This window comes from Pseudopodoces humilis, chromosome 2 (assembly GCF_049639895.1).
Source record: "Pseudopodoces humilis isolate 2021_Gansu_Grassland_sample_001 chromosome 2, ASM4963989v1, whole genome shotgun sequence".
NCBI lineage: Eukaryota > Metazoa > Chordata > Aves > Passeriformes > Paridae > Pseudopodoces > Pseudopodoces humilis.
In genome coordinates, this window is record NC_142201.1 from 24,983,854 (window position 1) to 25,055,942 (window position 72,089).

The 72,089-nt window shown below is 38.5% G+C and overlaps 1 protein-coding gene across 1 annotated transcript; it reads right to left on the minus strand.

The window, feature by feature from the left end:
- Nucleotides 1-1,294: 1,294 nt before the first annotated feature.
- On the minus strand, nt 1,295-50,220 carry TUBGCP3 (tubulin gamma complex component 3). Its single transcript, XM_005516595.3, has 22 exons — nt 49,959-50,220; nt 39,285-39,392; nt 37,385-37,452; nt 34,787-34,864; nt 33,981-34,198; nt 30,400-30,572; nt 27,496-27,614; nt 24,212-24,337; nt 20,705-20,773; nt 16,939-17,071; nt 15,478-15,644; nt 14,002-14,112; nt 13,507-13,615; nt 9,485-9,674; nt 8,108-8,243; nt 7,237-7,305; nt 6,321-6,456; nt 5,336-5,424; nt 5,069-5,200; nt 4,536-4,676; nt 3,887-4,003; nt 1,295-2,408 (listed from the first exon to the last, which is right to left on the minus strand). Exons 1-22 carry the CDS (start codon nt 50,032-50,034, stop codon nt 2,250-2,252), a joined length of 2,724 nt encoding a protein of 907 aa, XP_005516652.1. The 5' UTR covers nt 50,035-50,220; the 3' UTR covers nt 1,295-2,249.
- Nucleotides 50,221-72,089: the final 21,869 nt, after the last annotated feature.

A 72,089-nucleotide genomic window follows, 5' to 3' on the forward strand; every position in this document is an offset into this window, starting at 1 on the left:
ATGTTTCTCCTCAGAAATACACCTTGATGTAGCGCTGCTGCCACCCACTACAAGGAAAGCCACTTGTGCAGTCACAGCAGCAGGAGCCTGCCACTATGTGCATTTATGTAGAATTCAACATTGGTGTTTGAGCACAAATTAAATACAAGATCACTTCTCTCCCACTTGTTAGGAATTGTCAACAGAGGTGAGGTTGTCACAAGAAAACCCATGTAAATTGAAATAAACATACCAGCTGCCAGGTTAGAGGCTAAGAGACTGGTGTCCACCCACAAAGAAGCATGGGGACAACGGCAGGGCCCCACTGGTCCCCTCAGCCTGGCAGTCAGAACAACTCCTGCAGCAGAGAAGACTTTTCCCAGATCAACAGGTTGCTGTAGAATCACCTCAGAATGATCATTCCCAGTATGACCGCTACTGTGAGTTCCCTGGGTAGTGCTGGATTCATTTTAGGAGCAAAGAGAATTCAACTTTCCTCTGGAACTTGTCCTCTAGTTCAAACATTGTTGCTGCCTCTCTGGCCTCTGACTTGTCTAGTGATGGGATCATGCAACTCATCTCAACCCAATGGCCAGAAGCGCAGCTAATTTTTTTTTCTAAGTCTTGAGCAAAGCACAATCAAATCACCTTTGCTGTTCTTGCAGACTTTACAACATGCTCCCACCAAACTGGCAAAAATTGAGTTACTCCTGCCTGTCAATGATCCATGACCCTATGATGCCAAGCTCAGCATCCTTCAGCTTTCCCTTGGCTCACAGACTCCATCCTTGCACAATAATCACAGCTGAAATGCTGCCTGCATGCTCCACCCAGTGACAGCATCTGCACCAGCAGGGCACAGGGTGAAAAGCTTGACATGTTTTAACAAAAGCAAGGATTCCAAGGCCTGCACAACAGGAATCCTGGTGTCCAGAGAGCAAACCAGTTAGTCCAGGGCTGGAAGTCAGCTCATGGTCCCCATCAGAGCTCACTGCCATAATAACCCACAGCAGCCTTACCTGCAAGGCCTGGCAGGTGCCTCTGACTCCCAAGAGTGCAAGCAGAGTAAGAGCAAAAGGCAAAAAAGCCACAGACTTGGTTGATCTGAGGGTAATTGTTAATTAATGAACTGCACACAACTCTCACTGCAGATAAGACTAGTACCAAAATCCTGCAATGGGAAGGATTCTATAAATCAATATGCTTCTAACTGGAAGCTTCTCCTTTCTTAACCTGTGAAACAATCAGAAACTTTCAATTACAAAAAGCAACACACTTGTGTGAAAGATAATTGTTTTTATTTTTCTAAGCTCGCACTTGTGGAACATAATAAATGACCTGATATAATGACAACTTTGCAAAAGAAGAATCCTCCTCTCTCCAACATCTGGACAGCAATATATAAATATTTACAATGAAAAAAATAGGAAAGAGAAGAAAATTAAGTCAACATTAGCCAAGTCAGTTTGTTTCTACATATCTGATTTTGAACAGTAAGTATTCAAGCTTAATCAACACCTTCCTTCAGTACTGAGGGTTTTAACCTCATTTTCAGATCTTACGTGCAACAGATACACTACTGACTCTGCTTTTATTGTTTGCTCCTGTACAGTACCCATAGAATTTCCCCACTAAATTTGTATTCCAGGTTTTAAACTTTGAAAACAACAAAAAAATTAAATATAACTTTATGTCTCCTGATACAAAGTTTCTCACACAGTCAAACACATCACAACACTGAAAATCAGCATAATGAAATGCTGTATAGCTTCTTAACAAGGACAATAGGTCTGGGTCCTGATCTGTTGGCTTTAACAAAAGCTCTCTTCAAATAGAACAAGTACATATAGAAAAAATAACCTTCTTTTCTTTTTAAAAAAGGAAATGGTGCTTTCCATAAACAAAAGAACATGTGATTTCTTTGACACAGATATAAGTTACAGTGGAAAAAGCTCAGAAAGCTTCAAATAAAACCGGCGTTTTATTTGAAAATAGGATGAAAATTTGAAAAAAGGATGATTTAACAAGTTGATTGGATGAGGTTCAGTCAGCCCATACAGTCCGGTAATTCTAGAAACATCAGTGTAAAAAACCCTGCTTTTTTTGCTTTCTGCTATCCAGTGCCACACAATCACTGACTGGGAACATGTTGCCTGCAGCAATGGAGACGGTGCTCACAGTCTGGCTGCACGGTGTCACCGCTGATGGCGGTGTCCAGGCAGGGGTCCCACTCCCTGCGGGTGCCCAGCAGCTGCCCCTCGGCAGCCCTGTCACACGTGAGAGCTGCGTCTGCCCCGCGTGCCCAGCGACACTCGCAGCCGCGGCTCTCTGGCCTTGTAGTGCTCGTTGAAGTCCAGCCTAAAGCTCAGGAACCGAAGGCTCTCGTCAGAACTGGTTGTCAGCAGGACCAAGAACTGCTGGACGATTCCCTGAAGGGGAAGGAAAAACCCAAGAGACAGCTAAGAAAACATCCCTGGTGTGTTTTTTGCACAGGAATATCAGGTGGTGCACAGACCTGGTAAACTGGCAGAGAGAATCTGGGAAAAGGCAAGCACAGTGGTTCATATCCAACTGTTAACAAATCAGTTGTGCTGGATTCATTCTTTCTGCAAAAACCCAGAGCTCCATTTTTATTTTTTAAGGATCTGCCATGCAGGCCAGAGACTCCAGCACAAAACAGCTTGGTCTTCTAAAGCGTGCTCCCCACTCCCTGTGCCCTGCTGGCACATTCCATCTGTCTGAAGGCTCCCAGGCTGCAGAGCAGTTGCCTCTGTGTGCCACTGCCTTGGGAGAGCATTCAGGATCCAACCTGTGCCAACAGGAGACCTCACCTTGAGTCCGTGTTGCAGGTGCAATGCCATCCAGGCCAGCATTAGAGCACTGCTTGCTTCAAACATACCCATTTGATGTGGGTTGTATAGTACATGTAGCAGCCCAGAACAGCAAAGCAGACCCAGGAGGGCAGTCAGTGCTACAGACCAAACTAGACTGTGCATTTGGACAAATTTGAGGGGGGATTTGCACTTGGCATGTGGGAGGCACACTTCTGCTTCCCATCTTCCCATTCGGCTCTAGTCACGCCCCTGCAGGAGCCTCGCAGGACACAGGAAAGCAGAGGGCTTTGGGAGGACGGGAAGACTCACTTGAAGAGATCATTCCTAATCTCCAGTAAACATTAACATGAACATGCCCATAACTAGAGTACTCCATTACTTCCGAAGACAACCAGAGCAGGCCAGGGAAATCCTGTGTGGAAAATCCGCAGCGGGGCTTAGCATGAATACAGTCCAAATACAGTAGGCAAAACCAACATTGCCAGCTTGTTGCAATCTTGTAGAGCACATAAAGCATGTATTTATTTACAATCTACACTTAAAGACTTAGGGTCATTGTTCTGGGGAATGGTAGCTTTAGCATCAGATGCAACAAATAAAGACAAAGAATAAATTACTTAAAGAAGATAGCCTGCACATGTTCCCCCAAACATCTTATCCACTGCCCACTCCAGTGAGCTTAAAATTAAGTGTTAGGCCCTTCTTAAGAAACTTTCTGCAGTCTTTAATAGCAATGACTTGCAAAGACTGTGAGGAAAAAATGGAATGCAGAAGGAACTCTATTTTTTCCCCCCTCAGACTACACCAAAAGATAGCCATTACTTTTGCTACTGGAGGAAAAAGACAATTTCCATGAAATTACTCTTCTCCTTTGTCAGGGAAGCATAAATGATAATAAAATCTTTGACTACTAAGGAAGAGTGAACACAGGCTTGTAAGTACAGAAGGGAAAAACAAAGACCTAGTTCCACAAACTGCACACACATGAATACAGGAGTTGCACCTACTCAATATTTAAATTAATTTCTACACAAAGCTCAGTGTATTTTAGATAAATATAATTTAAGAGTCACCTGGTAAAAGTGAGTGAGTATTCGCAGCTGTGAGCACATTTTAGGTATTGAGTCTTGAAATTCTTTCATCCTCTTGTTCTCTTCTTCCTCTTCTGATGCAGTTACACCCCACTTGCCCTACATAGAAACCAAACAAGTTGTGAAGCATCACATGATTTAAGTTACTAACTGGGCCACCTTCTGCCCAGCTACATCAAGTTTATAAAAAACAATCATTGCCATAGAAAGACAAACACAGAGCGTCCAATATAGAAACTATTAGACCCCCATCTTGGTGGCTGTACAGCACATGAAAGAAATAAGAGGTTTATTAGCAAGGCAAGTCTCACACCAACACTGCATGTCAGTCTCACAGCAGGGAGGCAGACATGGAGCAATGGCATTTTTTGCAAAAGGGTTCCCATTTACTTCATCTAAGAACCCTACATTTCTCATCCTCCAATGTCCACTAGAAAAATCAACTCAGATTTTAGGCAAGACAGAAATGAAAAACTCCACTCAGCAGTTTTGCTTGAAGTCACTAGCAACTGCTGATGACTTTTACATCTGTCCCAACTACATTTTTCATTTTTACTGTACTTCTACATGGTATCTAAAATCCTCCATATATCAAAATTCATTTCACATTCTAGAAATATCCTTATCATACCTCAAGCTCACGCTGTTTTTTTCTCTCTTCAAATTGCAACCTCAGCTGCAGCTCCTCCAGAGCAGCTCTGTACATTGCATCTTGGGCATTCTGGAGTTCAATGATCTGGTCAAAAACTGCTCGAAGCTGGTTGAGAAGTACCTGTTAGGAAACAAAACAGGTAAACAGCTGTACAGCCCAAGAGTTTAAAGTTACCACCCTTCTCCAGAAAAGGAGAAAAGAAAAAAGTAAAAGAAAAGAAAACTAAAAAAAAAAATCTTTTGTACACAGCTGGAGAGACTGTTCTGCAAAGCCCTAAGTCAGTTGTTCCATGATCATACAGCTTTTTAGGATGAAAAACAACTGGAATACACAAGTTTTATTCAACATTTCTCACTATGTCTGGGCAGTCAGTACAGAACCTAGCATTATAAAATCTTATATCAGAGGAATAAAAATTACTTTTTCCTTTAGCTCCTACAACGTTAAAGGTCCTTCCTGACATATATGCCAAGATCATTAAGTTACAATTTCATGCAAAGGAGAAGACTTACCCTGGAATCACTATCGAGCAAGCACCTAGCTATGATTGTGTCCAGAAAAACTTCATGAGCTGCAATGATGTGATCCAAGTCCTGTGCTTGTTGGACTTTGTTCCAGAGTTCATCCCATGAACATTCAAGCACCTGGAGCAATGATACAGGATTGGGCTATTTCAATTTGTGAGATGACAAGCTCTATGAAATTTAAGACACGCAACACATACAGAATTTTACAAGTGCTTCATTTTAAAAGTAATTAATTAGGTGGGTAGAGTATACCTCAAATGTAATATAATACTGCATTTGATGAATGAAATGGACCATTTCTGATGCCAGAATGTGACACTGATGCAGCACCCCAGAAAGCTCTGTAAAAAATCCAAAGAGATGTCATGTTAAAGACTGCAAGGACAAGCACAACCAACAAATCAGCTTGATAAATTGTTTTTACCAAACTGAATACTTCATAACACAGCCACTAATCTTAGATGGTAGCAGCAGTGACCTTCTGAGGCCAGGTGTCCTCTCCCACCCACCAAAAGTTCTTAATTATAAAACAATAAAATTTTTAAGTATTACTATGCCATTAAGAAGCGTAACTCTCAATAGTTATTTTTTACTGAAAGTAAAGCAGATAAAAAAAAAAATCAAGAATGAGCCAGTACAGATGCTCATAAATATGGCTAAATTCTCTAGCTGAGAAATAGGATCAAAAAGTCCCAGTCCATGAAACATACACCAGAGGCACTACATTTCAGAGCTTTCCTATTTCTTCTCAAACATCTTTCTCTTCTTAGCCTCTTCTGTTCTTAGCTAAACAAAAGCAGAGGGAATAAGTGAAGGTAAAAGTAGTAAATTCAGAACTGTGCATGTATGAGGCTTAACAGTTAACAGACAGCATAAGAAATAGGGAGACATGGGGTACAAATAAGACATCCAGGAAGATGAGTACAAAGGATGGAAGTTACATTCTCACAACTGGGCCAGCATAAATATACTAATGTTAGTGTAACTTTTCAAGACAGGAACCAAGGATTAAGTAAAACAATAGATAAGAAAATTCCATTTACAATTCTTGTTTTACCTTCATCATCATCACCACCATCTACCATTAAACAGCCAGGCAAGAGGAGCACAAAATTACAAAATTAATCTGCACATCACTCATCAGACACTCTTCTCCCTCTTAACACACAGTTTAAAACAAGACTCAGTTCATCTATATCCATTTTACAAGCGTGTCACCCATCTGGACTCCTCTCACCTGGCATACTTTTCAGAAGCTTTGCATTGCACATGTGTCCTTTCCATATATCAGTAAGAATATACTCCATTCTCTTTGCTCTCCAAAGGAAATTAAATACTCTTAGATAGTGGCTCATGCACTCACGTGTAAATACCTACAAAATAAAGAAAGTTTCAGTACAAATTAATAGCCACACCATATATCCTAAAGTACCAAGAACCTCTTCACAGTCCATCTTATCCGAGCCATGCAGCTTATTGGTAAATATTGTAAAAAAACCAAAAAGTTTCCTGGAAATGCCAGAGTTTTTGGAAAGATCCTCCCTTGAGGGCTGAACAGTTACCTAGCATTCAAATAGACAGAGGGAACTGCTAGAAGTGTAAGAAGGGGTGAACAGAACAAAGCCTAAGCCTCTTTTAAAGCTTAAAATGAAAATTCCTTCTGCTGGTCAGACTCAGTTTGTCCTGCTTAAAAAGGAAGTTCTTTACAAGTTCTTTATAGAGAATAAATACATTCTGATAAACAGTGCAACTACCTAGTGAATGCCATTTAGACAGCATAAGTTCTCCACGAATACATTCTTCAGTTCCCTGCAAATTTTCCCAAATCAGCATCTACAGACTAGCAATTATTGAAGAATAGGAGTACTCAATTTATTAAGTACTTGCTAAAGACTGTGCTGGTACAAATGAATTACTGATTTTCAGTAATGATTGTTTTAAATGTAGCTTTTCTGCACTCACAGTTAACTGGTAAGAATTGAGATTTTTACTCAACTGTTGATACAGTGGGTATATCCTAGAGGCAAAAAAAAAAAAAAAAATCTCTGATTTCATGCTCCAGAGCAAAAAAAGGTTACTTCAATTAAAGAAAAAACACTTTGCAATTTAATTCAGCACTCAAAACACACAGAGCCAGTAGTGTATGACATTACCGTTGCTATTGGCCCATCAACATGATAGTCCAAGCTGAAGACATCCCATCCAGTGTCCCCAGGAGATACCTGTATTAAAAAGATATGCTACCGTCAGAGTATAATCAGAGCCTATTAAAGCTGAAGAAAAGCATTATTTGCTTACTCTTTTATTCGGAAAGGCCTATGAGCAAACAAGCATCCACATCAACAAGAGATACAGGAGTTTCTTGTTGAAAGTAGCAGATTAAGCAAAAATTGATCAAACACTCTGATAAAAGGGTGAGACTGATCTCACAAAAATACTGATGGTTGCAACATCAGTGTTTCTCCACTGAACCTAGTAAAGGAAAATTACCGTAAGGAAAAATTTCTTTGGCATCTGAAGTAGACTAATTTCAGATGCTATAGCTCATCACTGAAGTCTTACCTGAGAGACTGAAGCTTTCAAATTAACTCAAGTTTCTTAACACAGGCTTCTTGCTTGAAATGGGCTTTCATTGCTTCTCTTTTTTAACTAGAAGTAAGAAGGAAGCACACACCCCAACCTGCCCCTTCCTGCCCCAATTCTTGTAAGAGCAACAGCATTAAGAGCTCTTTGGAGAACCTCAAATCAGGGCCACCAGCATCAATTTCTGTTAGGCCCCAAATACTCAACCTTGTATTGTCAATGGCTGTAAACCCACATCTTGAAATACAAATAGAAAACAGACAGGGAAAGCGAAAAGAAGATAACTTATTAAATGACCTTTATATTACTCAAAGTAAACTTCAGTGGAAAAGAAGGGAGGATATCTATTCACATACAAAGATCTTGTTTCATATAGATGTCTGTGTGTATACACACAAACAAAAGTACGTTTCAGGTCAGAGTCACCATGATGCAACGGACCTCCAGAAGTCGAACATCCAATCGCTTGAGAATCTCAGGATTATCGAACTGGGCATTTGTGGCCCTCACTGCCGTTTCCAGGATTCCGGTGAGATTATGCTGATATAAGGTTGTAGCTGGTCGTGCGAGCTCTGGCCTGATGGTTATGAAACAGTCATAGCACATTACTGAAATACTCTGCAGCAGCAATTCAGTCATAACTGCAGCACACAGCAAAACCCTTTTCTAACCAACATTCAGAACTTCCCGTATTACTCTTTCAGACTTAATAATGAAGAAAATCAGTGAGCAAAACATTTGCACAGAGTATGAGCAGAATATGTCTATTCACATGCAGCTACACTCATGAATATTAGCATAAGGAGTAACTTAATCCTTATTTAATGCCAGTAATTTGAAGTTACCAGGCAGGATTGCTAGTTTAGCTAGCCTGTAATCTGAGTTGCATTCATATCTTAAATGAGGTGGATTACATCGTTAGCACATCAAACCAATAATTTCAGTTCAGTTTTGAGAAAGTTACTGATAGCCATCTCACAGGCTCAGAAGTGCTGGCAGGAACACAGAAACCCACCCACCTCTACGTAACTTCACCTTTCCAGAGAGTTGTAACATACAACTCTTGTACTACTTCTCTCTCCCTCAGGATCAGTACTGGGAAGCCTCTCACTCTTCCCTCAAATGTAATACTGACTCTACAAGCCAACCTCATTCTGCTTCACATTAAAAAGCGTGGTCATGTACACGTTGATTTTAATTTACAAACGAGTTAACGAAAGTTTTATTACAAAGCCTACCTTCTAGATCGAAGGAAAGCTTTGCAAGCCAATGCTTCTGTTTGAAAAAGCTTCATCAGTAGCACCAGCATATAAAAGTGAGTTTGCAAATACTCTTTAAGAACTGGAATCAGTAGTTGTGGGTGTACCCGAGTGCTTGAAACAGAAGCTGGTGAGGTTTTAAAATTACACTGAAGGGTTTTGACACAATGTTTTGGACCAAACACCTCTGAAATATAGGGAAGCCTAATAATTCCAACTGAGCTAATCAGTGGCATCAAGGGCAGAATGATTCTGCTTAAACTTGCTGACAGGACCAAGAGAAGTGCCAACATCCTTGAGGCTGTCACAGGTCCAACATAAAGATATGTGTATTAGTTCAATTTCTCAAGACTTTGTCAAATGGTACTGTATGTACTTCTTATCAAAAAGAAAGAACAAATTTTAAGCCTCGGGGTCAGAGAAACTAAGCCCCAAATAGAATTTTAAAGTTATTACTCCAACATTTAATTGAGCTAGGTACTTAGAGGGTCCTCTTCAAGAAGCAAAACAGTTTCTGTGCTGACATGCACAAAATCATCAGAAATTCCTATCGTCTTACTTGAGCAAATCCATTAAATGCCTGATAAAGTCTCCTTGACCAAGTAACAAGTAGCGTCTCATGGCCTGCATGTGCTCCAGCAAATTGTACTTCTTATTCAGAACATCCAGCAGGTATTTGCTGGTTTCAAAATAAGCTGCATCAATTTTCTCTTGAAATGCGTTTTCCAGATCTGTGAACAAATCAGCAGCTAAAAGAAAATAAAAATTGAAATTAAATTAGTAGTTTTCAAAAACTGAGACAAACAAGCTTTGGAGTTGAAACACACAAACAGAAAAAACACACTTGCCATAGCCAAAGCAAAAGCAAGTCTAAAGCAGCCTAAACTTCAATAATATTACTTTTAATCTGTGCCCAGATTGTACTTTCCAGTAGAAGCTCATGTTATTTCATTTTCACATAAAAAGTTGGAGATTTTTAAGCTTGCTGAAATACTACAGTTTACAAATCAAATAAGTTATGGAGATCCAAAAGTGCAGAATTAGGAAAAACCTTTGTTGGGCAGAATCCAATCAGAAGGCACTTCTAAGGGTGCAGGGGAAAATAAATCAAAGAATCAGAATGTTAAAACACTCAACAGAAGAGAGTTTCCATAGATAAGACAATGAGAAAAAAGGGAATATGCTTAAGTTACCTAGGGGACAGCTACCAACCTGCTTTTTCTATCCATCTTTCATGTATGGGAATTTGGAGACGGAAACTAGGCAGCAGTAGAAAGTAGTAGGAAGCTTATTTCACTGTTTTCTACAACGACATGCTCATCAAGAAAGGGACTCCAGTAAAACTTATGAGATAGGAAGAACTGCAGCCTCTTCAGGCAACATGGAGCAATACTCCAAATACTGGACTGCCAACTATCATAAGATTCAGACCTCCCTTCAGCATTAAAGGATGTATTCCCACTTTAACTGCTCAATTAATAAAATGCTTATGACCTGAAGAAATAAGCAGTGGCTCTAACAAAGAAATCACTCTTTAAGAAGGGAAGCCTAAATGTCTGGTTCACTGACATTCCTGGAGGTTTCCAAACTATCATTCAGTAACCAGTGAAACTCTCCATAGAACACAAAAAGTGCAAGAGAAGTCGAAGAGATTACAATTTTATAATACATTGCTGTGTTTAAAATCCCTAGACTAGAGAAATACTACTTATTCAAGTAACACACATCAGCCTTAGGGATACGAGAATTAATACAGCCTGCAGTGAGTGCAAGTGTGTTTCCTCAAGATGCTGTGAGCCTTACAGGCAAAACAAGAGAGGGAACAAGCCAATCCGCAAGGAGTCACTAGCTAATCTCTTCAGCCCCTGGACACAGAGGCTGGGCCTAGCACTGGCTCAAGGCACAAGCAAAGCCAGCAGGCAACTCCCTGGCTTGTCTATGGCCAGCCCACTGTATCAGGCATGCTGGTCCAGTCTCCACTCACACAGGGGTGAGCATGTTTAAGCAGTAGCTCTGAGCTCAGATCAGTCTCAACTTCTTACTATCTCAAGCAGAAAAAACAGCCTTTCCCCTCTCCTTAGTACTGATCCTCTTGCCTTGAAGGAAGTGACCGGGCCACAGCCCTTCACCTCAGACTGAAAAGTCAATTTTACATATGTAGCTATAATGCACCACCTCTGCATACACACACAGCCCCCAGCACAGGCAAAACACAGCATTCCTGTCTGACATGCAGAACTGCTAAAAAGGTTTTTCACATCAACACCAGGTCCAGACACAAGTTCTGAAAACTGTGCAAAATTATCTCAGAACACTGAAAAGCCAGAAACAGATAAAGAAAGGATCAGACTAAAAGCACTGACAGGCAGGTCCATGAGCTGCTACTGAATAGATAAATAGCTAATAGCTACAGCTGAATACAGTGTCATTCCTGGTCCAGAAGTCCCCAAACTACAGACAGCAGCTACATGTTGGAGCTGAGGCCACTTTATTGGCCTTTTTTACTGTTCCTCTTTCCCCAGTGCTACAATTCTCTGCCAGGCAAGATGACCAACTTCAACACAGTTATATCAGACTTCTTGCTTTAATACATGTTCAGACACTTTTCCACACCATGATTACTTCAGCATCAAAAGGAAACTGGGGAAACATGATAGTTAAGGTTCCCAAACAAATTAAAGAAATAAATAATACAGCCAAATCCATGAAACATTTAGATTTAAAATCAAAAATAGCATCCAGAACTCAGGCTGGTATCCTAGCTTTCCATGATCTTAATAGTAAGTAATTATCTAAAGGGACTTGCAGGATATTGTTAGATGGCATAAACAAGCACAAAAGGAAGCACTTCCAACATTCATGACACAGAATATTCTTTCAGGATTAAATGGGTAAAATGCCCTAAACACAAATGCAGTTTCATGCAGAATTAAAGTAACACAATACCATGAGGTATTTAGGCTGCCAACTGTAAGCTCAGCACACCTTCAGCACACTGCAGATAGAGTAACATATTTCTAAAACTACACTTCTGTCTCAAACAGTTATTCTCAGCACTTAAGATAATGTAGGTGCTTTGTAGCTCTCATGCCCTACATAATAGGAAACCTGTGCAGATCTTCCATTCAATCAAGGACAAAGAAAGAAACAGGCGCAAATTTAAAGAAATATTGGAAAAGCATGGCCATAAATGCTGTATAAAGTGGTGAAAGTAGTGCAGCCAAAGAATGGTTTTTTTCCTTTTTTCCAGGAGTAGCTGGCAAGATGATTGTTCAAATACAGCCCTTATTCACTTAACCCTGATCCCTTTCTGCACTTCAGGCTTATCTCTGACTAAGCAAGCACTGAACATGGTACAAAAATCACATTATTAGAAGACATATTCTTCCAGATATGAATGGGCTTTTATTACTAGAACATTTTGCATAGAGGTACTCATGCCAAAAGTCCACACTGAAGAGTTAATACTAAAACTAATTCAAGGTTATCTGGAGGTGAAAAAAACCCCCAACAAATGCAAACCAAACAACCCCACATATACAAGCTTTAACATTATATGTAAGTAATATTATGTTATAAAGTGTTAAGAAGTATGTTCTTTGGAAACAAGAATTTGACAGAAAAATACTTAGATGATAAGCATCAGAAAACTTATCCCAGTGAGCTATATCTCAGCAGTTGACTATCTTCGGTATATTAAACAAGTTATCAAAAGAAGTTACAGTAGCAAAAACCATTTGCACCACAAGGCAACAATCTGTCCTTTCTCTGAGATGTAGCAGCGTCCTACACGTTCTTTGCTTAGTATTTGGACAAAGTCTCCTCAGTTTAGATGTTTACTATTTGCTATCATTCATCATAATGTTGATTTCATTGCAACAAATATGCCACCAAAAAAAACCCAAAAATAATATATAAGTTCTCATTCATTAAAACTGAGATCTATTCTGAATAAAACAAAATAACGTGAAGGAATTCTAATAGTTAAGTTTTGGTTCCAAGTTCACCAGCTGGCAATCCCAATTTTAAGTAATCTTCAAAAAGAATTTTAGTAACCTTCCACATACTTATTTTTGACATATTGGTATAGTGCATTCACAGAAAGGCACTATACACCAATAGTGCCAATATACACAAGATAGGCTTCTGTTCTTACTGCTTATTCTCTTATTTACAACTGAGTATTTTTATTTTTCAGCCACAAAATTAACTCAGTATTACGGAATTGTATGATGGAGTATATTTGATGAGAAGACAAACATACTAAATTTTTATTGCAGCACTCAAGAATATCCCTGTTCCTACCCCAGCTGAGGCAGCTGAAGGCAGACTGTTTTTTGAATGGTTTCATTCACAAATTCAGTACATTAACGATCATCCAAAAAACTTATTAAATTAAGAAAATTATACACATGCATCAACATACATATTTTGAAAAAACAAGTATCCATTAAACTATCTATATTGTAGGGCAGATGGGATTTTTGTACTCCTTTCCATCCATGAAGTCAGTTTACAGTGTAAACAACATATAGTAAGGGAGGTCATTTCAATGGGGAGAGAATAATAATAATACTGTACCATCTTTTGAAGACTCTGCAGATTTTGCAACAGCAATCATCTTTGTGGATGGAGTTTGATCATGACAAACTTGATGCAAGAAGTTTATGGATTTTCCTATTAATAGGACCTGAAGAAAAAAGGAATTTTTAAGAATTTATTTGCTTAAAGAAAAAAAAATAGAATACCAAACAAAGAAGCCATCCACAACCACCAGGACAAGATATTTTGTCATCTTTCTGTGCTTTTATTTTTACAATCTCAACCACAGTAAACCAGAATAGCAATGCTAATATGAAAGGGTTTTAAAAATAAACTTTTCCTCCTACTTGAGATCCCCTCAAAGTTTAACAGTTAGGGAATGGAAAGGAGAAACAGTCCTGTAGCCTTCCTCAGCAAACAATTCTATAATTCCTGAGATGATTATTTTTTGTTAAATTTAGCCTCCGTTTTCCCAAATCTAAGCAGCAGCACAGGGCAAATAAATTATCAGAAGATGAACTTTTAGATTCATACCTTTTTTGATTGCTCCATTGTAATAAAAGATGGGATCATTGACTTCCTCAAAGTGTATTTGTCATGCCACAAACGATCAGTTTTAACTGTAGGATCTGAAGCTACAAAAAACTGAAGATTGAAATAAGTATTAAAAGAGAAAGATTAACGTAAACTCTAAGTGATAGTTTCCGCTAAGCTATAGTTTCCTTTATTCCTCCTATTTTAATAGATGCAGAGGGAAAAAAAGAACCCACAAGGAAACAAAAAACCCAAATTTTGTAACTGATACAGTTATCAAATGCTACAGTCAATCAGCTCCACACAAGAGAATCCCCTCATTTGTAAACAACTAAAACTACTTTATTCATTTTGCTGAAGTTTGGATGGATTATGTCCTCATCCTGTCAAACAATATACCTATTTTCTGGACACAAACTTTTTTCACTGCCTCCAAATACCATTTTCTCCAAGAATGGCCAGTTGTCTTTGTTCAAAACTGTCTATCATATGAAAATTATAGCTTTCAGTACAACACATCCAACAATAATTTTCAATATTATGAACACTCTTCCAGTGCACATACAGAGGTTAGAGCTAATGAACTACATAAAATCCAAAAAAGACAAAACGTCCTATCTGGGGAGTAGCTGGGAAAAAAAGAGTCTATTTTACACTTCTAAATAAGATTCCTAGACATTTTACACAATTCTGACCTTAAAGTTCAGCTGTTACTGTCATTCAAATTTTGACCAAAACAAGGACATTGCAAGAAAATAGCATATTTGATTCTGCAGTAAAAGTATTCAGATTTGTCTCAGAAGCACTCAACTGATTTTAAAACATGATTCTTTGGCTTCTTGGAGCAAAAAAAAAAAAAAAATTTAAAAAAAATCTAATCACTTTAAAAAAATACTACTGATTGGAGATAAAGTGTTGAGAGAATTTAAAAAAGCATAAAATATATTTCCAAGATGATAAAGGACAATTACTGTTTGTAATTGATGTTACGGAAGTCACAACAAGTAACTTTGCAGAGTTTCTATTCTGGAACCATAAACCTCTTCTACCCAGTCTGACAGACTGAACTTACTTATCAAGGATAACAGTACGCAGGCAGACAAAGATACTTGGAGCTTCATTCCAAATGAACAGTTACAAAGAACTCTGCATACATTATTGTTGTTACAGTAAGCAAGAAAAGATACAGAGGAATTGTTTTGTCTTCAGAAACACAGACCTGCTCTCAGTACACCATTCTGGCTCTACTAACCAGACCCAGCCTATGATTTGTTCAAGACAACACATTGCAACCTGCAGATATCAAAATCATGAAGAATTCATGAAGAGAGTGGTATTTCAGGCTGTTATTGTATGTATTTCTTATCATGTTATATATTTTCATCACACTCTACTTTTCAATTTCCCCTCTAAGCTTCCCAGATCATCACACCACAAAGCAAAGAGATTAAGTATTTACTGTAGCATATACATTACCTCATGGTATGTGTCCTCCAGCTCTCCATCATAAATCCAGCGATAAAGGAAGTTCAGTACAGGATGAGATACTAGGCCAAGAATGTGCTGAACCAGAGATCTCATGTAGGGATCTCCTGTTTTAGTATAGGCATGAACTGCTGAGGCTAGTTCACCACCTTTTCTCCCTGTAAGAAGAAAGGGAGAGGAACAGAAACATTTGAAGGAAAACCATATGCACCCCATTTAAAATTTAAATAATTTTAGCTACCTGTGTGTCACATTGAGCTTGCTAAATAGCAATTCTAAAATGCACCAAAAGTAGACTTTTTTATTGCTAACAGGGAATTCCTAGATTTTAAGGCATGAATTATCAATCTCACTAAAGCATTAAGCAGAACTCTCTGTCTACTTTATGGTAGCTAAGAGGAATGCAATATTCAAGGCGTAAGATCACACACAGAGGTTGATGTTATGCTTCCAGAGAAGCATTAAAGGAGTCTTAGAATGTTTTCCTTCTCTCCTGTACTTGACACTCTCAGATACTCTGTGTGCATACATGCACACAAACACAGCTTTCCTGTTTCTTTGTTATAGTTGCCCCCATAGCTCCATTAGGTAACATCTCCTTCAATTTCTTGCAAATGAAAATTAAGATGCTGTCAAAAAAAAAAAAAGTTTAAAGATAGACTGAATATTTGTTTTTGCTGCCATGCTTCACAGCTAACCAATTCCTTGTGGCAGAGGCCATGGAACTCAAAATTTTCATGAATGACTTAAAAGTAAAACCCAATTAAAAAAAAAATAAAAATTATACCAATTCCAATAATCAAGGCAAAACAAGTATTGTAGGCTTTTTTTTTGCTAAGATGCTCTTTATAAAGGGCTACAATCTCATAAATCTGAAGTGTCATCAGGGAGAAGCATCTGTCACTGGTCAGTTTAGTCATCTACTAGCCAAAGTTCTGGTAAACTCCAACATGACTCTCCCCGGCATTTTCTTGTGGATTGCCAACAAAATCATGGTATTTGCAGATTTGCAAAGTTTTATTGTTTCACATGAATCTGAAGACAAGTTGCTAATGACTCCTCTATGCCGTCATATACAGAGAAATTGCATAATATTCATACATAGTGAGGAAACTAAGCCAACCACTTCATAACATATTAGTGGGGCTTTTTCAGTGTACCATTCTCTGAAAGATGATTGAGTAACTGAAAAGTACATGCTTAAAATTGAATTTTTGGAGCACATTCTAGTTTTAAAAAATTAAGAAGTCTGAATGTATCAACACAGCACTATAATTTGTCATGCTTTGTTTAAACTAAATGAGGGAGAATCTAAACTACCTACTTGGAATTTTCTAAAAAAACCAAGAAAGTCCAAACAAGCACTAGTATTATTGATACCCACCTCTAGCACACACAACTATTCAAAGTTATATAACATCCCCAGAAATATTAATTTAATGTTAAACAGACCTTGACAGTGATCAACAAGTGCTGCAAGGGTCTTTAACCTTATTTTGGGGTCATATGTCCAGACTAGAAGACGGCGAAGTGTTAAACTGCTCTCAAGTCCCAAATTCACACCCTGATCATCTTCCAGTTGTAACTGAACAAGTTAGAAACAGAAAGACATGTCAAAGAACAAAACTGAAGCAGAACTCAGGTTTTGAAGTTGGTTCTGTCAGATTTTACTAATACACTTGAAATACCTAGTGTTATATATTCTTTCATCAAATCACTGGGCCAAAACCCAAGAGTCAATTTTTAGTGGAAACAGAGACTTGAGCACAGGTAAAAGAACAGAGACAAGCATAAGTGCAATAAGGTAGACATAAAGCACAAAGACCAAGAACATTAAAGACAGCAATGTAATAGTCATGAAAAGAGAGAAGAGCAAAGGAAAAGAGAGAAGAGATCCCAGAAGACAGCAAGAGATACTAAAAAAAGAGTAAAGAGAATCATCTAAAGGAAAGGCAGGGTGAGGGAGGTAAACCTTTTATTACTGCACATGCAGCTTATTTTACTTCAATACGGGACAAATTCTGTTCAGTGTCTTCCTCCAGAAGCCATCAGAACTTAAATTAACCTTATAGTGAGATTAAGGAATTGCTATATTGAACGAAAAACACCAAAATAAGAAAACTATCATAATGTGACTACTGTGAATCTTCCAACACCATGAAAAATAAAAGCTAAGTATTTGCATCCAATGTGCAAATGCAAATCTTATACAAGTACAGATGGAATAAGCTGGACAAGAACACAACCTAAGAATATAGAAGAAAGTTCCTGGAGCAGTACAAAGAGATAATCTCTTAGAAAATAAGTTATTTCTGATATATGACAACCAACCCACTCTGTGCTTTCCCATCTAGCACATTTTTTTAGCCAAATGCAACATACTAGTTAAATTTAAGTCTAGTGTCATCCACATTAAGTTCAGCCTTGGAGCCAGTTAAATTCATTTGCTTCCGAATGCTCCTGGGTCCATGTCTGGGATTTTTCTTTGGTGTTTTTGGAAATCAGCAATGATAAGAGAGATACATGAGCCACCCTTTGACTTTAGGGAAGACATGGTACATCTTCATCATGGAACTGCATTTTTAAATGGGCTGACAATGTGAAAACAACCTGCAAGAAAAAGACCAGAGACGCTTATGGAATGGTAGACAGTATGCTCAGGATTACTCATTCAAGGGCAGAAACATGCTCAGGGGAAGCTCTGAAGACGTAATAAAAAGTTATCAAGAGAGTATAGAACCCTTTGACAAGATTCTTGCTGTTCTATGCCCGTACTGCTCTCTAGAACTGCAGTTAACAACTCCTAAGCTGGCAGCCTGTACGATCTCCTGAATCTAAGAATACCACATACACTCAATTTTAAGTCAATTTTCTACATGTTTTCAAGAAGCTAAAAGGTACAGGTTTTTTGTCTATTCTGCAGTGTGACCTTCAAGCCCTTCCACCTTTCAAGTCACAGAAGAATCTCTCCTCCACTGCTGGACCTCTTTCCTTTTCTTCATCTCTTTGGGAAGGAATGTTGCCAGGAGCTTCTGAAAATCCAAACATAACATGACTCTGAGAACCCCTACAGTTAAGTGCTGGGAGATCTAGATTCCCCAGAAACCCCAGTCTGCTGCTGCAGCAAAGCACTGCCGACACTGTATTGACTGCTCCCTATGAAAATGCATTTAATCAACATACTCAATGCACTCATGGACTCTAACACTGAAGATGAATCTGGCAAGGAACATGAAGATCAACAAGAAGAACAGCAGTAAAAGTAAGACTGGGAAAACGTGTGTCAAACTACTGAATGATGCTAGGTGAACGGTGACAGGAAAAATGGAAAATGCTGAGGTTCTTAATGCCTTTATTTCCTTGCTATTTCAGTGAGATTTTCTGCTGAGGATACTACATGTCAAGATAGGAACTCTGGGACAAGGAAGACCAAGTTCAGAAGGTTCAGGCTAGGGTACACCAAAAAATGGGATATGGTTAAGTCTATGGGACATGATGGGATGCACCAACAAGTGTTGAGGGAAGGAGCTGGCCAATGTCACTGCAATGCCACTCTCCATTATTTTTTCCAAACAGCAATTAGAAGAGGTTTCTGACAACCCTGAGAAAGCAAACGTCACTCCTCTCTTCAAGAAGAAGCCATAAAACTACACACCAGTGAGACTCTCTTCATTCCTTGGGATAGCAACTAATCCTGGAAAATAATTTCCAAGCTTATAAAGGACAAAAAGCTTTCTCAAGGAAAAAAAGCTCAGGGAAAGGAAAAGAAACATTTCTGGTGATGCAGTCTGTCTTCCCAAGTAAGTGTTTAGTGCCCCAAGGCCCTGCTTTGCTACAAGCAGCTGGACATCTGCCTGCTGATGGGAAGCAGTGAATGAATTCCCTACTTTGCTTTGCTTGCACGCACAGCTTTTGCTTTCCCTTCTAAACTGTCACTAACTTGACTGACTTGTCTTTTTGTCTTCCTCCTATTTTCTTGCCGTTCCTCAAGAGACGGGGGAGTAAGAGGCTGGGTGGGTGCCTGGCTGCTGCCCAGGGTCAACCCACCACAAAGGCAAATGCAGTTTGAAAATAAGTAACCACAGAACTTTTTTTTTCTCCTTACAGGCTTTCCCTTCCACCCTACCTATCTCTTCTTTTGAAAGGTTTGGTGGAGCAGGAAAGGTATTGAAAATTGCATTTCAAAGTAGTCAAACGTTTTCATCATCAAGAAGTTTTAGAAGTTAGAATAAATCAACATTTTCATGATCATGAAGTTTTAGAAGTTAGAATAAATCAAAGCTTCAGCAAACCAAGAGAGAAAACACATTTTGGACAGAGCAAGAATTACAAAAGGAATAACTGGATAACAGCCACCAAAAATAAGCAAAAAGTATATGTAACAGACATTCCAAAAGAACGTTCAAGAATTGCAAATGAGTTAAAAGGAACAGATGCTTTGAAAACATTAACAAAAGTCTATGACAAACTATAAAGATTTTATTGAAGATAGAATTTTAAAAGGCAGTATAATTTAGCTTTAGGTTAATTCTCAGAATAAATTTTTCACCATTACAAGTAATGAACCCCTTGAAAACCCCTTTTTTAAAAAAAAAAGCAAGGAGGAAAATAATGTTTATTTTATTTTTATTTTAGAGACAGCACCTAGATGCACATATCTACAAATTTTTGTAGAAAAACTGCAAGATTATCAGCACTGATTTGGTCTATATGTTACAGAAAAATTGTATAACACTGAAACATCTGCAGAACAGATGTCTTTACTCTCAGAAAACAAAGGGACAATAAAAATGTATGAACTGCCCCACACAGAAAAAAATCTGGAACTGTTATTACTAGCTGTGGAACCATGCACTGCTGGAAATAGAGATTGCTTTTTTCCCCCCTCAAAGATATGTGACATTGTTTGGGATTTGAATGATAAAGATATCCAAGATGAAACTGACAAAAAGGATGCAAAACAGGGACAGAGACCTAGAAATACCCATTGTATTCCTTGCTTATGTAACACATCAAATACCAGTGAATTCTTAAGAGAAAAATATTCAAGGGTACATACATTTAAAGAGTAAGAAACGTACAGAGAATTGTGCTCACTGTCAACAGAAACTGCTGTACATCCTTTACATTCTAACAGAATAGGCAGGTATTATCTTTTTAGGAGATATTTAGATAACATAGAATAAAATAATTGTTGAATACGTACCACTTAACTCACCTGAGAATGTAAAACAGACAGAAGTCGGTAGTATTCTTTAAGTTCCTGATGTAAGGCTGCACAAAAACTCTGTAAGAGAAAGAAAAAAAAAAAAAAAAACAAAAAAGCAAAGCAATCAGGAGAAATCCTTCTGATTTAACAACACTTCCAACATAGTTGGAAACTTCCTGATGTTTCAGCATAAAAGCCAATTCTTAGAGAAATCTTCCCTAAGAGCTGCATATACCTTTTCCAAGAATTTATACACATTATCAAGTGACCGTGTTTCTTGCTACCATAACTCTATCAACAGATTAAATTATGACAAGTGTAACTCTTCAAGTAGATACACCATCTCAGTAATGGCATTAACAATTAGCATAGGGATGTACAAATTAAAACATGACCCAGTTGAAGATTTTTTTTTTTTAATAATCATGTAAGATACAGTATGCATTGAAGTAGAATTTAAATTTAAGTAAGGCCTCTAACAACAGAACACAGAAGGTAGGCAGCTATCATTATATTTACAGTATAGACTATATGACATGAACAAGAAAGCACAATGCTTATAAAAACGCTCCCAATAAATGCTGCCAGATTAAGCACTCTACATAATTGACCTTTCATCAATTCACAGTTATATATGATTCATCACTTGACATGGAAGAAATGAACAACACAAAGTATGTCTTCAGAAATCTGTAGAATGTGCAGAAGTTAATTTAAGCCAGAACTAAAGCAAAAACTCTTCTCTGTAAAACAATTCTAAGCACAGCTACTTTAGGTTGTTTAAAAATCCAGATCAATTTTAAAAACAATTCCTGAAATAATACTTGTTTAGTGATAAATATTTTCCACAGTTTAGGGTTTGGGGGATGTCTTGCTTTGCTTTTGTAATGGTCTTAACATACAAACTAAAAAAAATCCCTGCAGCACATTTTTTAAAACAGAACTAAAAATATGGCTCATTAATTTGGGACTAAGCGAAAAAGACTTGAAAACCCCACAAAGAGTGACCAAGGTTTTTTATTTGTTTGGTTTCTTGGGAGAATACTCTCATGCATACACACAAATTCTTCAGAACTTTCTAATCAATTCTCAGCTAATGAATTTGATATCCATTTTGATGGATTTTTTTCTTTTTTAAATGGGAAATTTCCCAGGATTTTCCCTTTAAGGCCTATTAAAATTACGGTCAAAAGAATCTGCAAAAAATAAGGAAAACTTCATAGAAAGAACCCAAGAACTTGAAGTAAAATATTTATTCACTAGAGTATGTAAAAGGCAGAAATAATTTCTAGAAGCACAAGGAGAAAATAAATCTTCTTTCCTGTTAAGCAGCTAAGAAGCCTAGGGAAAAAAAAGTCATTAATCTTGCCATTGTGTCCTTTTTTAAGGAAAGGAGGTTCCTTTCGTCAACTCAATGTTGTAAATGGCAAAGAAATTTGACGTTCATTTTATTCCAGAGGATACTGAAGGGCAAAAAGAAATCCCCTTATGTGTAACTCCACTTTTCATTTCTTCTCACTTGCTTCTCCAGTAAATTTTTCAACCTATTAAAGCGGCACTTGCCAAGATAGAGGGCAGAGCAGAGCCTCCAAGAAAACAATCAAAGGCACTGTTATGCTCAAAAAGGAAGAACAGTAATCACTGACTTTAATTATTTAGTAGCCAAAAGGATTTAGAATCTATCTGGTCACCAATTCTTCAGAGAAGCTTTACAAATTAAAATTTACATCCAGTACCAATTCCTGCATCACAAACCACACACTTTTGCTTCCCAAACTGTTACAGGAAAACTGGACATTATCCTAGAATTCTGATTTGGTCTGCTGCAAAAGAGAATTGAGGAAGGAAACAGAATGCTTGTTCAAGAGAAAAAAATTAAAACGCCCACTAGCTCAACTGGATCTAAATGGGCAAAATGCCAAAGTGCAGGCTAAATTATATTTAACTGCCTATTATTCTTTTTATTTTCTGAGGACAAAGTAAAACTTAGATATTAATCAGCAAAGGTAGGAAAATATAAAGTATAATATATTGTTATATCTCTACTTCTAATGTCAATACCGGACATTTTCTATGGTAAAACCAGTCACCAGAATCATAATAGAAGAGGTGACAGACATCTTATTCTACACCTGGTTTAAGCAGGGGTTTACACAATCATTCTTTCTGAACATTAAGCAAAAGATGTTTTATAACAATATACACTATTGTGCTGAATTCCTTAATGCACAGAGTGCAGCACCTGAAATTCTCAGCTATAAAAGCTATGAAGAGCATGAAGGCATTCTCTCTGTGCCCAGATACTGACAGCAAGAGTTGAATATAAATTTTTATTTGTACGTTTATGTCCTAGAAATATACACAAGTGCTTGCCTCAAGCAGAATTAGCGGCATTAGAGCTATGCAGATTCAGGTAACTTAACAGCACAGCCTTCTGCACAGGATCTGAAACCTGCATACAGAAGCCAAGATACTGCACGTTTAAATTCACTGAAGAATTAAAGTTCTCCCTTTTCTGTAAACTTGAAGATTAAAGCCAGAGATGGTAAAAATAAGCACAAGCAGAAAGCTGCTAGATAAAGAATAAAACTTCACCCAGATACAAAGGGGAGAGTCCAAAGAAAATGCATACATAGTAGCACTACCATATAAAACATGGAAATCAGCATTGGATCAGTAGAAAAATAGTTATTTATATGTAACTAGAAGGGTTACCTAGAATAAGAGACAGAATGGAACAGAATAAAACATTAGAAAAGTAGGAAGCACTACAGTGTCTCTACTGACCTCTTAAGAAAAATTAGATTGAAGGGAGAAGCACTTCAATTTCTTGGCAGATTAGGTAGGATGTTATGGCTAGAGGCAAGGATAACATTTCTGTCGACTCAGAAGGGATAATATCCAGTTTTACAGAGGGAGCAAGTGAGAGGAAACAGGAATGTCTTAGCAGTAAATGTGGTTTTGGGTATTACAGCAGCAGTGAAGTTACTGTAGACTATAAATCATGATGATGAAACCTATAAAAACAAAAATTAATATTCTTTTGATGCTGTATTCAAAAGAAAGGGCAGAAGATAATGGACTACTTGCATTTTATGTAAGCTAGTGCAGTACTAACACATGAACATCAACAATAGCTGACAAGAATGTCTCCTGCACAGGTAGCTAACAACTGAATTGGTGATTAATTACCTCAGGGATGACATCATCCCATTTAAGAAATGTTTTGCTTATGAACATGCATGAACAATTTTAAAATACTGGTATTTTTTTAAAAAGTGAGATTAAGAAAAGGAATTTATGAGTGTTTCCATCTAAAAATTACAGGGACAAATCCTTAAGACCAGAAAGAGCAAATGCCTTTTTCTTGCCTTCTGACATATCGAATGCAGCATCCTCAAAAGGAGTAAATCGAATGATGAATGATTCAAGCTGTAAAGTTTATGCATCATTCTAGCACTGCATTTACTCTAAGACCAAATACTGTAGTTAGATTGTTTTTTCTAGCTGACCCACCTGTCCCACAAGTCCAAATGCACGATCCAAACTCCTCTGGTCTGTGTATTTTCTTATTTTGTTATGTAGCCACCCCAACTCTGCAAGTCTACTTGTTGTATCTCGGAGAGATTTGGACAAGCTCACCTATAAAGTTAAACAAATTAAAGTTTAAAAAAGTTAAAGCTATAAAGAAACGAGTTTGCAATTAAGTCAAATCTGCCACACCAATACCGATTTCTTCACAAAGGTCTCTCTTATAAAAAAGGCAGTTTGAGAAAAAATTAGTTTTAAATTCTACAGTACAGATACTGCAAAAAAGCAGACAACCACATAATTAACATTATATTTATACACACATGCATTGAAAAGGCAGCAGCAACAAACTACTGGCAACTTTGAGACCTTCCCTTTTGGAAATCTTAATGTAACAGTATTCATGCACTCTTTTTACAGTAGGCAAGTATGGCAATAAGAAAATGGTCTTCAGAAGAAAGGGAGAAATCTGCATTTTCATGTTGTAATATCAGACTTTATCTTATACTGACAACCAGCAAGACTGAAAATATGAGAGTTGTAGCAAAGGCGTTAATGACTAAAACTAATTAAAAAGCGTTGACAAAATATTTAGCTATTGCTACATGTGAAAGAAACCTTTATTAAAAAATAAATGACCCAATGCCTGACTAGGCAGCACGAACACAAACTTCCAAAACCCAGCCTCCAAGGTTAAGTCCAGATTTTATAAGTTATTTAATCGTATGTCCTTCTGAACTCTCCTAGTCTGTTTCTGTTTTTTTCCTAGTATCTCATCTGCCTTGCAAGCCTGCCTTAGTCCCAACACCCTATTTAGCTACCATTATATTTTTCATCTGAATCAGTAATTTCTTCCTCAGAATTAACAACAGATAAGACATTTCCGACTTGAGATTTTCTTCTTCCACATTTCACCATATTACTCAAAAACACTATCATCAAGTACTCAAAACTTCATTGAATAAAAAACCCCAAACAATCTGACTGATAACACAGAGCATGAGGAAGAGACTGACGTTTGCCCACAGCAACTGGGCCTATCCTACCTCTACAGACAATTTTAACTTTGACAGCCCGTTGGAACATTCAAAACCAAAGCAAGGAACTGTTCTAAGAAGTTAAGCTGCCAAATTAGGAATCAATGTCCTTCATTAAACATTTTAGTTAGCAGTACAGGCATTCTCCAAGATAACAATTAGTGTCAGAGTGTGTTATCCACACCAGTGTGGGCTTGAACCAGGCTGCAGCATTTCGTTGTAAGACCAGAGTTCAGTCCCTAGCCCTCTTGTTTACCCACAGAGATACAACTTTAACTTCTTGAACAACTTCTGTAGGGTAAATTCCAGCCCAAACAAGCATAATTGGACACAGAAATCCTGCCCGCAGCTAAAGCCAAAGAGATGACAAAAGAATTATTTAGAATTCTGCAAGTACAAGAGTACTTGGCAAACACTGAGCACAATGCATCCGCTGGAATTAAGTGAGGAACAAGCAAAATTAGCTTGTGTTATTACATTTGTATGTCTTAGATCAAAACAAAAGCTGCTATCTTATACCATGTTGAATGCCACCACCAGATCTAATATTAACACTAAGATTAGGAAACACTGCAGCAAGAATAGCACCTTATAAAGTGTGCTTCTTTCTGGAAAAAAAAAACCCAACAACCCAGACAATGAGAACTACATGCATTGACTACTATTTTGCCTAATGTGAAGTCAATACAGCTAGAGGAGGTATGATCTTGGTCCTCCTTGTTTTTCAGAAGTTGTTCCAGTTGCAGCTCTGGTGATTCAGATAATCTCATCTTCACCAGATTTGGTAGATCAGACCAAGTACAAATAAGAGAGTGGAAGATGACTGACTTCACAAAAATTACTGAAGAAGGAGTTCTTGGGCAAAGATTATTCAGCTGGTTTGTGGTCAGTAATTAAAATCCTTGAATTACAAGTTCCAAGTAGAACAGCTTCTGACCTCAAATCAAATATTGGATATGAAAGCTACACAGAAAACCAATGAAACCCATTGCCAATTTTGTAATCACTAAGTTTTTCTCACATTCCTCCCGAAAAATAAATTATGCTACCCTTCTTTTGCCATATATAAACTCATATATGGAATATGATTTACTCAGTAAAGATGTTGAGGAATTACAAACTTTGCATCATCTTACAGTTAGATGTTTACTAAGAATCTGTTAATTAAGAAGATTTAACTTACTGAGCAAGAGTTAGGTTTTTCCATTTATCCCTCCATTAAGCAGACATAAATGTCACTGTAAAGTAATGGTGAACAACTATACATTTCACCTCTTCCTACTATTATGAAGGAAAAAAGGAAATTAGCTCATCTATCAACATTAAGACCTGTCTACTATGCTCTTGGCATGTGAAATGGACCAAAATAATTTCCCTGCCCATTTAAGGACTATGTAATATTGCCATAGTAGAAAGTTTTTAATACAGGTAAAAATTGAAAGCATTGTCCTTCCATCTGAACAAGAACACGAAAACCAATTAGCAGAAACTGAACTCTGAAGCTGTACTGGGCAAATACTGAATATGAAGATGTTAAAGTAACTAAGGACATTTTCTGTTCTTTGCTCAGCTGACCCAATCATACATTTGGGGTTTCTTTGAATTGCAGATGGACTTAACATCTCACCACCTTAAAGCAAAGTCTCTCAGGCATCTCTCCTATTTGATGTCTTCATTCAAATTCACATCAGGCCTTTCTTCAGTTCTACCACCAGTCCTTTCTTTCCTAGGTAATCTGCACCTGATCACTTATAATTGTAATCAGGCCCATAACATCAAGTGGCTAGCATCCATTCTATATCTCAAGCTGTTAAATTTAATTCAATAATAATACAGTCAAATGCCGGCATCTGCTTTATATTAATTCTTATACACTAGACAGAAGAAATGTTGACCGAAGTCCTCAAAGCCATAACTAACAAGTCCTTCTACTGGATCAAGATTTGGGAGACTATTCATGTTTTGTGAAATGCTGCACTTTCTTTCTGGCATCTAATCTACCCAACCAATTTTCAACTACTATTGTTGAAACTACTCTGTTGTATTAACAAAAGAACCACCAAAAACAAAACAAATGAAACCAGCACAAAACAAAACAGCTGGTAAAGAGAATACAGACTTGTAATAATATTTTAACTTTTTTACATGTTTCTCACAGCTGTTTTTCCCCTTCTAATATACTTCTTATATACTTCTCTGCTCACGTATGAAATACAAGTCACCATACAGTACCTTTCCCTCCACTTTATAGCAATTTTCAGAATTGCACATTTTGATATTTTTTCCATCTATTCCCTGGAAGACATATAAAACATCTCTTACAAGATTTGCTTCCGTTATTTCAACAGAACCTAGAAAAGAAAAAAACAAAAACAAAACAAGTATTTAGATTTGTTGAGACAATTAGTTTTGATTACAACTTTAAAGAGCTATTTAGATGCATAGCCACAAAAACCTAAAACTATAAAAACTATAAAGCTTGTTCTTGTAACCTGTAAAGAAATGTTTTTGGTCCTCTTAGTCTGACAGGAAAGACCAAGATTGCCTTTACCTGCTTCTAATGCTACCTGTGGTTCTCTCAGAGCAGTCAGCTTGTATGGCACAGGGCATGTCCTACTTTAACTGACACATCAGCCAGTTCTTAAACTTGTTATCTCCTCTGATCCAACACCAGTGCAAGCTCTGAGGCAAGCACCACAGTAACTTTATATTTCTTTGAACAAACAACTGAAGCTGTTACATAGACTTACAGATTAACCTCTTCTACATTCACCTAGGAAAAGAACAGTTAATCCAGAAGGAAGAGCTGCTTGTTGCATAATGGCTTTCAATCACATATGCCACTGTTCAGTGAGAAGACTGATCAAATCAGACTCCATAACAGCCATGGAGCTAGAAAATATTTAAGTGTAAACACTGTTTCTGAAGATAAATATATATTTGATTTAGAAGAGCTTTTGATATTGTAACATACAGTTTGCTTTTGGTTCTTATCTCTAGTCAGAAGTTAGATTGTGTTAGAGATATAAGATATTTATGAATGTAAAATAAACATAAGATCAAAAAATGCACTGTGTAGGCCATTAAAACTATCCCCATCTTTTCTGGGCAAACCGTCATATGGTTTTGTAAATTCATTTAGGATTTCAAGAATTAAAAAATTTTAACAACTATCCAGAAACAGATGCTACAACATGCTTCTCCCAATTTAGACAGCACTCTTAGTCTTGTCAGTTTGCCTCCCCAACAATCCACTTTCCCAGAAAAAAACAAGAAAAATTAAATTCTACTCTTATTTCAGCAGAAGTAGTCTTCACTTCAAGATATCATTTAAAACTCAGTCTCCCCCTGTAACAATAAGATGTGCATGACTGTAGGTTGTCCCTCTTAGGCACCTGTAGTGAAATGGTGAAAGATGCAAGTGCACATTTCTTTAACTGATAAATAATACAACAAGTATAAACATCAGCCATACAATGTGTGTTTTAATACTCTGCGTGTAGACGTAACAGTAAGAAAGCTTCAAATAAAAGCAAGCAACTTTAAGAGAAAAAAATTAATTACAGGAATTTTATATTCATAGAACTGTATCTTCTTGACAATAGACTGAATGCAATATATTCTGAATGCAGTCCTACTTCTATTTCTACACCAGCAAGTGACAACATTTAAGACAACTGTCAGTCCTTATACCCATCCCACACAGGAACCAAAGTCACAGCTGCTGGCTGACTCAACACAAGAAGTATTGCTTTTTATAGCAATCAGTATAATAAATTAAGAGGCAGTGGTAGATTTTATGTTTTTCTATTTCTTTTTCCTATTTTTTTTCTGCTCCTTTTTCTACTTATTCTTTTTTCCCTATTTTTGTATGTATTGAAACTACCACATATATAAAACACATATTTACATTATAAAGATATACACACACACCTTCTTGCATATAACAGTCTTGTTAACTAGGCTCTATATGCCAAACGTTGTCTTCAGATATACCAGTACAATTCTGATCTATAAGCCACTGCTTTGTACACTGCTACTCAAAAATGCAGAGGCTGGCAGACAGGCTATATTTTAGTTCCTTAATATCCACACTTACTTGTATAGAAGGTAAAAACAAACCAAAACAAAGCACCACAAACAAAAGCCTGCATCTCTTATCTTTCTTTGCCAGAGAATAATGTTGCTATGGGATGTCAACATCTGCCATCAGCTCATTTATTCAGAACTTACTTTTACAGTAAGAGTTGCCACAGAGATCACCTGTTAAACAATTCCTCCTTAGTTACACTTGTGTAAATTCAGAATAGATCCTCTAGGCATCAGCTTCAAGTTTACAGGCACTTAATCATGGACTTAAATTAGCAATATTAGGAATTTAAGAAGAAATTCTTTACTGTGGGGGCTGTGATGAGGCACTGGAACAGGTTGCCCAGAGAATTGTGGATGCCACATCTCTGGAAGTGTTCAAGGATAGGCTGGATGGCTCTCTGAGCAACCTGGTCTAGTGGAAGGTGTCCCTGCCCACAGTAGGAGAGTTGGAACAAGATGATTTTTAAGGTACCTTCCAACTCAAATAATTCTGTCACGAGTCATTCACCAGTCTGTATTTATATTTTTTTATTTTATTGACAATATCTTACGTCACTTCTTCTGAATACAACCACTGTAAACAGTATGCTAACCTAAAGAAGAAAGAGGTTTAAGAGCTCTATATTCCAGTACACATTTCCAAGTTCTGAAAGACACCGAACCAGAAACAGATGAGTATTTCAACAAGTTCTGATTACTGAATTCTACCTGACTCTAAAAACAATAGCAACTTCTGATCATCAAAAGAAAGAGCATTGCTCGCATGTCACAATCAACTATATGATAAACACTGGAATGAACTCAGTCGTTTAAGAGGAGCAGTCCAACTAACCAGTGCAAAAAAGAAACCAACAACCAGCCAAAGAGATTGTGGCCAAACATACTAGTCTTGCATATTTGCCTCTATCCTTCTATTAAGCACATTCTAGAAAAACACTCTTCAAAAAATCAACATGCTATGATTCCAAAATAATTCAAAATATATGGAGGATATAAATAACAACTGTAGAAAACATGATCTTTAACAAATACATCTTTGCTCACCACTTGTATCCCCTTCTCGCCTAGACCTTGGCACACCACGAGAGACAGCATTTGAAAAGCCTTTTGAGGTAGTGCTTTGTAAAGAAGGCTGGCTTGCAGTTAAAGTCCATGCAAGACGTGACCCTAGCTGCTGACGGAGGCAATCTCCAACGCCCGGAGCTTGATAGGATTGTCTAAAAGGATGAAAGGAAGAAACATCTTTAAAATCTTTGATTCTACACCCATTATATGGGGTGGAGCGATGCAAATTTTGAAAAATGCCCCAAGTTTTTGCAGATGTTTTGTGGGGGGAAGGGGGGTAGTGGTGGTTTAATAAAGGAACCTTAAAAAAGGGTAGAGAACACAAAAGCAATTGATTTCTTCCTATAAATCTACACTTTCAAAAAAGGCCCCAACCTGTAGAAAAGGTAAGTTTGATATACATGATTTCATATCAAAGATTAACTTTGATGAAACATGTAATTATACTGTAATAGGTTAAAAGTGAAGGTACTATTAGAATAATAAACACAGTCATAGTAGAAAAACCTAAATATTTAGGTTTTGTTATTACCTGAAGTTGTAGTTACATGTCAAAGAGCTAAAGGAAAATTGAGAAAGAGGAGAAAGCTCACTTTCCAGCTACTCTACTCTTTCAGATAGTTTGTATCAACTGCCTGAAGATGTACTTAAGGAGGGAATATCCAGACAAGTCCCAGTTTCCCTTCCTTTCAAACTTGTCAATTCTTTTCACAAAGTCTTAACCATGAAAAACTGTCACACTAGCCAAGTTCCAGTTGGAGCTCCCCGGTTAGCCAGCATCTTGGTGAGTTTTTCTGCCAGGTCCTTCATCACTCTAGGACAAATCCCCTCCAGTCCCATACACTTGTGAGCATCTAAGTGGGTCAGGAGGGCAGTAACTTCTCCCTCCTAAATTAGAGTGGATCCATTCTGCTCCCTGTCCATGTCTACCAACTCAGGAGGCCACCTGTCCTGAGAACAACTGGTCTCAGCTTTGCCGTGTTAAGCATTAGTAAATCATCAGAGTACAACACTGAATTTTGGCTGTTCAGAAGAATGTAAAAAGAAAAACAGATATAAAGAGAAGTTCAGCAGGAATGAAACTCACAGAAAGTTTTAATTTGGGTTATTCAGTTCACAGACTGCAGGACTAAAGAGCACAGTGAAATTGCAATAAAATGGAACAGTACGAACAGGTCAGAACAAGAATATGCCAGAAAGAGGGTAGGTTCTGCTGATATTTTTAAGTAAGCAGTTATAAGAAATAACCTCACTGACATATCTTTCTATATTGTACCAGGATTACACAATGATTGAGGCTAGAAGCGAATTCAGGAGATCACCTCCTACAACCCTTCTGATCAAAGCAGATCAACAAGAGGTTAGCTGGTGCATTGTTCAAGTCATGCTTTTAGTATTTTCAAGCATGGAGACTACACAACCTCTCTGGGAAACACATTTCAGTGTTTTGCAATATGCCTCCACCCTCAAACATATAGTTTTTTTTCCCTTTTGATTAACTAGGATTCACAACTCACTAATTTTGCCAGTTACCTCTTGTTCTTCCTGTGACCCAAAACAGTCTAGCTCAGTTTTCTCTATGCCCCTTGTCATACCATTACATAGGTAACATCCCAAGACTTTTCTTCTCCAGGCTGAATAACTTCAGGTCTCACTCAGCATCCCCTCATACGTCAGATGCTTCAACCCCTTAAATGGTTTTGGGTTTTGTTCTCCAGACGCCTTCTTCCAGCCCGCCTATGTCTTTTCTTTGTACTACAACTGGACCCAGTGTTTCAGATGTGTCCTCATCAGTACAGAGCAGTGACAAACTTTTTATTTGCCTTACCCTCCTGGTGAAGTCCTTCATAACACAACCCAGGAGGTTCCTTAGCCTTCTTCACCACACATTGCAGACTTGTGTTCAACTTGGTGCCTACCAGGAATCCCAGGACATTTTCTGTAAAGCTGCTCTGCAATCAGTCAGCATCCAGTATGTCCTGGTGCACAGAGTTATTCCTTGCCAGGTGTGGGACTTTGAACTTCATCAGGCTCCTGTGAGCCTGTGTCTGGAGCCCACTGAGCTCCCTCTAACAAGCAGATTAATGACCTCCTTTAACAACCACTCCTCCCAGCTTCATACCACCTGCAAAGTTACCAAATATTCACTCTGTGCCATCAGGTGGGATGAAGAATGTAGCTTCTGTTGACACCATTAGGGACTGGGTTCCAACTGGACTTTGTGTCACTGATCAAAATCTTTTTGAGTCTAGCAGCTTCAGTGCACCTGTCACCTTACCTAGTCCATATTTTATTCAGTCTGTCAGTAAGGCTGTCACAGGCAGGCAGCATTAAAAGTCTTAGTAAGGTTGAAATAAGCAACAATTACTGCTCTCCCCTTGTCTCATCATAGGAGGCTGTAAGATAGGTCAAGCATGCCTTTCTGAACTCTGTGCTGACCACTCCTAGTCCCCTGCTTCTTGTCCATCATGTGTCTGGACATGCTTTTTTTTACAGAAAATAAAGACTTTCCTAAGGGTCTCAGTGTCCTGTGCTGACTTTACCAGCACAAAGGCAAAACAAGCACCAAGTACCTCAAGTTTTTCCACATTTGTCACCTAAGTACAAACCCCTTGAGCAGGGACCCCTGTTTTCTCTAGCCTTCCTTTACTGCTTATGTAGTTGCAGAAATATCTGCTGTTTCCCTTCATGCACCTTGACAGATTAAGCTCTAGGTCAGTTTAGGATTTCATTGCAGTCACTCTGCCACTGGATGCTCCTTTGCACCTGGCCCTGCTTCTATCTTTTGTACACTTTTTTGTATCTGAGTTTTGTCAGAAACAACTTGGTTCTCCATGCAGGCCTCCTGCCACTTAATTTCTCCTTTCCTGTTTCTTTCCTAAGCTTGCAGGAGGTGATCCATGAATATCAACCAGCTCTCTAGTCTGGCAGTTGAGCCAGATGATCACTGTAGCTCCCTTCAAACAGAATTATCTATTCTGTTCTCTCCATAATCCTTCTTTTCTCCAGGGCAGCCTCTCAGGGGATCTTTCCAAGAAGATCCCAGAAGAGCCCCAGTTCTCCTACCCTGAAGTCAGTGACTAAATACTGCTTTTTACCATGATTTCACTTCCAGAATCCTGAGCTACATCATCTTATCACTACCGCAGTATTTGTACTGTAAAGCCTATTAGCAACAATAAAATCCAATTCTGTCAGCACTAATTCCATAATATGTCAAATACACTCTACTAAAAAAATATGTCTTCAACTCAAAAAATAAAAGCTTTGGTCCTTTCTGAAAATACATCTTGTGGTTTGGTGTTTATTTCACAACTCTTGGGGGTGGTAAGGAAAATTAGGATACAAGAAGATAGTGATTAAAAATGGACACATTTGACAGCCATTTATGGCTTCATGTGGTCATATGCCAGCACCTGATATTCTGAACTGTTCTGCTCAGGAACTCAGCTTCTCTGCATCTGAAGTGGGATTTCCAGTGGAATACAAAAGCAGAGAACGAAAAGAAAAAAAGAAAAAAGGCAAGTCATCTCCAAACCTATCTGTAAGGTGAAATTTACCCTGGAATGAGTGATTGTGGAGTTGGAGTTGGCCCATTTAGGGCATACAGGCTGATGCTGCTGATCCCACTGCTCCCCATGCTGCAGGAACTCTGGGCAGATTGAGCACTGCGATCCTGGTAATTCAATGGAAGGGTCTGAGGCCTGGCATAGTAATAAGGGGTTGAGTGAGCATCCCGTGGCAATGCTTGAGCAAAAAGCGTGGCATAACTTGACACCTGAAAAGGAAGGAATAATTAAAAAAAAAGTGGAAATTGTTGTAAGTCACATCTTCAGTGAACATGAGTGCAATACCATAAACACAATAAATACATGAAGACCACATTTATTCAAAGAAAAAATTGCTGATATAATTACCATGACAAAAAACGTGTCTTACAGTGAGCAACAGTACTTTTAGCAATACAACTTCTTTTTGCCTGCAAAAAGTCATTAGCAATAGCTGCAAAAAGCACTTTGGTGCCAGCAGAGCTGCAACTGCATTTTGCTTTCCGTACTTCATTTAAAACTCATTATCACGTGAGCAAGCATCACACCACCAAGCAGAAAGCAAACATCTAATACACTCACAACTTCAGTTACACATGTTGGACAGCTCATATTTTTACATTTATGTAGTGTAAGAAAACTACACCAAATATTACAGGTACTTAAGTCAACTGTTTTCTTCCTTTCAGCTTCACACATCAATATCATGAAAACAACCTGAGGTATTGGTTAAGTCTGGATAATGATTCTTAAAGACATCTAAAATAAATTACACACATTTACTATTTCTCAGAAGCGAGAAAAATCTCCTCACCTACCTTGTTAGACTGTTTACGTGGATCTTCACTAAGGCTAAGCAGGAGGTAGAGTATTGACCATTTATTTTTCAAAATGCCCTTCAAAAAAAGATGAAGACAAATATAAATAAGTTTAACGCTTGATGATAACAAAATTCTTTTTAATTATCCAACTTCCTAATATATACATATATAAATAAATTTTCCAGATAAATAAGACTAACTCAGAATCACATTCCTGAATAAACTGAGAATGTTCAGTGCAGCCTCTGTATTGCTAATTTTATAATTTTTTTCCACTGTGTTCAAATTATGAATTCTCATCTGCTCTGAGATCAGCAAACAGGCTCAATTTAAAATTCATAGCTACTAAGACTGAGGTTTACACACAGCTGAATTGTTACCAGCATTCCCATACTCTCACCACTTAAAACATCTCAGATGCAGCCATTAATTTAACTGAAACATGAAAAAAGAAAACTCTTGGTGAAGTTTTAAGCAAGGACCTGTCTTTTCTCCCTTTTCCCCCCCTCTACTCTCCTTTACATGAAGGCCTTAAAAGTGAGGGTTTCGATTTCTATTACTTTAAATGCCATTGAACAGAGCTACCAAAAATTTCATAGTTTAAGATAGAGACACTGTTAAAATGAAACTTGAGAAATACACAATATAGTCTTTATCAAACAGACACAGACTTTTAGAGTAAGACTATCAGCAATTTTAGATCTCAGCAGAAAGCTGACCAAGTTCAGCTATAGTCCAAGCTACAAACAGAATACTTTAAAATGAAGGCACATACTAAAATTATTTATTTTAAATATGCACTTTCCTAGATATGTTATTCCATACTTCTGTGACACTAACACCTGCACCTGAATTTACCAGGGACATAGAACCTTATGCTGGACATTAAGCTGAGTCAAAGAAACTTATACAAATTCCCTCACAATACTGATCAGGCTATGATCTGCAATACCAAGCAATGTTGAATATAAAGCAAACTTGAGTCATATCAAGATTCAACACAGACTCCATCCCTTATGAAGCAACATAATTTACCAAAGCTCTACATTTTTATATAACACTAAAAGGAAACATTCTATATTATTATGTAGAGCACAATTCCATTATCTTCTGCTTTTATCCCAAAAACAAGCAAAAAGTAGAGGCATTGCATCTGTTGCAGGTAACTAATGCAGCAACTGATTAAGAAGTGGTGAAGAAGGAGCAGCAGCTTCTTCTTCCTGCCAGGACAGAATAAATCCAAGTGCTCTGAGAAGCATGGTTTGCTGAACTGGCAGGCTGCCATATAAATAAGCACTGACCTCCTTTCCTGTTTGGAGTAATAGATGAAACAAAGTCAAAACAGATTCACACACTTTTTTCCCCCTCCCAACTGCTTTCAAGAATTGTTGGAAGAAGAGCCTCATTGATACAGAAAATCTATATCCCTTTGAGCCCTTCCCTATGCTCATAGGAAAAAGCAATGATTGTACACCATTAATAATAAACCTAACATCAGGTTGAATAATAATTGGTTGTGTGAATTTTAAAGAAGCCATGATACTATTTCAGATACACAAGATGCTAGCAGAGGAAAGAAAGAGGTTAGAAGAACCTTGAATATTTAAGGAGGCAGTAATAAACCAGGATATGGCCTGCGTTACAGAAGAATAAGCAAACATATAACACAGGCAAGGCATTTTGTTCCAAAGATTAGTCATCATGCTCTGCAGCATTTTGCCTGCCAAATGGTGATGCAGTACATAAGCTACAGAAACATGTTATACAAAGTCTGTACTAAGAGCTGTCTGCAAATCAGTGCTCTGCCATACAAATCAGTGCAATAAATACACAAACCCACAGGGTACCGTAACCAGGACAACTTACTCAGTAACTTGAGCTCCAAACACTAACAAAGTAATGGGTAAGTCAAGTATGGGTGAGGGGAGAAGAACCACATTCTGACTAGCCATACTCTCCACAGAATACCTTTTTTTCTAATCTTAATCTTAGCATTATCATGTCCAACTCAGGTTCTCTACACACTAACATATTTTGTCAGAATACTGGCATGCAGTATTCTTTGATTAACACTGGCGTTAAAGCCATCCAAGCCAGCAAAGCTTTAACCTTCAACACTGAAGACCTGGAGCAGTTAAAAATTCAGATGCATGAGACTACTAGATTAGTAAAATTAATACACTGCAAAGCATTTCTGTAAAATAAATTATGAGAAAATTCATCAGTTTTACATAGAAAATGAACCCTTTATTTCTATAGAGTTCCTTTCTTCTTAGGAAGTACCCCTTCATACAACTCAAATCAAATAACAGAAATATAGCTAGGATTGAAAGGCATCTCTAAATGTTGTCTGGTCCAATCCCCTTGTTTAAAGCAGGGTGATCTACAGCAGGTTGCCCATGACAATGTCCAGTCAGGCTTTGACTTGTCTCCAAGGACGAAGACTCCACAACTTTCCTAAGCAAGCTGTTTGAGTATTTAACTATCCTCCCAGAAAAAAATATTGTTCATGACCTGAGCAGCCTCCAAAACAATTCTAACATCACAAGGATGCTTATGAGTGCTTTCAGTCTCTTCACACATTTATGAAACTACCTGTGAACCAAGTTTTCTGTAGAGTTCTGAAAACAAAGCAGCATCTGCTTCCCTTCTTTGTCGCACAACTGTTTAAAAAAAAAAAAAGTAGATTAAAAATTTGAAAGTGTAACAGTCATGTCTTAACATATACTTGTGGTAAATTATAAAATGCAACCAAGAAAGCTTCAGGATGCTAGACTGTTTCATTGTATTTACTTAAGCACTTTGACAGTTTTCATTTTATCTGCATTCCAACCCTGAGAATTCCTGCAATGCAAGTGATTCAATATAAGTATCTGCTTTTCTTAGCTCAAACAAAATATACAATTTTTTAAGTAAGTGTCCTGGTAAAGTCTAGTCTGCCATTCAGTTGGTTTAGGGAAGTAAGGGACTGAAGACACAACTGAAAGTAGACATGCATTAAAGAATGTTATAAAAACTACATGCAATTGCTCCAAAACTAGAGTGTAATTGTTTTTATTTTAGGCAATAAAATCAAGACAAAAAGTAGTAATGCCATTTTCTGCAAGTCAGGCAGAATTCCAGGGTCACACAACTTTCATATATTACAAAAAATAATAGACTCAAATCAGTGCCAGTTACAGAAGTACCTTCTCAGAGAAGACACATCTTCCAACTAAGATTTCTTAAAAAGTTATGTTGCATCAGAAAGAGCCATGTTAAAAGAAAACCAAGAAAATCAAGACATCTGAAGAAACTTCAGTGATAAGAAAAATAGCTATTAAATGTTAGAAATGTTAATTAGCATCAAATGTCACTGCTAAGTACAGTTTGCCAAGTAAGCCATCACTTGGGTGGTATCTCCAAAATAAATATCAAGTTAGAAGGATATATATCCAGTCACTTGTTACATGACCACTAACAGAAGCTTACAAGCTGAAGCTGGGGAGGAGGATGAGTGAGACAGTCCTCTTCAGAAAACTGGCAACAGGCCCAAAGAATATATGCTGTCCTATCTACAAGTAGCCAAAGCATGGCAGGATGTGTGTATTGTAGATTCCAGTGTTTTGGAGTTGTAGCTAGAGGAATTCTAATGGGCTTATTTGTCTATCAGCAAGTCACGGAAGCTCTGCATTAGCAAAAAAATACACATGGACTTTAAACTAGTTACAACCACTGACTTCAGTTATCCTAATTCAATCTCTGAATATTCAAAGCTCAAATATGAAGCTTTAATTTCATCAGCACAATTCAAATAACTGTTTCTGGACATGCTATGGTGCAGCAGAATCTGCTGAAAGCAGTATTTGGCTTTTCAAGATGAATTCATCACGTCCCCTTTGGATACACACAGTGCAACACTTGACTCAGAGCAGCAAAGAGCACAATGGAATGAAAATGCAACATGCCTTACAAAGTCATGGTCTGTGACTTTTTTTTTTAAGAAGGTGTTTGCAGAAAACTTGTAGAGAAACTGAAGGCAAGTCATAAGTCACAAACCATTCCATCAATTCCCAGGACACTCATGCAGCAAGTTTCACACAAGTGCTCATGAAGTTAATTGTGCCAATGTGTACTATTACTGAAGTGTACATCTCAAAAATACCCGTCTTTTACTCTTCTAAGAAGACATAAGAACTCATAAATTCCAAGTACTATTAAGGTGAAAGGAGTACAGTATTAATTGCTCTTTGTCTTCATAGTGGCTAAGATACAAAGCAGCAAGGAAAGTTTAAGCTGAGTACTCAGAAAAATCTGAGCTGTGAAAACAAATAGCCACTCAGGAATAGTCACCAGGAAATTAATGGCATTTACATCATGAGATTTTCAGGAAGTAAGCATTAGTAATAGATTAGATAACTATCTGTGAGGCAGAGTTGTCCCCTTTTCAGAGAAATAACTTGATTAACTTCATGAAGAATTTTGTATTTCTAAGAAAGGAACAAGATGCACTTACGTTCTTTCTTGATTTTCTCTGCTACAAGAAATTCATCACGCTCAACAGTGGGAGCAAAATTGCTTCCAATAACTCTCACTGCATACTGAAACTGTTGGGCTGCATCAGCTGAAAGAAAAAGAAAACTCTGTGAGATCAGGAAAATGCTAAAGTTCCACTAAAACTGATTTTAAAAGAAGTGAGACATGATATTGCATTGCTATATCTGAAAGCAGCAAAAACATACCTGGCTTATATACATCTGATAAGGTTGTGCTGCAATTCTTAGGCACACTTCTAACCAGAGGGCAGCAAAGTCCCATTTATCCAGCTTAGCGTAGCATTAATGTGATATTTCAAACACACTCACCTGTACACACCCCACAAATAACTGCACCAAAATTAGTGAATAAGCCCTTCCTGTTCTGTGCTGTCACTTAGGTCTACTCAGTTATTAGAGAGCACACTTTGCACACTTAACCACCCATCCCCATGGACAGAAGTGCTGTGGGACATGGTGCACAGTCACACAATTCAGCTCACACACCAATACACTCATATTCACCACCTAACCCTGGATCTTCTCTCAGATATTCATGACAGTCGTTTTACCAGTCTGCATCTTGGTTTTTGGTTTTGTTTAAAACAGTTTGAATGGTTTCACCTTTTGATTCAAAGCCAGCTCAGAGGTATCAGCATCCCATCCCAATGCATAATGTGGACACTAACACAGAGGTCACAAATCAGTGACCTCCTTCCACTGCTTCTTCCTCATGCAATAATTCTGCTTTTAATCTTGTTGTTGAACAGCAGTGTTTTAGTACAAGTATCTTGGTTTTTGGGAAAACTAACCATCTGGTAACACCAAGATAGGGCCAGGTCAGTATTAGTACCTCTACAGCATAGTCATATTCCCATTTATTGACCTGAAAATCAAACATTAAGCCTACAGACATGTCAAGTGCCCTTATAAAGTGTCAGACACATTTTTATTCCTTATCTAGAAACAACTGTAATATCACAAGGAAAAAGGTACATAAGAAAATATCCAAGAGTGCTTGCCATATATTTGAATCTTTTTACTTCAGGAAAGAAAACCATCTAAGCAATTCTGCATATTGTCTGTTCTGTATATAACAATTATGTGCAAATGCATCACATGCTCATTTTTTTATTCAGCCAGCTGAGAAGTCAGCTCTCAGGGAAAACCGCCAAGTAATGCAGCAAAGGCTCATCAAGGATGCTGGTCAGGATAAATATGTACAAAAGGAACAGAAAAATGAAATAAGGTAAAGGACCACTAGAAGAAGAAATATTTCAAGTGTCTACCATCTCTTAAATTAACTAATATTTGCAATTGGAAAAAAATACCTTGAAGATACTAAGTCAAATATTGATTAAATGCTTTAAAATCTTCAAAAATTTATAGGAAGAAGTTTGAAATATGTTCTTCTTGAATGTCCATTTTATACTGTCTTATACTATAAATGTCATTCACTGGTCAAACTCAACCAGAATACAACTGTAGTATAGCAAGCTTTCACCAAGTCACACAAAGAAATACTTCACACAATCAAGAAAACAGTCTGTTCAGACAAAATCATTAACATTTAGCAATATTTGACAATACTGGCCTACAGAAGATGAAAGAGTATTGTTCTATTGTCAGAGAAGAAAATGCCACTATTACTGTAAGGTCACAAATCTCTATGACAAATGTCTCCTCTACTGTTAAACTAAGCAACCTTTCAATTGCAATTAGGTTTTGAAAATACAAATACAAAAATTTAATAGTCCAGCTACTGATAAACCATATGAAGAGTTAAGTATGAGGAAACATTTCTGTGTAATTCTTAAGTTTAATTCATGTCATAGCAGTACTCAAGATTTCAAGAAGTATTCTGCATGGTTAGTTAAAGTCAAATACTGGCACTAAGTTATCCCAAACAGCGTATGTTCCATCAATTCCTCAAGTGTGTACTTGGCAGCAGATAGGAAAGAGCAAGCTTTTCTTATAACAGGGAAGTTTTAAGGAAAATTCATTACCTCCTGCAACAGCCTTCTATTTCAATACCAACCATAGCTAGACTAGTTAAAGCACTGAAACTTAGTATAGCCTTTTCCATACTGCCCTAACAAGGCATCCGAGAAAGATCTCTAGTTGAAATACTACAATTTCATTCAACAAAACCTGCTTTTTAAACCTGTTGCACTACTGAAAACATGGGAAAAGTCATCTGCTCTTTATACACTGCTGATTTGCAACAGCAATTCAACAGCTCTGTAGCAACACTGGTTTTCTATTTTATTTAATTCAGATTTTCATGTTTTATTCATATCAAGTCCAGCTTCTCTTTTACAAACAAAATTCCCTGCTGTGGGTGTTTCCTCAGCAGATTATTTCTCATGAATCCGTAAAATAATTCCATGATTTAATCATTTAATGATTAAACATAACTTAATGCAGATGTGTTAGTACAATAAAAATTCACACAGGTTATAACTAATAGGCACATCTAATTGCTTCCCCCCTCAAAGAATCATCATTATGACAGCAGACATACTTAAAATATACAGCCATCTATCCATTTGAGCATCCTTCATCAGAAAATGATTACAGCATGACTCTGTTACATAACAGCAAGCTCAATATATCTGATGCAGCTGTCTGAAGGCTAAAGGGGTAAAACAACCTTGATCATTACTTGATTTCCAGAGGTCTGATCAGAGCAGAGAATAAAACAGCCACTTCTCCTCAGACTATATCCCTTAAGTAATACACACACAATTAATGACACTTATAAGCAGCCACACAGCTGAACAGAGAATTTGCACTTGTGAATCACAAGAAAAAAAATGAAAATTTAATAACTGTCTCCTTTGAACAAAGCAACCCATCAATCCTTCAAAGATCTGTACTCCACACAGCCATTCAAACTTTCCTAAACACAACAGTATGCAGTATTAGAATTGAACGATTTCAGAAGGCAGATAACAGCACTTTAAAGCTAAATACAAATATAGCACATTAAATATATATATAGAGAGAGAAGCAATGCACAGAAAGACTCTGATTGTAAAGAAAGCAAGGAGAAACAGGACTAAAGATAAAATTTAAAGGAAAAGATCACAAGACAAAGAGATAATTAGCCAATATACTTGCAAGAAGGCAGTACTTCAGAGAACGTGCTGAAATTCAGCAAGACTTGCTATAAAGAAGCTTCTAACACTACCCATATATAATTTTAGGGAAGTGAACTGAAATTCACTTTATACTCTTACATATTTCTTTAAACAAGGTTGGTTATCAGTCAGTTAAGCTTCCAAAAGCAGGCAGGGGGAAGCCCTGAAAAACCTAAGTAGTAATTGAAACTGTTTTTCCAAATCACTGTGAGAAACCTTGTTTTCTGAAAAGAAGACATTTGGCTATTTAAATAGGTCTATAAACAATTTCTGAACTACATGACCACGCTAAAGAAAGTTTAGCTAAACTAACTTTCTTTCTTTCTTTCTCTCTTTCCTAGAAAGAAAGTTTCTTTCTTTCTTGGAAGACTTCAAAGATTAGCAAACTCTCCAGTCAGCTGTCCATCATCTCAGACAACCATTTTCCTTAAACACAAATGCAAAATCATTGTAAAACAATTACACCTTAAACTGCATTCAGTGCTGCAGGAGTGGTGCTGACCAGGGAAAAATTATTGCTGCAAACTACTTCAGATACAGATGCTGCCAAGACCCAAACAACAAACTTCTTTCCTGTAACAAAGTGTGTAATATGCCTAATGTGCTGTTGTCACAAAATAAAGCTGGGAAGAAAAGCTGTAAAGCTTTTCACCTTCTCACATATACCATGAGTATATATGATATTTGCCAAGACAGTAATGCTGCTGTATCTCCTCTGTTTTACTCATGTTCTACATTACTATGAAGTACTACCTGGGGAAAAATGAAATTGTGTTAACATGTCATATAATGATAAACTAGAAGACTAGTCTCAAATGCCATCAGCATTACTATTTTGTTCTTGAGGAGAATCTACATGCATTGTGAGCAAAACTGCTTGTTCCTATAGAAAACACTGGTTTGCAATGTGCAATTGTAGGCCCAGCCTAGTTCTGACATGCAAGGTGCCACACTGGGTTGAGGTAATCCCAGACACAATTGCAGACTGGCAGAACCCACTGACAGCAGCCCTGCAGAGAAGGACTTGGGAGTTCCCATGGATGAAAAGCTGGACATGAGGCAGCAATGCATACTCGCAGCCCAGAAGGCCTGAACACGTCTTGGGCTGCATCAAAAGAAGGGAGGCCAGGAGGTCAAGGGAGGTGATTTTCTCCTTTACTGTGGCCTTGTGAGATCCCACCTGCAGTGCCACATCCAGCTCCAGGGTCTCCAGCACAAAAAGACTTGGACCTGTTAAGAACAGGTCCACAGAAGACCACAAAGATAGTCAAAGGGCTGGAGCACCTCTCCTGTGAAGCCAGGCTGAGAAAACTGAGAAAACTGGGGTTGTTCAGCCTGGAGAAGAGAAGGCTCTGTGCAGAGACCTCATTGTGGCCTTTCAGTATTTAAAGTGGGTTATAAAAAAGAGAGAGAGCAAGTTCTTACCTAGGCAGATAGTAATAGGACAAGGAGAAACAATTTTAAAATAAATAATAAAAAAGGAGACATTAAGACACCATGCTAGGAAGAAATTCTTTACACTGAGGATGGTGAGACACTACAGCATTTTGCCAGGAGAAGTTGTGGATGTCCTGTCCTGGAAGTGTTCAAGGCCATGTTGGATGGGTTTTGAGCAGCCTGGTATAGTGGAAGTGTCCCATCCCATGACAGCAGGACTGGAACCATATGACCTTTAGGGCACCTTCCAAGTGAAGTCTAAGTGAAGTGAAGATTCTATGAAGTATTCCTGAAAAAAAATTAATTTTACATCAGTCTTCTGATTGAGTCAACAATCTTACTCAAACTTCTCTTCTGTTGATGAAAGCTTTTAGTTGAAGCATCTAAAATTTATTGCTACTTAACTGTGTTTCTATTCTCCAGACTCCTTTCCCACCAAGGAAAAGAAATCAAAATAAGCCCAAGCCACATACACTCCCACATCTTTCCTTACTTAGAAGTTGTCCATAAACTTTGATGCATAGCACAGGAAGCATAACTATTCTTTAATTCTGTTAATATGGCTGGCTCTTGTTGCACTGTTTGCAAACAGATTTATTTGAGGACTGTCCCACTGAACTATCAACAACTCTGTTATAATATTTTCAGAACTTTCCCTCACTATGAATTTTTGCCTCTTTTGTCAACCCCCATCTGCTCTGTTACTAGCATAGGTAAAACTCCTTATCACCTTTTGAATGAACTCTATGCTTTCCCCCGAAACATTTTAACATCTATTCCAATAATTCAGAGTTTAAAAACCCAAAATCGAACAGCAATAACAAAACTGCCACTGACACTCTATAGAGATTAAATTGAGGCCACAGTATGGACTTCAGGTAGCAAACTGCTCCCCAAAGACTAAAATACTACTTTACTTTCTAGAGCATGCACACCTCTGGCACACAAAAAACTTTTTAGGTTTCAAACTCAAATAGATTTAGCATGAATATTTATAGCAATACCATTTGTTTCCATTGAAGGCATTAAGAGTTCTTAGAGTTTTAAGACTAGCAGGAGGTTTGTGAAAGACAGCTAAGAGCAAGAAGTTCTTTGTCAGAAGGACTAAAATTACTGTCCGAAGAGAGGCATGGAACCCTGTATAACTGCTGGAGCCTACAAGAACAGTGAGGGGGAAAGAAAATTATAGAAACTACTGCACAGGTATGCAAGCTCCCTGCAAGACCAGGTGTAAGTATAAAACTGAGTGGATAGCCTGGAAAAACACAGAAGATAATATAAAGCCAGTACAGTAATTCTTAAGACACTACAAGAACATGTGGAAGAGAGAGGTCAGCAACATCTCCAACTGCAGGGTCAGAGACCACAAACTAATCACTGGCTGACTGCAAACACACAGCACCATGCAAAGCTTTAAATCTCTCCTTGAGGACTGGCTAGAGCACAGCAACAAAAAACTTTCAGACACTAGTTTTTGGGGGGAAAAAAAAAGTTTAGGTAGATAATTTAAAAAAAAAAAAACCAAACTAACAACTAAACAGTTCTTCCACATAACTCAGTAGACCTTGTAATGAATTTCTCAGAGGCAGAGCTGTTTGCGAAAAAGTATATCCCAATAACTAGGCCTATGCAGCTGACTGGTTCTGGAAACAAAGCAAACCATCTCCTTAATGGATGATCCCAAAAGGGGGAAGAGAGAGAAGATGGGTCCATCAGTGAGAGCCTGAAGCCACAGTCCATCAAACCACAAATTCACTTCAACATAAATCTTTAAAAAGCAGAGAAGGTGGAAACCTTCTAAGGCCATCATGGGCAGGAGCAAAAAATTCCTTGATGAGTGTTTATGGAAGACTTCAGGCAGAGGACTGCACAAAGTAGGCTTGGAAGGAAAGTAATCCCACCTTAGCCTTAAGTGAACAATAATCGCACAGACATTACATAAACTTTAGGTCCTCCTGAAGCTGTAGCTCCCTCACAAACATAACACACAAGTGCTGAGAAGGAACAAAGGGAGAACAAAATTTCTCAAGCAGAAACTCAGGGAATGTAAAGGCAGGAACAACAACTAAGTCATTGAACATCAATTCCTTTATTATTTACCATTTAAATTTCATCCAATTTCATCAGCACCTTGTACTTCACATTCACAGCAGGTTAACTACATAAATGGTTTAAGATGGATGTTTTCAGCTTCTTGTTTTCAACTGTTAGTAGAGATTTCTCTACTAAATTTAAAGATCTGTTAATTGTCTAAGGGTTTTGCCCCTAAACTCCGTAGGAGCACTTGAACATCATAAATTACTATTTTAAAGACTAAACTGATAACACTTGTAAAGTTTGCTTCAAAAAAGAGGCTGATTATATACAAAGCAGCCTAACTTCACTGTACACAAGGAGCAGAGAAGCTGCACACAGACCACTAACCACATACTAATACCTTACTTCAAACTTGTCCTGTGCTGAAAGGAACAAGAATTACAAGCCTGTAAAATAGCAAGATGCTAAATAGCTTGTCCAGTGGGTTCCTTACCACCTTCGGACACACACATCTTCCTTGACACCAAGGATGTCAGCGCTAAAAAAATTCCTTTATTGTCTTTTATGTATTCCTTGGACATAGGTATCAGCATCTAGGGGGAAAAAAACACCACACACACCCTTTAATGACTTTCACAGAATTTTTCATTTTTCAGTCTATGCACTTGAAGTCTATAGCTGAGCTAACACATGTACTACAGTTGACTGCTTCAAGGGAAATCCTGTCTCAGAAGGGTGAGGTTTCAGTGCTAGCATCCCTCCTAACAGAGGACTAAAGAGCAGGGTAAGAACAGGCTTCCCATCTGTCACATGCATAAAAACATGGGTGATAAATGTGGCAGACAACCCACTTTTTTTTTTTTTTTTTTAAGCTGCCACTTCAAAGAAGTCCTCAGATAATCCTCAAGTGCGCAGACAAGCAGACTACAGGTTGCACGCAGAAACTCGCTGTGATTTTGGCCAAAACTTCCACTTTCACTAGTCAAACACAGCAAGGATTTTAGTTACATTATCAGAATCCAAACACACAGGAGCAGCTTCAACATTTATTTAAAAAAATAACAAAACCTAGTTCTCTTGCATGTTTTTGCACATACTGCTTGTAAATAAAATTATTATTCAAGTCAGGAGATACAGAGAGGTATCGGAACAACCACTTAAAAAAATATCTAGATCCTAAATTGCTAGAAGTGAGCCATCTCCCTCAATACTCATACTTCAGTTGATAAACAGAGCTTTCCATTTCTGTTCTCATGCTCTGCTTAATATTTTTAAGTATCACAGACCTAGATAACATTAATAAACAAGCTTAGATTGAATTTAGATTAGACTCCAAGTCTAAGAAAAAAGAGTAATGAAGGAAACAGGACTATTACAGAAATAATGTCCTTGAAAAGGCATGCGCTATTCCAATAAAGCTAGACAATCTATTTTCCAATTTCTTTTTTGTTTTATTTTTTGGAAATAGAACTAGCAACTAGCACAACAATTTAAGATTTTTGGTAGCAAATGTCTGAAATACTCTTAAACAAGAACATATACCAACTGTATCAGAAAAAAGTTTCCAAAGAATGTTAAAGGGAAGAAAGAGCTTTAAAAACAGAGCTATAAGAGCACCTTAGAATTGTAGTCTGATGTGAAGCACCCTTTAAAATACAGTTAAAACACCTGTTAAAAGAAACATGTGGTTATATAAGAATACAAGAGGTATTAAACAGTTTAGAAGCTACTGATTATTTAGTGGAGATAGGGAAAGAGTAGAAATTTGCCACATCCTGATAAAATCTTTCAACAGGAATTCCTGACACAGAAATACTATAGATCCTGGGGAAATAAAAAATAAATATTGTATTGCAGAAGACTTAAAAATGCAATGGAGAAGGAAAATATTTTGAAAAACAAAAAACAGCTGTTGATCATAGAATTACTTAGGTTGAAAAAGACTTTTAAGAACTTAGAGTTATACGGAGTCTTTTCTGTGAAGGAGTCCCTACTCAACAATTCAGTGAAGACAAAGATTCCAATTTACTACCAATTTTACCAAGGTTCTCAGATGAATCACAGAATCACAAAATGGTTTGGGCTGAAAGGGATCTTCAAAGACCATCTAGTTCACTTTCCCTGACATGGGCAGGGACATCTTTCACTCGCTCAAGTTGCTCAAAGCCCCCTTCAATCTGGTCTTCAACACTTGCAGACAGGATTCACAACTCCTCTGGGCAACCTGCTCCAGTGTCTCACAACCCTGACTAAAAACTTTCTTCTCTGTGTCCAATCTACACATACCCTATAATTGTTTAAAGCCATTAGCCTTTATTCTGTCACTGTTTGGTAAAACATGTCTTTCTTATAAGCCCTTTCTAAGCACCTAAAGGCCACAATGAGACCTCTGAGCAAAGCCTTCTCCAGACTCAACAGCCCCAACTCTCTCAGACCTGCTTTGTATGAGAGGTGCTCCATTCCTCTCACCATTTCCATGGCCCTCCTTTGGACCTGATCTAATACATCCACGTCCTTTTACAACTGGGGTCCCCAGAACTGAACACAGTACTACAGATGGGGGTTTCACAAAGAGCAGTGAGGGGAGAATTACTGCTCTCTACCTGCTGTCCATGCTTCTTTTTAAGGAAGTCAGAATATGCTGACTTTCTGGAATTCACATTACTATCTCATGTCCAATTTTTCATCCACTCCCCAAGTCTTCTTCTCCTCTGCAGGACTGCCCTCAATCCACTCATCCCCCACTCTCTACAGATATTAGGGACTGCTCCAAACCAGATGCAATCCTTGAGGTTCACAGAGGTCTGCTCCTCAAGCCTGTCAAGGTCCCTCTGCATGGCACTCCCTCCCCTCAGCACATCACTTGCACTGCTCAGCTTGGTGTCATATGCAAACCTTTCAAAGGCACACTCAAACCCCCCATCTGTTATTAATAAAGGTATCGATCATCATCAATGATCGATACAGACCTCTGAGGAGCACCACTTGCTATTGGTCTTCGTATTAACATTGAGACAGTGACTACAACTCTGTGGATGTGACCAGTTTCAATTCCTCATTCACCAAACAGTTCATCCATTAAACCCAAATCTCTCCAACTGAGAGAAAAAGATGGAGTGTGAGACCACAACATGCTGTCTGCAGTAGGTGGAAACAAAGTCTGAGAGACAGACAACATATTTATCTCTACCTTGTTACTTACTTTCTAGATTTCTAACATAACAATAATCCATATGTAAGCCACGTTCTAGTGATTTTTTACAACAGGTCAACCCTCAAAAGTTTTAGTTACTGTCCAGGAAATATATAAAGGGACTTGTCAGAAGAAAAGGGCACGGAGAGAGAAAAGAATAAGGGATTTGACAGCCATTACTAACAAGGAAGAAAGTCATCTCTCATACAAGAAAACAGATGCAATAAAAGCTTCTGCATGAGTTTATCTAGTGAGCCACGCCGATAAACAAAGCAACTTAAAAAGGAGACTCAGCAGATGTACACCTTCCTTTCCACCTCCCCGACTGCTTACTAAACAGAGCCTTCGCCTGGACTGCAAGGGAGAAACTTACGCAAACAGACAAGAGATTCAAGAGATTAATTCCCCTGCTGGAGACTCACAGCAGCATCAAGACACCGAGGACCTGTAGCGGACCTGGTGCACGTCAATGGCTCCACTCGAGCAGGGATCGGCGGGAGGCAAGGGTTCCTCAACACGTACACGGAGCCCCCTTTCGCCCCAACACCCCGGCACCGGCCCCCCGCTCCCCGAAGAGGAGAGCGCCTTCACGAGCCGGCCAAACGCTCCGGGTGAGCCGGAGGGCACGGAGCCGTCTGCAGCCGCCTCCCGCCGCAGGGCTCCGGCCCGCGGGGCCGCCGCCGTGCCCGGCCGGCACCTCAACATTGCCCGGGCTGTCACGGCACGAGCCGGGAGGCCGCCGACGCTCCCTGCCGAGGGGAGCCGGCATCTTTCCAGCCCTACCGGGGAAGCCCCCGCGGGCTCCGAGCGCTGCCGCCGGGAGAATGGCGAGGGGACGCCGTTACCTTCGCTCTTGCCCAGGATGCGGCAGCAGAGGCTCTGCAGCAGAACGTTGGGGGATTTTTGGTCCGGAGTCGCCATCGCCGCGCGGGAAGCAGGAGATGGCGCGGGGGCCGGGAGCAGGCGGCAGAGCCGGAGCACGGCGGGGTGGCGGAGGGAAGGAGGGAGGCGAGGACGCGCCGCCCGGTCGGCAGCGCAGGAACCCGGCGGCACCTCCCGCGCCCGCCGCCGCCTACGGCGCCATTTTCACGGGACCCGCCGAAAGCCGCAGCCGCGGCCGCGCACCCAGAATGCCCCGCGCGGCGGTTCCGGGGCAGGCACCGCCCCGCGCGCGGGCAGGCCCGCGGCGGGAACAGCGCGCGCTCCCCGCCCGGCAGCGGCCGGTGCTGCGGCCTGCGCACCTTCCCGTGCTTGGAAACGCCTCTCGCCTGCCCTCAAAGTCTCTAAGACACATTCCATCAAAGTACAGGTTCACTGCAACGCAGGTCTTCTAACGACTGCAGGAGGTGGAGGCCTCCTCAGGCCATCACGGGCAGGAGCGAAAAAGTCCTTGATGGAGGGCTAACAGAGAACTTCAGACGTGGGATTGCAGAATATAGACACGGATGCAAAGTGTTGCCAAAACATGTTCTTTCACCTGGTGAGCAAGAGGCCAATACACACACAGAGTCGAGGAATTTGATTTATTTACAATTCTGCGCTGTAAGAAAGGGGTGGATGGATCTGCTGGGTGGCAGTATCCGAACGATCAAAACTTTTTACTATTCAGACATTTTAGTAAACAAAAGAATTAGTGTTTATTGACTACAAGTTACATAGCAAATAAACTCTTCTTTTAATTCTTACTTCCATTAAGTACTCTTCTTAATTAGTATTCTATCTTCATTTAATGATTTCTTTGCATCTCACCCTTGTTAGTCTGCGTTCTCAGTCTTTCTCTTCTTTTGAGTTGGTGGATTTCTTGAGTTGGTGGCTGTGAGTCCGGGGTCACAACTCGTCCTGCTGGAATTACCTTTTACCCAGTCAGAGCTGATTTCAGCGCAGTTGCTGAGTTGACTTTATTATTTACTTCTTGATCTTGGAAGTTCTGCTAGATCTCCTTGTGGCCCTAAATTCTGTATTCTTTGTGTCCACCATCAGTGGTGTATCCTTCTCAAGTTTTTGTTGACCTCCCCCAGGTCTTAGGTCATTGAAACATATTGAGACCTAAACCTTAGCAAAGCCATTCTTCCAACAACTAATTCGTCTCTCTAACATCTCGACACCACTTACAGCTTCTTAACTACTCTCTGTTTTACAGATTATATCTCCTTTTTTTGTTGTTGTTTAGGCTTGAAAGTATACAAAAATTTGACATCAGAGAACACACTTTCTTCAGAAATATTTACATATTGCACATTTTGCAATAATCCAACATTATCTGTAAGTGCTATGTACAGACATCCTCACAAACATAGCAACACACAAGTGCTGAGAAGGAACACAGCCAGGGAGAGCAAAAATTCTGAAGTACAAACTGATGGAATGTACAGGCAGGAACAACCAATAGATTGTTGAAACTCAACTCTTCTTTGCTACTTACCCATTAAATTTTGTCCAATTACATCACTGCCTTATATTTTACATTCACAGCAGGCTAACTACACAAATGGTTTAAGATGAAGATTTTCACCACCTTGTTAGGAATTTTTACTAGAAATTTCGCTATTAAATGTAAAGATCTCACAGGTATCTGAGATTTTTGCCCCTAAACTCATACAAGTAATTGAACACCGTGAATTACTTTTGGGGAGATCAGGTTCACTTATTCCCCCCAGAGAAGAACAATCCGTGGGGTGGCTGCGCTTCTGTGATTTGCTGCATTGGGGATCAAGGCTCATTAGTCGCTTTTCCACACAAAGTAATTACGAATCAGGGTGGGTCTGAAGGAATGTGTGAGGATCCTGGACCCACGTCTCCATGTCCTGCTGTGCAGTGAGCTGGGTGTCCCCAGTCCCTGCGGAGGGCCTGGGCTCCGGCTGCTGGGCACCATGGGGATCAGGGACAGCACGCTCATGGCTGGTCTGCGCTGCTCCCTGTCACCTGCTCCTCAGGCTTCTCACCCCTAGCACAGATGCTGATGTTACCAGATGTCCAAGTTCCGTCTCTTCAGTAAATTCATGCTATGTCCAGCCCAAAATACATCCTAAGGGAATAGTTACCACCTCTGTGCTGCTGGAGTCCTGTGTAACCTCTAAAAGGGATGGTTTGAAATGCTGCAGCAGCAGCCAGGTGGGCTCGGTGCACTGCTGGCTGTGAACAAATTCGTTCCTGCTGGGCAACACATGGCTTTCTGACAGCCCCTGTTGGCTTCATTGTCTCCACAGCCACATTTTTGTGTGTATGCTTTCTACAGGCACATACACATGGCCTTTCATTATGGGAACATTACAGTTGTAAACACTGGCTCATTGCTAGCGTTACTGCTAGAAACAAATCACAGTGGCAAGCCAAGAACTGAAACACATTGAGGATATATGGGATTTTGTTGCTTGGAATATTCTAGTAGAAACCTTCATAGTCTCATCACTCACACTATAACTCTTCAGTTCTTTTAGATTTTTTGAGAAGTAAAATAGACCCAAAACTAATATAAAGTTACCAGAACTTTATCCTGTGTAAATATGGGTTGTAAGCTTAATTTCCAATAATTCTGAAGTAAAGACTTCAAAGATGGCGTGAGCCTTTTTTTGATTTTGTACTGAATAGCAGAAGAATCTCTGTTCCATTTTTCTGCCCAAAGCAAGCACAGTTGTGCTACAAAGAGCTGGTGACTCACCAATGCTGCTAGTCACTCCAGATTTAGATTCCACCATGGAAGGTGTTAATCTAGCAAGCAGCAAATACATGAGGCAAAAAAAATAACTTTGGCAGTTATATCTGGAACAGGCGTTCCTTTACAAATCCTTTACATTCCAAGGGAATCCAGTCACGCACAAATACCCTGCTTTTAAGTGGATATTACTAATTCTTTCTGGTCACACTAGTTCATTTTAACTAAGGCAATTGTGTCACTGGTCTGAAATCAGAACACGTTATGGAGCAGCAGGATGAAAACATGCCATTGAAATGGGCTCACTCAGGCCTCCTGCAAGCAGCAGTACAAATACAAACCTAAGCTTATCAACTTCAGCACAGCCACATCCTATGTTATGCTTCTGAAGTAGTGTGATAGCCAACCATTCATTTATATTACTGAAAATGTATTCTCTTATTTCTAGCTTCTTTTTCCCAAGGAAATGAGACTTACTGCAGTTATTCTGTATGTCAGTGCCTCTTCATAACTGCTGGATCTCATCAACGATTTTAAACAAATTCAGCAGAGATAGAGTTCTTAAGGATATTAGTAAAATTTAATGGAATTCAGTAGCTGAGAGTACTAAGGCCTAAGTCAGTCCCCCCTTGAAAAGACAGGTAAGGAGAACTTACTTCTCCCTGTTGTGTTTGCCCTTAGCAAAGCAGCTGATTGGTGTGCACACCCTGGACAGATAGACACAGATCCTAGCTCCGCGCCACCTACAGTACTAGCTCTTCTTGCCCAGCCTGATGGGTGGATGGTTGCAGAACTGAAGATGTAAGGAGTAGAGAACTCTGGAAATAATGTGGAAAGTCAGAAAGAGACCGGAGGGATGGAAAATAGAGGGAAACTAAGCTTCATTAGTGTCACTCCTCACAGACCTCCTTGCTTTTTTAATGGAAAGAATGAGTCCTGAATTCCTGTTTAGAAATGCTAATTCTGATAAAGCAGGCTGTGAACACATTCATCTTATTGTGGTTTTACCAACTCCAGTACAGCTATGATTGCTTAAATCAGCTTAAAAAATCTCATTACTAATGGGAAAGAAAAAAAAAAAACATAAACTATTTTCTTACTATATAGCTATAAGCTTAGTTCACCTTGCTGCTTGGTCTCTCAGCATTGGACAAGAAAAAAAAAGTTATTGCTGCTCAGATTTTTCACAGTACAGAAAGTTCATCAATTAGCAAAGTTAAATGTGTGCTTTTAAAATTATGACAATTTCTTACAAGAAAATCAGCTCATCCTTAGAAGGTTAAAGGGACTTGTATTTCAGATCTGCTTCTTAAAGATCATATTTCTGAGAGTAAATAGCTTTATAACAAAAGAACATGCAATAAGATCCAGCAGGAGGTGGAAGCTGAAGCTTGCCAAAGTAAGGCTAGAAACAAATGACAGTTTTAATTCAATAAGGATATTCACTCACTAGATAGAGATGTTTAACAGCATGGCACTTTATTCATATCTGAAACACTGTAAATCACCCTTCTGGTACAGGTGATCAGATATGAAATGACATGTGAGCTACTGAGTTGCATTTATATTCTGCACAAGATCAGTCTGCAGGGTATCATTGTCCTTTTTAATCTTAAATCTTCTAAATCTAATCAATAGTACTAAGCAAAAATATCTTATCCTTACAAAAAAACAAAGGGTTAATTGTGCTGGTTTTGTGAACTCTTCTTTGGTTATGCCTACAGGCCACAATACCTTAGGCTCTCGCTCTTTGCTCTTTGTGGGGCACACCAAAAGCAGTAGGGAATCATGCTAACATCTCCAGCATTTCACTGTGCCAGACAGACTTTTTCATGTGTCCTGTAGCCAATGTTAAGAATTACAGTAGCTGGAGATGTTTACTGTCTGTGCCTTACTGTCAGGCAGTAATATGGATGGATACTGTCTGTTCATGTGGCAGCCCTGGAAGTACAGCAGCTGGGCCTTTTCTGGCTCCAGCACCATGTGGCTTCTATCCCTAAGCATATATTTTCCACATAGGCAACCTCATAATGGCCTAGAGCCCTGCTATGCTGAGTCTGCAGCATTAAAAGGGTATTAAACGAATCTAATTTTTGAAAGGCCATATGTTTTAGGATGATGTTCTGTGACTCAGTTTCAGATAGATGTCCCTGTGCACAAGTGGGGCTCAGATGAAGAGAGACTTTAATCCAGTTTAACACTCATGCTCATGTTAGTTCTGCATTGCATCCTATTTGTTGTGACTTTCATAATATTACTACCACATCTCCATTTTCAAACTTCACTTCAGCTGTTCCTCTGTTGACTGAGGAGCCTGATGTACATTCCATAATGCCATATACGTACAAAAAGTCTGCTGAACTGGTGTTAGCGTATCAAAAAAGAAACTTGTGTTTCCCAATACTTAAAGAGATGCCAGAAAGTATGATTTTAGCTATATAAGAGCAAAACAAAGGACTTTTTTTTTTAATTTGGGATTTTTATTCAATACTTACAATAAAATAACAGTTTTAAACCACAGAGTCAATGTGTCAGGGTGGAAATGACCATAGTGGGTTATCTGGTCCAATCTCCCTGCTCAAGCAGGGTCATCCCAGAGCACTTGGCATGGGATTGTGTGCCGATAGCTCTTCAATATCTCCAGTGAGGGAGACTCCACACCCTCTCTGAGCAACCTGTTCCAGTGCATGATCATCCACACAGTAAGGAAATTCTTCCTCATGATCAGGAACTTCCTGTGCCTCATTTTCTGCCTGTTGCTTCTTGTGCCATTGGTTGGCACCACTGAGCAGGACCTGGCTCCATCCTCTTAGCACCCTGCCTTCAGATACTGACAGAGATTGACACAGTCCCCTCTCAGTTCTCTTCTTGAGGCTGAACAGGCCCAGCTCCCAGCCTTTCCTTGTAAGAGAGATACTCCGGTCCTTTAACCGTCTCTGTAGCCCTCCACTGGACCTGTGCCCAGAGCTCCATGTCTCTCTTGTCCTGAGGAGCCCAGAACTGGACACAGCACTCTAGATGTGCTGGGTAGAGGGGCAGGATCTAAATGAATAACATTAATTATCTAAATGAATAATATTAGCTATCCTATAAACTGGAAGTAGTACTGCTGTTTTGCATCTTGGCACAGTTGTCTTTCTTCTGCTAGTGCCTTGGCTGAGAAGTTTCATTTTTTTCCAGTGCTCTTTAATCATAAACAGTATTCCTTTCCAACAGGAAGATACACAGACAGATGCACATTGAAGCCCACTCCATATTAAATGCTATTGACCCTACAGGGGTGGACATCATTATACATCTTTCCAAAGAACAGTGTAGCTGCAGCCAGTAGATTCCAACAAGCTCAGTAAAGCTATCTGACGTTTTCTTAGTCCTGTGCTGCCTGTCATATCACAGAAATGTCACATATATGGAGTTTCAGTAAAAAAAACACATCAAATAATCTGCCAGCAAGTGATTCCATGAAAATATTTTGCAAGAAAACTTCTATTTTGTCAAAAATTCCCTAAAATACTGTCAAAATATTTTTGAAAGTTAAAGCAACTTTGTGACAATTATTTAATTTTAAAAATCAGAGCAATAATTTTGGAAGGGAGCCTGGAATTAAGCTGTGTAATAAAACTAAGTTAATATTTCTAAATATGTAAGTTTCATTTTTAACAGATCTTCAGTTGTTCAATTGGAATTTTGACCATATCTAGCTTCAGTATTTTAGAGCAAAGACTTTTGATCTTTATCAGCCCCAGAAAAAGGTCTGTGTGGGGAAACTATCGAAATGAGACACAGAATAAAAAAATGGCATGTAGCAAACCAGTAAAAAAAGATGTGCTAATTTGTAAGGAAATTATTTCTTACGTATTCTATTATGTGATAATGTCACTAGGCAAACATAACTCATTAAGTACAGCATAAGTCAATAATAAAGCTCTACAAAGCATTGCAATACTATGCAAACAGGAATGACAAAATAATTGGAGTTTTCTGTTGGTTTTTGTTTTATGGCATTGTTTTGTCTTATTTCACTTTAAAGCAACAAAGTCGTGTTGGAGGTTTTACAGTATGATTTTATTTTAAGAACCTTTGTTTATTCATTTTCCTAGGCACATATTTCTCATTCCAGTAGCAGTTCTCATGTCTATGTGAGCTGAAAGCCTCAAGGCTGAGGTTTGGGTTTTTCCTCACATCGTAAGGAAGAAGGGAAAGCAACCAGTTGGCAAAGGAGGAACCAATTCCCCACGTGCTTTTGTTTTAAATGTCAAAAATATTCATAAACTGATAAGCAAATGTCACCTTGTGATTGTACTTGAGCTAGCTGTATTTAGGCAGTTTTCTGACAATGTACTCTTTAAGGGGGTCAGTCTGAAGACTTCACTCTGTAATGCTTTTTAGAGTGTTTATTGATTTTTCTGCTCTCTTCTCAGCATTTGGAGTTTATCCTGATGCTCATTTTTTCCTTTCCAATGAACTAGTTAAGAAAATGATGTACTAGCTGTGTCCCTAGCTGTGTTAAATGTATGGGGTAAACAGTTTTAAAAATAGAAGGAAACATTTTCTTTCCTTCAGGTTTGAGTATAGCAATTAGTCACTTTGTAACAGTGTGTACCACCATACTTCCAGACTGTCAAGGTAACAATATCCCCTGCAGAATACATCCTGAGCTTCATCTTCCTACAAATATTGGAAGAAAAATTGCTATTCACTTTAGAGAACTCTTTGTATTTATGAAGCTGATTATTCATCTCCTAAAGTCCGCTTCATACCAACCTGAGCTTTTTCCATTACAGTTCTTGAAGATTACTGACTTCATTCACCCTATTGGGACAAGTCTGTGTATATTACTATATATATTTGTAAGGAAAAACAAAGAAACTTCAACTCATAGCCTTCTTAAGAAAATAAGAACAATTCCTAGTTTCCCTGCCTGCCACATTCTAGACTGATGGTTATTAGCCCCTGTACCTGCATTAATGAATATGGCATTTTTCTGGTTCCTGTATTGAACTATTGAATCATCTTTCTATGCCTGATTAAAAAACAACCATATTTTATTAGGTCGAGAGGTGCAATAAAGTGACTTTTAAGGCTTGAATTTATAAAGGCATGTAGGAATATATGCCCCCATGGGCAAAAATTGCAAAGCATTGGTGAGTTTTAGGCTTGTAAACGTCTGTGAATCCAAGCCTACATTACATGCTCCCAGATGCTTGTATTAGAGGAAGCTGTAGAATTTCCAAGTGCAGTTTATTACTACCAATGTTGAACTGCTAGCAGCTGAGTTACAAAGGGATCAGCCTGGAGCTGCAAAGATTTGCCAGTTCTTAGGTGTGTGTTTTAGCAGGGGAACCACATTTGACTCCTACGTGCAGGAGTGTTTCATTGTCCTGAGGCAGGGTAGTTTTTCTGTAGGTAATTTCTTGTGTGTTATACTGTTCAAAGATTTCTTAAACATAAAATCTAGTGGGTTAGAAACTAATCTCAACATTTCCTTCCTTCTGAACATCTGTAGCAATTAAAAGCATATTCTAGGAGAATCAGGCTCCCAGAGACAGAAATAACTACACACAAGCGATACAATCAGGTAGTAACTGGAGCCTTTGAGAATGAGGTTTGTTGACTCCATTTCTTGGGTTTCCTCTGTGTGATTAGATCAGCTCTAAACTGAGAGCCTGTGTAGCCATATCCTGTGTTTCCATTTATAATGTCAGATAACACCTTCCATCTCAGGATGTCTGTCCCCACACATATATTTTTGGTATTCTCTGAGGCAGAAAAGGGTTATAATCTGCATTTCATACAGAATAAAATATGGAAATGTAAACAGACAGAGATGAAGCATTTTGCCCAAGGTTATAAGCAAAAAATCTACCCAGTTCAGGAATATAAGACAGATATTCTCTTATACTTTAACTACAGAACAATGGTTCCTTCCTACTTAGAATGCTCTCAATGTTTTTAAATGCTGCAATTATCCTTTGACTGCTTTCTATTTAAAGACAGGGATAAATACTCAGCACTTCTCTCGAAGGCACAACAGCAGCATATATTTGTTAACAGATTGTTCAGGTTTCTGAAACCTCCTGAAGAAAGAAGTCATTATCTTTCTAGGGCCAATATGGAGTTAAAAGTCAAGAAACCCTCTTATCTTCAATATAAGAAAAAATACTGAACGCTATATTCCAGATAATTCAGAAAGAATAGTTTTTCTCATGAAAATTGAAATTCACTGGATTATGATTACAGTTATCACTATTGCTTTATGAGGGAGAGAGAGTATAATAACAGTGGCATAATCTTTGTGTAAAAGTCTTCTAATAATCTTGTTTAGTAATGTCTTTTTTCTAAAATGAGCTGCTGGAAATCTGAAGAAATGAAATTTTCCTTCCTTTGTTTCTGATTTCTTAGAGAACTGCATGGTGAGCATTATTGTCCTGCTTTATAGGGACACTATGAGACAATATGTGATCAAATAAGCCAACAAAACAGAGTCCAGTCCAGGAAACTATGCAGGTTCATTTCATTTCCCAGTCACTTCCTCTGCTGGACAGAAACACAACACAAACCAGACAGAGCTGTTTATCAAACCATTAAGATGGAAAACATCACACTGAGTCATTCCAACACAATCTGCTTCACTGAATAGAGAAAGAATTTCAGCAGCAAACCTTATATAAGCTAATACTTGAAAAATCAGTTTTAGATGAAAACTGTACATTTTCCTCAATTGTCTAATATAATGTGAAGCATCTAAATTCAGTTATGGGCAACTTAGTATTATTGCCTAGTTATATTTGCCTAAGGGCAAATGTTTATGGTGGGAGAACTTCACAATTTTTACTGTTTACTTGGGGGTGCAGCATTACTCACAAGTGGGCCCCACATGTTGCCTACCTCTGCATGGAAAGAGGGGCATAAGGAGGAGGCTCCTGGGTGCCCAAGGCTTGTTAAAGTATGGAGTTGGGAAATCTGGAGGCTTATGCTTGTCAGAAGTGACTCTGGGTGTTGTATGTCAATGTCGTTCTAATTCCAGATGACAGACTCCAGATATCTTCATGTAAAATTAATGTAATAAGGGAGCTATCTATGTTAATAAGTACTGGCTCAGCTAATATATTGTGTGCATCTGGTAAACATAAATTTTCTGTCATTTTAATCCCCTATTCCATTTTGAGGATAAATTACTCATTGTTCGGAAATGGGCAAAACTGTCTAGAGAAAGTTAACATGTTTAAAACTACAACTCTCAGCTGAAAGTGATGGAAAGAGCAAATAATCAAAAAACTCTGGATTTCTGATAAAACCAGGTTGTTCTTCTACAATGTAATTTAATTTTAAAAATGAGGTCGTTTGACTGCATGATAAGAACAAGTTATAGGCTGCTGGGAGAGATCTCCCCTGGTGAGTTCTCCAGGTTATATTTTTATCCGTGTTAGCTTCAGAAGATGCAGCTGAACAACTGCAACCTGAGAACACAGGAGTACCACAGCAGAAATGAGACAAGCAAAACACAAATGCTGAGACGTGACATTTAGTAAAACAAGCATCAGAGCCTGAATCTAATATTCTGCTACTATGAAGAGCAGAACACTAAAACAAGTCAGAGCTCAGGTTTGATCTCAGAGAGTCCTTTTCTCTGCTTGACAAGGCGTGTTATCGGTAAGCTGCGCAATAAACTTGCTACTGCTGCTAGTCATCATGAAACAGTGAGGTTGGTCGTGTTGCTGTATTTGTTTTGTCGTAAGGAGAATGGCTTACGAGCATGAAAGCAGGTTTATCTGGAACATCCAACTGACGTTATCAGTCCGGAGGCCGTTCTTTTGGGTCTTCAGAAGACTTGCACGCAAAAGATCAGAGTGCTTCGTAAAAAAGAGTGTTTGCAGTCCATCGCCATGCCCGGAGCCGGCGGCAGGTGTCACTGCAGAAGGCGCAGAAAAGGCGGTCGCGGTTCCCCAGCCGCCCTCGCTCCGGCGCCGTCAGTGCCCTGCGGGGCTCCGCTGTGACAGCCTGGCCACGGGCTCGGGGCTCTGCACCAGCTGCCATCAGCTAACTGCAGCGCTAACTGCCTATCACCAGAGACGAAGAGAAGGGCACGTACCCCCTAGTTAGTAAAGGGTATTCTCTATGGTATTCTTATTTGAATGTGGACTGCAGCTCTCACTTGGGAGAAGGGGCTGTTCAGTTCTGCCTTGCTGTCACAGGATGCATTAACTGTTCAGCACTTATTCCTGCTTTCTGCCTGCTCTGACTGGTGTTGTTTGTGCACATTCTAGAGACGGTCCGGACTTGCCCAGAAACCAAACTAACTTCCTATGCACACCCCAGGGCATGGGCTCTTCCCAAAGCTTTTCCACTTGTGCTCAGGCAAACGCTTCAGCAGCAGTTCAGTTCTGCAGGTTCACACTTGATCATTTCAGCTGTTAAAAAAAACGTGTGGTGCAGCACAGAGATGCCTTTCTTTCCTTTCTACAATTGTCCATCTAAGGGAGGAATACATCATCATCCCCTCATGACTGGCCCAGAAACTAAGTCCCGTACTTTTCTCACAGCCGGTGAAGCTAGCCAGGCAGAGCAGACTGAGGTCCAGGGAAAGTTCAGTGAGATTGCTCTGAAGCTTAGAAAGGAGTATATTGGAAGAGGGAAAGATCTTCCATCTGTACAGCTTGCTCAGGGATCTGCATTACCCAGTCCCACCAGCCAAATCACTGCTTCTAAGGCAAAAGACAGATTTTGTGGTGCTCACTAAGCAATACAACACCACCAGGGGATAAGGGATATATGAACATAATAAAGCAGGTCATTCTACAAAGTGTGCTACTCTCAGTGTCCCTGTAAAAAGCACAGAGATCACATGAGCTATAGCTGCTAAGACTCAAAACAGCTAGGATGTAGTTTTTGTACTGTCAGTGCCCCTCCACACTATCATCTCCTAGAGAAACAGGAGCTGATGCTATCCCTCTTCACATCTTCTCTTCCAAAACTTCCCCAGCCTTCTGAGTAAAATCTCTGGCTTACAAAATATCGGATTGAATGCTTCATAAATTCATACGAGAATAGTAAGCTTTCTTGCACCAGAGGAGTGTGGTTTGAGCTGTTTTGTCTCTGTGTCTCTCACTCTTGGGGCACTAGCTTCCCACATTTCTGAGGGTTTGCCTCGACAGACTGCTGTTGGACCACACATGTGTTCTGCATGCCCTTGTGTTCTTCTCCCTGAAGGCATTAAATATGGAGCAGCCCCATCTGCCGTTCCATTCTTTTGCCATGTATACTCCAGAATAACAGGACTGTATAGCAGTGGGGGAGGAGAACAGCTTGTGAAAAGAGAACAAACACAAAAATAAATTTTGTAGAATTAAAATTTGTTCAGAATCCAACAAATTATCAAGGCTGTTTCAGCAGGTATATGAGATTTTAGCTCGTGATATCGGTGCTGTTCAGGAGAGACAATACGTTCAGAATTTAAGTAGAAAGAGGATGTTCAGCTTCAGACACTGAAAAAGATCCCTTCTAATTGTAGAAAACACAGAACTGTTCACCTACATCTCTTAGATTCCTGATAAAATGGCTTGATGCTTAGACTGGGTTGATCCCTTGAGTCCATCAGCACATCATGTCCTAGTCCTTTGGGGAGCTGCAAAGGAGCAACAGCTAATCAAATTTATTTTTTTTTCTCCTAGATGATCAACTTCCACAAATGCATGAGAGGACATGACGCTGTCAAGTATGCCAGAGGAACTGAGTCAAATCAAAAAGGCACAATGTCACCCTTGGGAGAACAAGGGGAGGTATGCAGAACACCTGCTTTCACTGCTGTGGTGCACGCGAGCCTGAGGTTGCGGCAGTGACCTTCGGGACACCCTGCAAGATGCAACTGCTTACCCAGCTCTTCTCTGCAGGTGTGAGGAAGGGTCCTATGATTTATTGTGTATTTTTTGTTGAGGTTGGTGATTCTTTGGTGTGCGTAGTTCATTCACAGGGTGAAATGGGTCTGTGAAAAATCAAAGTCCATCATTGCTTTCAGATGGTAAGTTCCATCTTGTCAGTTATAGCAATTTTTTTTTTTCCTCTAAAGATAAAAACGAGAAGTGCATTTTATAACTTTTGGGCTATTATTCAAAAATTTCTTTCTGTCTCATGTCTTTTTGTACATACTCCTTAGAAACATGAATAAACCTGTGGAAAAATCTTGATAATATATTGGAATGTGATCTGTAAGATCATAATTAAATTAATATATTTATATTTTTACTAATAATAGAAGTGACTTAAAATAAAAACATAGAGAATTCAGTTGTCTGCTGTGATTTACATTAATCCATAAGTATTCAAAAGTGGTCATAAATTGCAGAAAAATAATAAAACATAATAAAAATAAAGTAATTAATACAAATTATCTAACATAAAAAATGCATTATTTATTATACACTATATTTTTTTCTATTTTGAAAGCATATCATCCAGTGAAGAAGCAAGTACATAGCTTAGATGATTAGTTACATACACCAGAGAATGCATATCAAGATACAGAGTAAAAGAATATTCATATACTGAATGCTGTTTGGTAGAGAAAACAGAACACCAATACTAAACCATGTCTTTGATATTACAGCAAGCTGATTAGTACCTTCCAGAGTTCATTACAGAAATGCACTAAACAACAGTTAGTTTTGTTTACTCTACAATACAAAAAACTGGCATTAATTTTGGATAGGTATTTTTCACCATTATTCACTCAACCAGATCATGCATTTTTGGAGGCACAAGCAGATTTAACTTGAACATTTCAAACAGAATTAAATGTAAATGTCACTTAAAGAGTCCTTAAAACATCTTACATCAGTGTAACTGAGATCAATTTTAGGTACGGCTGTCAACTAAATAAAGGAAACAAAATTATTGACAGAGTTTACTTTGTAGTTCAAGTTCATTTTCTGTTGACTTTGTTGTCATCTGTGCATGATTGCTGCTTCTCTTTTCCAGAATAGGACTGTTCTGTTCCAACATCTTTTGTGCTCTAAGATGCCAGTGTAGAGCTTCAGTATTTGTTCCAGTAAACAGATTCCTCCAGCTCAATAACACTTTTTTCTTGGTTTGTTTGATGAGGCTGAGGTCAGGAAACAAAAGGATTTTGTTCTCCGGATACTGGATATTGCATTGCTAGAGTTGCTTTCAGCAGTCTTTCGTGTTCTCCTGTTTCAAACTTAGATGAAATAAAAACACTCCCGCTGTTGTTCACAGTCACGTTCTCCTCACTGGTATTCTACAGCACTTTTCCCCATAAAATATGTTTTTACCCAGTATGACTTTCCAGAAGTTCAGTTTGAGTTTAGTAATATTTGAAATAGGATCTCTGTGGCCTGTACCAGAGGTGGGAACAAAGGTTGTGCACAACTCCAGACTTCATTTGGTTCTCAGTTGCTTCCTGCCTTTTGTCTAGTGACACACATTTCACAAAGGAATACAGACACCTCAGACACCTTCTCCACCTGCAGCCCATGAAATTTTAAAGACACTTTTAGGCTCTTTACTCCCCCTTATCATGGAAATACAAGCCTTCAGGAAAAAAGTGGAACACACATCTAGGAGGAGAAACTATTTAGCTATCTTACTATAGCCTGCCCACATCCAATGGTATCTGAACTCAGAGCCCCACAGTATGTGCACATGCTTCCGATACAGCCCAGACCACACCATGGATAGACCCCAGTATGTACTTCTTATCTAACTCTTTGTGATGCCTGGTTTGCCAAGCACTCTATTTAAAAGTATTTATCTGTAAGCAATTATTTTAATACCCTGAGAAACTGCCTGTTAGGATAGATAGAACCATGCTTTCACCACAGTGATGCACAAAATTAAATCCATAATAATTTTAAGCAATATTTTGATATTTCCTATACTTAAAAGACACAGCTTAATGCTAACTGAAAAAACACAAAAACACAGTCAAAGGAAACACCACCAACTAAAGCATTTGTTTAATTTAACAATAAAATTAAAACTTTAATTTTTAAAATAATTTGACAATAAAGAACAATCACAATTTAATACATAGTTTCTCTTCACAAATACCATCTCCTTTTCCCATTACAGTTTGACAATGGATTACTTGTCTGCTGGAAGTAATTATTTATTATATTCTTATATCAGCTGATTGCAAGCAAACCTTTCCATAAAATTCTTGACAGGAATTCTATCCAAACAAGCCTCTGTAGCAATGATGTCAGGTGTAGCTCTGTGCTACGAGAACTGTGCAGAGTATGCATTGCATGCACTGAGGAACAGCTGCCTGCACACCAGTGGAGTTCTCAGAGGGCTGCTCTGTCTCTGGACAGCACAGGAGTTATCCCAGGGAGCTTCAGCAGCAGCACTCCCCCTTCCCACAGGCTGAGCACTGCTCACATCCCAAACTGTCAACAGAGCTGAGGACTCAGGACAGCAAACTTCCTTTACATTCAACAAGCCTACTATATATTTGGACAATCTGCTGTGTGTATGTTTCCGCTGTGATGTTCTGTTCATGATATGATTGTGACAAGACAAATTTAAATGGAGAGTTACAATAATCCATTACCATTTATTTTCAGAAATTTTAGAAGATGTGTGTTTTTTGCATAGTCTTTTCATAACAAAACAGATTCATAATCTTATGCTCCCCTGCAGACAAAGACTTTCTGTCTGAAAAACATCTCTGGCTTCTAATTGGAGAAGCAGGCAGAAAAGAGAGGAACATTTTAATTACCTTTTGTAAAATACTGTATCCTTGTGTCAGTCTTGAGATCAGCAAGGTACTTGGGGAATATGTCCTTTTAGACACTCATCAGCTTCTCTATCACAAGATTTATGGTCTCTCTCCTTAATCTCTACAGTTGAGCTATGTTAATCTTTTACATACATCAGTATATAAAAGTGTGGATTGATTAATAATGTAATTTATCAGAAATCAAAAAGCACAACAACAGAGCCTTTTTTGTCTTTCCCAGACCTTGCTTTTGATATGCATGCTAGCCAATAGCATAAAAGTCTCAGCATTCCACATCACTAGAAATGTACTTCTTCTCACATGAATTTTCAGACTGTTGTGCTGAATAACATAGGTGAAAAGTTATTTTAGGGTTTGAAATTTTCACATTCTGAACAGCCATTGTGTGCATGCAGGAGAAAAACCAAAAAAACTGACCAGTAAAAATACCATTGCAGGTAAAAGTTCAGGAAGGAATTATTTCTCCAGATTCTCCCTGTAAAAATTAGAATACATTTTTCTGAATATGTATTATTCTATTATTTTAACTATTTGTATATACTTATGTTTCACTAATAGGAAAAGTAGGCAAGAATATGGACAATGAATTAAAAGACCTTTAGTTAGAGGTCATGGACAGACCAGTTTTGGTGACTCAGACACAATATGATCAAGTTTATTTACTGTTAGGAAGAGCTTCTCATTTGATTCACATAGTCAAGAGCCATCTTTATATAAAGTCCTTGGCCATTTTCCTGGGAACGTACAACTGCTGCCACAAAGGCTCTAGCTACATACCACACAAGTTGATTTTAACATTTTATGGCACTGGGGCTCTACCTCAAATTGTTTCACAGTCCACATTTAATCCTGAATCAACTCTGTGTGCTTCAGCATAGTTTCTATCCCTTATGCAAAGGATGGATATGGGACATTTTGTTTGATTAAAATTCTGCTGTGACCTAATCCTCCTGAAAGGAATACCTCTTAAGATAGACAAGTGTCCTGGAGTCTCCACTTGCATTCCTGTCCTTACAGATGTCTGTCTTCTGCAGCTTGGCCCTTGCTGCTCACTGACAGCCCTGATTAGGGGCTGGTAGAGCAACAACACTGTTGCTCCAAGGACAGTGAAAATGCTTGCAAAACTGATTGTTAATTATATGCTTGCATTTCCTGGGAATCTTTAGAAAATAACCTTGGACCGAGTCATCCAGCATTGTGAAAACAACAACACAGAATATCAACCACATATAAATGCATTTCTGGGATTCCTACAAACTTCTTAGCTGGTAAACTACAGTCATACTTCTGTCTTTTCAGAGCTAAGACAAGATTGGTTGAAGTACCATTAGGTTTTAATTGAAAAGTAAAAATACTTGAGTAAATCAAGGCATTGCTATGGATAGGCTTTAACTGTCATGAAATGTTGTACAGGTATTTTTTTTTCCGCTGACATGATGAAGGCAGATGGTACTAATGGGGTAGGATATGAGCAGAAAAGATTTAAAAATCCTTTAGCCCATCCCAATAAATCTACCTCTGACAGATATGAACAGACAATCTCTAACTTAAAGAATTAATAAAGCATGCTGTAAAAATGCATGTGTATTTATAACATGCCTGTTTGCATCTGCAAACTGAGTAAAGTCAAATAATGATTCAAACTGCCAACAGAAGAACCTTTGCTTGAGTTTCATTTTGAAATACATCTGAAAACAGTCAGTACCAGTTAGGATTTCTTAACTGCCAGGGGTGACAGGTATCTATTATTGATGGAAAAGATGAGCTGTGGCAGAACCATCTCTTAATATGGAAACACTGATCCACATTTCATTGATATAGAATGAGAACTGCTCATACAAAATGAAAATGTTCTGCTCCAGCTTCTACAAACCTGAACCCAATAGAAAGATATTGCATTAAATTAATTTTGAACACCTTCCCATTACTATTATGATAGAGTTTTGAAAGAACATACATCTATTCTATATATTTTGGAAGACAACATATTAAATCCTCTTCTGAACTATGTATTCCTTCCTATCTTGGCCACATGAAAACACACACCCACAGTACTCTAGGGCTGTTACATTACTCAGAAATACTTACCTCAGTCTAAAAATAGAAGCCTATCAGTGAGAATAACTATTTTATTATTAGAACCTAGAGGAAAATATGTGTCTTATGCAGTTCTAATCTAATGGTGATTTTAGTCTTCTGTCTTAAAATGCAAACTAACAATATTTCTTAAATTTGCAATATTTTATGCAATAAATCTTATTTAGTGATGTTATTCATTAACTTAGCTTAACACCAGTACAAATCCACTTTCTGAATGACCTTATTTAACGTCAGTGTAAATGTGGTGAAAGAAGTTGTCAACTCAGCACAGATTACTTGTAAGACTAGGTGGAAATTCTTCAAAGGATCAGGTTGTTTTTTCCACTAAAGGAAAAATTCTGTCACGGGAGTCAGTACCTGCAGGAGTTTCCCCAGGTTAAATACTTTCTATCTTCTTCTGAAGGAATAGCAGTACTGAAGGTTCTAGCTCTGAGCTTCCACAGGAGTCCGTGGAGCCCAGCGAGATTTTATAAGAGCTGTATGTCTTCTTGTTGCTTGTCTACTCCTAAAACACAGTAAAAAGTACCAGCTGTCCACTATAGATATCTGTATAACTGCATGCCTTCAAAAACTTCTCAGTGTGGAAAAGATATCAAAGGAAAAAAATACATAATTTGGCAATTTTACAGACCACTGACCACTCTTTACTAGGAACAAGGTAAAACACATTATCTTTTCCTCTAAAACCATATACTAATGATAAAAGTTTAGCCAAATACAGATTAATTTGAGGAGTTAATTTGGACTTTGAAAAACTACATTTAATCACTTGTGCAAATCTTGTCCTGTTAGCCCATCATAGTATCTTGAGATTCAGTTCTTTATCTAGAATCTAATTGTCAATATATAAGTAGCAAAGCATCCATGTTTCAGAAAAGAAAATCCATGTATTCATTATACAAGATTGTTTGATAGTCTTACAAATCCATATCAGCAAACTGAATGCACATCACTGAATTTATTGAACTGAAATGAAGGCGACCATAACTGTTATTCTGGTAACTCCTGCGCCTAAAATTCTAACAAAGGAGAAAACCCTTTCTGGAGCTGTTGCCATAGAAAGTCAACATTTCTTGCACAGGGCTTCTGATCCTAAAAAGTGCTATTTGAGTGCTCAAATTATGTTAATTAGATTTATTCATGTACTAAACAGAGAAAATGTGTAAGAGGGGAAAAGAGAACCGTATCATGTGAATATAAAATAATTAGCAAGATTAGTGGTGGCTGTCATTAGTAGCAGGTGTTAAATGGTTTCAAGCAGAGCGATGTCTTGAATATTTAATTTAATTCCTCTTTTACATTATGTTTATGATTTCCTATTCACCTTTACTCAAAGGCATTGCAAAAGTCAGTTGAGACGCTTCTGTGACATGAGGTATATAGAACAGGTATGCTATTACAACTCTAGCATGATTTGTGTTCAACTTTAAATCAAGATTGCAATCCTTTTGCAATCAAATTGCAATTGCACTTAAAGGACATGTAGATATGGCACTTAGATACATGGCTTAGTCATGAAATTGGCAGTGCTGAGTTAATGGCTGAAATTGATGAACTTTAAAAAGTGTCTTCCAACCTAAAAGATTCTATGTTTCTATGACTTGATTACAGCTAGTAGCATTCTAGAGTAGCAATCTTACCTCTAAGAGTTACAAGGATTTACAGAAATTTTCTTGGATTGTGTTACTGTTTAAGATGATCAAGATTGGAGGAGTTTCTCAGTGCAAGGAAATAAAAGTTGCCCTGGGATGTCATGAAGGTGCACTAACTCACAGCGTAAGTAGAATGCCTTAAATCAGGGAGTAACTTGAAATGGTTTAAACCAACTTTATGTATGTGACATACAAATATCTAGATCATAAACCTGTATGATTGTATGCTCTTCAATACCTAACATATATCTGTATGATACACAGGTAAACTAAGTTTATATTAGGAAAAAAGGCTAAAGCGGTAAATATGAGCTAAAACAACAGGCAATACACTGACATTTAGCATAATTTAAAATGCAAGAAGAAAAAAATCTACTTAAAACTCAGTTGAAGCAGAGCAAATATTTGAAATTCTGTTCTATACAGTAGTCTCCTTTAAAGGCTTAAATGGATATTCCTATGAATTAAAAGTAAAAATGAGTACTTAGTTAAAATGTACAGTCAAATTGTCAGTTGTCATTGCATCATAATATAAAATGAATTAGCAGACTCCATTAGTTTCACCATTTTGGCATAGCTTTCCTAGTTCCTAGATTTTTTAAACTGACACAGATGTCCATAGAAAATGATTCATGCTAGGCAGTGGCATATGAGCTGTAATGGACAGAATAAAAAACTTAAATAATTTTATTGAAGTAAATTTTTGCATGAAAGTATTATTTTTGCATTAAAGTACTATTTTTGTATTAAAGTATTATTTTTGTTGCCTTTGCCATTGTGCTGTCTTTTCAATGAGTATGACAAGTTCTAAAAAATATATCCTAGAAAAGAAAAATTTTTTCATGGATGAGGCATTCAATCTTTTTATCTTACTAAAAACAATAGTCCAAATAGCCATGTTTATTTGTCCTTAAAAACCCCACCATTCTCTCAAATGTCCATATATATTTGATAGTACAGGACTGATCTGACTTTATTAAATAATTGCATTTGATATTAGATACAAAACTAGTTGACATTACATAACAATAGATGTGATTATTTCTAACTCTATGACATATATATTTTCAAATGCAATACTTTTCAAATATTAGGAAAATAACCTTATCCATCTGAAATACGGTTGTTTTCAGTCTTTATAATGGCCCAGATTACACATTTCTATGGCAACAATATAAATGTTCTCTATTAAAAAAAAAAATCACAGTTAATATAGAAGTTAAAGATACCTTAGTCTATACCTGTTATGCATATTATAGGGCTTCTTTCACATGAAACTGATTTTAAATACAATCTTCAGTGGTCTAAATATCTATTGACTTCTTCAGTAGAAAAATCAGTGCTGACAGTGTGAAGTTACTTTGAAAATGGCTTTAACCTATACTTACCCTGGAGGTTTATACCCTTTTGGGATTCAGCTTCTTCTGAAGTAATGCCAGGAATGCAAATACAATAGACTTGGTCTTCTAATATCAGCCAGGCACACAACCCAGGGAATAACAGATTTTACATATTCCATAAATACATCTTTTCCATAACTGAAGACAGGGAACTCCACGTTCCTAGTGTTAAATGTAAACAGTATTTTCTCCTGTACCAAAATCTGTTAGACTTGATTGTGAGAGCAGGGATGCATTTATGTGAAGGTGCGGGAGGGAAAAAAAAGATATTATGAGAGGTTTAAAAGCAATATTTTTCACTTTCAATAATTATGGAATTAATAACATTAATATCAACATCAATATCATTAAATGCATTGTGATCAAAGAATGTTGGCCTAAAAACCTCTGACCAAGGTTACATTTGCTGCACAGAGGATGCCGAGACAGGGTCACCTGCACAAAGTGTTGCAGTCAGGGACAATTACTCACAGCTGGTGGCTTGCACTACTTCTCATGTTGAGTGTTACTTTTTGAGAAGAGGAGAGAGGAGAAAAACCGATAAAAAAAACCCAACTGTGAAGAGGAGGCATGACAGATCCTCCGATGAGCGCTCTCCCCTGGGCAGCTGGTACTGCCGCCATCCCGCTTTCCCTGCAGGGATGCCCTGGGTGACCTCCAGACCTGCCCCAGGCCCTGTCACATTTGTTGTTTCTGTGGACAATATGATTAGGCTGTGCAGGGAGTGCTCTGTGCTGACTGTTCTGTGCATTCCCTCATGGGTCTCCTCGGGTCAGCCAGACACCACAACGCTGGGGCAGACAGGAGAGGGAAGGGTCAGTCTCAGCCACTGCTGGTCACTCCTCAGGAGAAGCACAGCCACCGCAGCGCTGTGTCTGCTGGGGTGAGGCTGTGCGAATAGCAGCCTGAGAACAACCATGGGGGCCAGCAAGGGAAAAGGACTGAGGCTGGGGGACAGCCTGGGGGCAGGAGCACCCAGCTGGGAGGAAAGGCAGGGTCCAGAAGGGCCAACACAAGACCCTTAGCAATAGAGAGGGGAAGGAACCCAAGGTGCCGTGCAACACTGGGCAACGCAGATTATATAAAATAACAGTCTATCTACACATTGCTGCACATTCTAAAGATTTTTTACATCCACCTTACATGATATTATATATAAGCTAAACTTCATAAAACACCTGTGTCATCCTTGACTGCATTGAATTCACACATTCCATCACAGTCATCTTTCCATACCCCTCCCAACCTAAGTCAGAAACATACCCTCTTTCTGTCTACCCATGCTAAAATCAACACAAAATATATTGCCTGTTTTTCCTAGACTGAGCAAATTCAGCACCTTTCCTCAGAGGCACAAAGAACATGTAACACCACTCTGTCTCTTCTTTTGTGATATCAGTGCTCCTTAATAAAAT

Excerpts from the sequence above, each read along its gene's own strand:
- TUBGCP3 (XM_005516595.3), bottom strand. The coding sequence starts at position 50,034 with ATGGCGACTCCGGACCAAAAATCCCCCAACGTTCTGCTGCAGAGCCTC. Across the intron at positions 15,645-16,938 it reads ACTTGTTGATCACTGTCAAG|GGAGAAAAGGTGGTGAACTA; the intron begins GTCTGTTTAACA and ends TTCTTCTTACAG. Across the intron at positions 4,004-4,535 it reads AAAAACAGCGTGAGCTTGAG|GGCAAGTGGGGTGTAACTGC; the intron begins GTATGATAAGGA and ends GTTTCTATGTAG.